The 72,089-nt window shown below is 48.6% G+C and overlaps 1 protein-coding gene across 1 annotated transcript; it reads right to left on the bottom strand.

Annotated features, from left to right (window-relative positions):
• Positions 1-28,122: 28,122 nt before the first annotated feature.
• PWWP2B (PWWP domain containing 2B) lies at positions 28,123-46,440 on the bottom strand. The gene is made up of 3 exons (XM_017809133.1): positions 46,265-46,440; positions 38,280-39,924; positions 28,123-28,653 (listed from the first exon to the last, which is right to left on the bottom strand). Exons 1-2 carry the CDS (start codon positions 46,438-46,440, stop codon positions 38,298-38,300), a joined length of 1,803 nt encoding a protein of 600 aa, XP_017664622.1. The 3' UTR covers positions 28,123-28,653; positions 38,280-38,297.
• Between the last annotated feature and the right edge of the window lie 25,649 nt (positions 46,441-72,089).

Raw genomic sequence — 72,089 nt, 5'->3', positions numbered from 1 at the left:
AGCAGTGCTGTGCTTGACTTACCTGGGTGAAACCAGATGCACATAACTCCCTGCAGAAACCCCTTGGTGACTGTGCTGGGTCAGTCACACTTCCCACAGTGTTAGAGACAACCAAAGCCCAGCACCCTGCAGCAGCCCTGGGCTGGGCTGAAATGGGCTCCTGGGCATGGGTGGAGGGGGGCCCATGTGGGGCTGGTCAGGCCCGTTAGGGCTCATTTGTGCTCAGTGCCCAAGGTCAGGCAGCTTGGAGAAACTGTTTTACTTCCTATTTATTTCTGTAGAATCAGCCATCAGTGAGTGCTGTGCTGTGGTGCCAGCTGGGCAGGGACAGGTGGGTGTCCCATGTGCTGTATGGCAGGAGGTGTCACAGCAGAGGTATCACCTTACTTGGGTACCCAGGGCTACCCAAGTCCATGCAAACGTGCTTGAGGTGGCAGAAGTGCTGGAAGTGCTGGAGGAGTTGGAGGTGTTGGAAGCACTGGAGGTGTGGAGTGAGGTAGGTGCTGCCATGGCCAGCACGATGTGCTGGTGGCCCTGCTCCTGCCTCAGTTTCCCTCTGTAGCCACATCAGCCTGGGAAGGGTTACTGTCATCTTCTCCACTGGCATGTCGTGACTGGCCTTGGGCAGCAGCTAACACATGGTAAGGAATTAAGTCAGCCACAGAGGAATCTGCTGTGGGAAATGCTGTCATTTTGACATTGTATTTTATCCAAAATGAGACCGAGAAGTGGAGACATGGAGTAGTTTCAAAAGATTTCAGCTCAACAACAGCTAAACAAGCTGTCCCAGCCATTGGAAATCTCAGTGTGAAACTCTGATTTGAAATCTTTCATTTCAAAATACCATTTTAGAAACACAACTTAGGGAAAGCTGCACCCTCCCCACTGAAACTATTCTGGGGAGAAATGTTTCAATGAACTTTAATACTGAACACGCAGTAGCTTAATATGTAACAACCAGTGTGACTGGGCTCATGTGTGCTATCCTCCATTGGAAGAGCAGCTATTTCTCATCTCTCTTCCGTGAAGTCCTGTGTAGAAAAAGTAAATTTTATGGAAATATAGGTGGATGGATACTCTCAGAAAAACTCTACCTGAAACTAAGATGGATGCTCCCAAACACTGACTGTGTCCCTTTTAATCAACTCCTGTTACAAACTTAATTTGTATTGTGCATGAACAAGGAGATGGGTTTCAGCCAGTGATGACCAGCTGTGCTGCTCCTGTTTCCAAACAGCCACTTTACACTTAGGAACTGCTGGATTTTCATGTCCTCAAAGGTTAAAGAATATCTGAGAATAAAGTATTCTGATAAATAGAATACTGCAGAATATTCTGGAATAAAGTACTGGAGCAAATAGGCTCCCTGCAACCCTCTTGGCTTGCTTTCTTAGTGAGCAACCAAAACAGGTATTTACTAGCTGTTTAAATGACTAATTTTTTAAAGCTAATCCAACCAGGAAGCCAATAACTGCTCGCATCAGGTTTTCTACCATTTTATTGAAGATCTGGTGACAAAACTCTGCCTTAGGATCTCCATATCAGCCAGAGACCACCCAGTAAGTAACAGAAGCCCTGGAGAGGAGTGTTGGAAATGCTCCTGAGCATGCTGGGATGAGCAGGCTGATAGCCACGTATCGGGGGCAGTGGGGTGGGCACAGGGCTGTAGGGGCCATGGGGACCATGGGGGCTGTGGGGAATGACCCATGTCCCAGGGAAATGCTGCCTGATGGAGCTGCAGCCCCCGTCAGTGCCACCACTGCCACTGCTCTTGGGCAAGCCAGGGCCTGGCTCTCCTACCCAACTGGTTTGCAACCAGCAGGGCAAGTTGCTGGAAGTCTTCCTGCAAGTGAGATCATCTGGCATCCTTTGGAAAACAGCATTACCAGTGTTTGATGTTCTGCTCCTCAAATCCACGGTTATTTGCTTTCTTTATGTTCAAATGCAGAAGAAACAAGAAAATTGGAACAAGAGGGTTTCCAGACAAACCAATCCCCACAATCTGCACCGCAGTCGCAGTGATGCCCAGAGCCTGTTGCCTCCAGCTCTCTCTTTGCAAGGGGAAAACAGCCTTTGTGAGACCAAATCCATGGGTACATGGCTGGAGCTGAGTCATTTTTCCTGAGCGGAAGCGCAGCTGTTCCGCGCTGGGCTCCCAGCAAGGCCTCAGTCCGGGAACACGGCAGGCAGGAATCACAGCTATGGGGATATGCCACTGTCATACTAATAAGGAGATTTCCACAGTCCATTGGATATGCAGTCAGACGAGAACACAATCCATCTGGGAACACAGCACTGTGAGAATGCTTGGAGTCTGTGTAAGAAGTCACAGCACACCAGGCCTGGTGCCTGAAACCTCAGGTTTTACAGCCTGTCACAAGGTACCCTGGAAACCCTGGTGGCAGCAGCCCTAAGAGCTCACCAGGACAGGGCTCTGATAGGGAGCGGGGTCTGTGCCCAGGGGGAGCAGGGCTGCCTGGGGGTGCCACTGCCCCAATGGGCAGGGACACAACTGGGTCCCCAAAATGGGCAGCTGCTGCTAATGTGCCACCAAGTCACCCTCCCAAAGGCACTTCTCTGGCAAGGGATGTTTCAATAATCTATTAACTGCCACAGATTTAAAAACCCCACCCTGAACTGGTGGCTGTGTTCCTCTTGTTCAGCTTTTCCACCAACAGAGAAAAAAATCAGTATTCTTTTAATTTCAAACACAATCAATATCAGTCCATACAGTCCAAGGTTCACTGCTTTCAGGCCACTGCTCATAAATATTCATTAGAGAATTAAAGAGCTATTAACAAGGGTAACTGTTGAGGACCATTTATTAACTATCTTCCACAAGAAATGAAATTTGCATTTCTCAGTGTGGAAGCCCACTTGGAGCAATGGCTCCTTGCATGACAATAAACCATCAGGTAAAATCCGGTGGGAAGGCAGGAACCCCCCAGTCCTGACACAAAGGAGAGAGCTGATATCTTCAGCTTTATTGAGCTGATTAAAGAACACTTCTGGTGACCCTGATTCGCTCTGTCCTGCCCGACCCCAGCAGCCTGCCCCTCTGCTCCCTGCACCCCAGCAGCACAAAACTCATCTCTTTTTGGTAACTGTAATTCATCCTGATTTGCATATCATGGTCACTGCCTCCACATTTCCTCTAATTAATTCCCCAGGAGGACGCTTCGCCCTGTTGGCTGCATGGTGATAAGTTTTGTTCATATTTATCACAGAGGAGGCTCATGTCCCTGTGGGGACCGGGGTGCCCAGGCCCGTACCTGGCAGTGGCAATGAGGGGATCGGGCATCTCAGCCCCCAAATGTGGCTTTGCACTGGGAGCTCTGTGCCTGCTTCCCCCTTGCACACAGGAATATTTATTATCAGCTCACACCCGACCTGGCAGGTCCATCACCAAGCGATACCCACGGGTCCCTGGAGTCATCTGTAGCAGCAGGGTAGGGGCTCCACGGATTTTAGCTAAAAACCCGGGCAAGGCTTTCTTAGCTAAAACCAAGGGGCTTGGATGGGAGCAGGAGGAAAATGATCATTTTGGGGCTGGTGAAAGCTAATTAACAGGCCAGCTGTTCCACTGAGTGCTGCCACCAGCACTGCAGTGAGAGCTCCCTGTGTGCTGATCCCCAGGGCTGCACGGCACGGCCGAGGGGGAGTGATGGCTGTGGAACCAGTGATTTTCCTGCAGCTGCACCAAATGGAAGTGCATAAGGGAATCCCGGGGGAGGATCTGCTTTGTGAAGCAATTATTTCTCAACTTGAAAGGCAAAGCTGGAGTTGCAGCCCCTCATGTCTCTCCTAAAGCACAGGTCCATAATTAATATTTGCTCCTTGGCATTTGTAAAATCAGGGCATCTGAAAATGGGGACCCTGAAGCAGCCCTAGGTTCCCATTAGCTGGGGTCATCCTGATACATAAGATTTTACCCAATGGATGAGCAGTTACTGGGTTTTGGCCTGGGATTCCCAGACCCTGCAGATCAAAGGGGCCCACAAAATGTGATCCCAAAAAGCGGGAGTTTTCTCAGCAGCCTGAAATTTCTTGGCTCCAGTGGAGAATTTCTAGGGATCTGCATGAGGAAAGAAATACTTAAAACCAACAGCAGAGGAGGTGCCTTTGCTTTAGGGGTTATTTGATGCTGCAGACCATGGCCTTGTCAAGGGGAGAGACACTGGGCTGGTGCCAAAGTTCCCACCACTGATTTCTCTTTCCTGGGTCTGAACTATTGCAGTATGATATTGCTGGGGGAGGAACAGATCCACCAAGCCATTCCTGACTGCCAGAACTCCTGCAGGAAACTGAAGTCCCATTCTGCTCCCACCAAATCAGCCATAAGTTATTTCCTCCACCTTTGAATAGGTTTATTTAAAACTGCAAAGTAACCATGACCAGGAACTCTCATATTTCTCTGTAAAACCACAGCAAGCTATATATAAATATAGATATATGCATACACACACACAAACACAGCTGTGTTTATAGATATATAGATATATACACATAAAATACATAAACAAGTAAGCTACCCTAGCAACTGGCAGGGATCATGTTCAGGTGTGAGGGTGCCCAGCAAGTACCTGTGCAAGTCTCAACAGCCATGTGCCAGGACCCTGGGAAATAAGGGATATGATATTGCTTCCTACCCCAGAGGAGTGACAGGGGAGCAGCAATACGCGTAAATACACATACACACATTTTGGACAAAATTATGTCTCCCTTTATTCAGTTTTTCAGAGCTAAGTTTCGTGCCTCCATTCTCTCAGGGTGACCCTCCCAATGGATCCTGAGTCACAGCCCTGGAACAAAGGCCAGCAGCAAACAGGATGCTGAGGGCTGGTCTGAAGTCATGAAAGTTATGAAACATTTTCTGACTTTCAGGAATGATTCATGATTTTTACATTCTTGGGTCAGACATTTTCCTTAGTCACCGTCAGGGTTTCAGTGACAAATGAACCTCTCAGAGCCCTCGGCTCTGATTTCCAAATCCAGACTTTGAAACTTCATCCCTGAATTATACGTTAGGGAGCTCCTTTTTTTTCCTCCTCTCTCTGCAGATGTTGTTAATCTCTGTCTGCTTTTAGCTTGCAGAAAAACCTGAGGCTTGGCATGACTTTCTCCTCTGTCCCAGGGCACTGCCAGTGGCCCTTGCTGGAACGCTGTGGGGATGCTGTGGCTGGGCAGAGATGTGGCTCCTGTTGCTGGATGCTGTGTGTTTCCTCCAGGAATTGCCCTCTCCCAGCCTTCCTCCTTCGTGTAAGATTGCTACAAAACACAAAGCTAAACGCTGGGATTAAATTAAATCCAAGAAAATGTAACAATCGGAGCAGTTTGATGGAATATAAATATTTAGAGAAACATGCATCAAAGAGGCTGAAACTAAAAACTAAGTATTTGCAAACATAGGTCCCAGCTCCCTCAGTCAGCAACAGGGATACTGGGAATCAGGATGGCTGCAGTGCCCACCAGCCTCCATCAGGATTCGAGCAGGTTCCCAGTGCTTGGGAACAGGCTGCTCCCGATGCCCACCTGTGCCCGTCATGCTCAGAGGTAAATTCCAGATCTTGACAAGTCACTGAAAACAACCCTGTCATAAAAGGCTGGAGTTTGTTGCTGTGCTGTGCAGGAATGTGACGCTGTGGTGAGCATTTGGTACCATTATGGGAAGTCATGTTGTTCAGTGTGATTTCATCTGTTCTGTGGCTGCACAGGAAGCAATGCCAGAGATAACCCACATTCTGAAGGACAGGGTACCTAAGAAACTCTGGTTGGTTGTGAGTAGAAATTGGGCAAATCTGAAGGGATAAATTAAATTATTAAATAAAAACTCAAGGTGTCACCAGACAATGCAGAGATACCAGAAAGACTGAGAGAACTGGGGGTGTTCAGTTTGGAGAACAGAAGACTCCAGGGAGACCTTAGAGCCCTTTCCAGTGCCTGATGGGGCTCCAAGAGACCTGAAGAGCAACCTGAAATTTCCCTCAAGAAACACTTCCTTAGTTTTCCTAAGACTCATAACATTTAAAAGTCACCACTTCCCCATGTGTAAAACACTGTGTCTCTGAACAAACCCCTGGATGTGAGTAAATGCCAAAAGCCTTTATTGGCAAAAGATTTGTGCCAAGCCTGTAGCCAAACTGATCACCTTTTTTTCCCCTGGGAAAAAGTGGGAACTGAAAGCTTTTCAGGGTGACTCATGGCAGACGTGTTTCACACTGTGTGTTCAATGACCGGTGAGGGAATAGGTGGGCCCATAGGTGGGCCTTTGGGTTTTCTCCTCCCTCCTGCTGCTGGGATTTGCAAAAATGGGTTTTGAGTCACAGAAGCAGGGAGGTGGCAGTGAGGTGGCAGCGAGGTGCCAGTGCAGTGCTGGTGGTGAAGCAGTTAAAGCCTGGCAGTGCCAGGACACACATACTGAGCACAGGTCTATTTCCAGGAGGGAGCAGGCAATGCAAACACAGTGAGGGTGCTTGCTCACACACACCGGAGAGGGAGGGGAATAACTCCGTTATCAACAGTCCTTTCTCAGACAAAGGAGTCTGTTCGCAGCACATTAATGCTCTTGTGTACCCCCTTCCACAAAAGACACTTCTCAACCATCCACCTCCAGCAGCCCAAGGTTATTTCTTGTTGAGCAGGTTTTCGAGCCAGTGTGCCAGCTCTCCACATTTTCCATTACTCCACCCTTACGTATTTCTAATGCCTGATAGGGAATTACCCACACGCTAATTCCACACCCGGGCCTGTCCGAGCAGCTCCCCCCGCCCAGCAGCACAAATCAGCCAAAATTCCTCTGCACTACTCAGGCATGGGGCATGTGCAGGAATTGGCTTCGGTCTCCCCTGGTCTGGGATTTTCCATTTCCTCACGGCAGCTCTTGCCCCATGGCCCTGCAGTGGCTCCGTCTGTGACAGGATCTGCACTGCCCGAGCCCTTCCAGGTGATTGGAGGCAGAGCCCTTGGAGCAGGGCATCCTCTCCTGCTGCGGCAGGAGCTGCCTGTGTCCCTGACTGGAGCCCTCACCAGCCAGGAAGGCAGAAAATGCAGATCAAGACCCACCAAAGCCACACCGCCTGGGTTTCATGTGGGCACCAGCTCCACTCCCGGCTTAGGGGGCTTTTGCAGCACCCCAGTGTCTCCTGCATGGAGAGGGGGAGAAAAGCAGGTTTGATTTTGCACTGCAGAGCTGCCAGTGAGCAGTGTGGTCCCTATCCCGGGGGCACGGCGGGTCCTGACTGGCTGGGCCAGCAGTGTGAGCTCCCTGCCACACATGTCCCATCTGCCATCGGTGAGAATCATGGGAATTGTTACTGTCACAACACTGTGCTGCCCTGTGCACAGCAGGCCCCTGTTGCCCTACGGAGCCCGGGAGTTATTTTTAGATGCATTTATACATCTCTCCCTTTAATCTCTCTGTGTTTAATCTGGTTTTGCACTCCCTCCTGACACCAGTGATAGGCAAAAACACCATCAGGTTTAAAACCCCATCCTCAAACCCCAACTCTGCCTGTCAGTGACCACAGTGAGAGCAAGCACAGACACAGGGAAACTATTTATAGCTCAGATAAACAAGGCAGAGGCTTTGCTTAATGAGAGGAAATGGAAGAACAGTGCTCCTACATAGACCTTGAATGTGCTGCCCTTGCCTGGCTCAGGAGGGCTGCTGGGCTTCTGTTGCCCCTGCCAGCCCACAGGGATAGAGACAGGAATGGGGACCAGGTCCTGGCAGTGTGGCTGGGGATGGGGACATGGTGCAGCCACTGCTGGGCACCAGCCAGGGGCTTGGCTGCCAAGGGCAATTCTGGTTTCACACAAATCTGAGTGGGATTCTGTGGGAATTCTGTTTCTGCCCTAAAACATGGCAGGGAGTGGAGAGCAATGCCCTGTCCCAGCCCATGAAGGGTGGGTGGGTCCTGCGGCTCCTGGGACAGGGAGCTCAGTCTGCCCTCAGCAGGCACTGGAGGGGGATGCTTAGGGCACTGCTTGGAACAGCAATTTATCCAGAAAGTGAAACATAGAGCTCATCTCTGTGTCACATTGACTTTGAACAACCCCAAATGCATTAGGTAGAACTAAGCCAGCTGAGATTTCCAGGGAGGAGGGATACACAGCTCTGTCTTAACTGGAGCTTTTCCTCAGCTCCTGTGCCTTCAACTCTTGTCATGGCAGTTCGGGTTGGTTGTTGTACCCCAGTTTTGCACTGAAGGGGCCCAGCTGGGCTCAGGGCCAGCACCGACGGGGTTGAGGTGGTGCATGGCAGGGGCCAGCCATGGGGGATGGCGGGATGCCTGGTGGCTGTCCCGCAGCACCTCCCGGGGTACCCCAAGGTGGTGTGTGTGCGGTACCAGCCATGGAGGAGGGAAGGATGCTCAGTGCCTATCCCACAGCAGTGGCAGCAGCAAGTGAGGCTCTCCGGACATCCCCAAGCCTCCCTCCTCCGCCCCCCCCTCCACAACAATCCCAAGCACCCCATTGTTCTGCCCTTTGGGAGCTCTAAGCCAACAGAGCTCCTCTTTCCTTGGCCCACCCAAAGCCAGCAGGAATCAGTCAGAGGGTTAATCCCTCATTCCAGGCCCAGGGAACTGGGCCATGCTAATTCTTTCCTGTAGATTTGCTAATTTGATTTTTCTTTCCCTGAGACATCAAAGCCAACCTCCAGAGGAGAGCTTCCTAATCAGCAAGGAGAAAAGGAAATCACTTATTTAGTGGGAAGGATGTAGACGTACCACGGGGAAACATTTCCATTTTCTTTTTATAGCTATGAAAAACAACTTTATAGAGTGAGTTCCCTAAATTCTCTTTTTATTGCAAAGAACTGGAGCTTTGGGACCCTTCCGTGTAGTCGTCTTGTCTCTGTACCTGTAAACGACAACTGCACTGAGATGAGGTGAACTGGACCATTTTCTCCTTGTTCAAAGTATTTTATGTTATGGATTGGAGGAGGAGGAGGAAGGAGGCCAGGAGGAAACAAAGTGCTCCTGAACAGTACAAAGCCAATCCTTCAATCTAATCTCATGGGTACTGAGTCCATCCTGCCCTTTCCACGTGGCCTGTGAGCAGTTTTTGGACTCCCTGACTCCATAGAAATCCAGGTTTAGGCCTTCAGCTGGATGCATATTGCAAACCCCAAGCACAGCTGTATAAATCACACATTATTTAGTGACTCATAAGAAAAACTGTGAACAGCGAGGGGTGGCTGAGAAAATAATTACACAAGGAGTCCTGCAGACTGGAAAAGCGAGGGACGCTCTCGGTGGGAAGCTGAAGGCTGAAAATGAACCTCAGCACCCCCAGGCTCTTGCAGCAGGTCTAGGGCGGTGGGTGTGGGGTCCGTCTGTGCCATGGGGCAGAGGCAGCACCAGGGACCCTGCAGGGGCCACACTCCATCCCCTCCACTGAGTGCCAGGAGCACTCCAGGGTGGAGGCACAAGGAGCATTTCACCATTTGAAGCCCAAAGTGTGTTTCATTTCAGAAGTTTCATGACAGTCACCCCAATCTGCAGCAGGAACAGCGTCAGGACACGTGTTTGGGCTGTCACCAGGGACAGGGACAGCACGTGCTTAGTCCTGGTAAATTCAGCCTGGCTCTTGGGCAGGGCTGAGCTGGCCACCAGCCACCTTAAGGAGCCTGTGGAATTCCCAAGCCTCCCTTCTGTTTACCAACATTTCTCTAAACTTTATGTGAGCAGGAAGTTCTCCAGGTGCCTCCTGGGTGTCTGTCCCCCTCACACCAGTGCTAAAGAAACCCGAGAGGTCAAGGAGCTGACAGGGCTTCAGGGAGCCCTTTGAATGCCCTTCCTTTCCCAAAGGGGTGTCACAGAGCTTTGCACATACTAACCTATATTTTCCTATATACCAGTCGGATATTTTTATGAGATGGACTGCGGACAAAAGAAGATAGAACATTCATTCTCTTTTTTGTAACAAAAACAATGACTTCACTGGAAGTAGAATCCGCCATCTTTTCCTCTGTGGGAAAGTACCAGTCAGGCTCCAGCTCCTTCCTGAGCCGCGGCACTCGGCGTGCCCGGCTCAGGAGCGGCTCGGGAGGGAGGAGGAGGATGTTCCCTCGGGCGGGTGCAGAGGCTGCGCTGGGATGCGCTCGGCGGTTCCCAGACAGTAAATACCACAGAGGTAAGCGGCCAGAAATAACTCAGCTGGAGGTTTTTTTTCCTTTTTCTTTCTTCACCCACATTCAAAAAGTGTCCCAACTATTTCCCTGTTTTTTAACCTTTGCCTTCCTCGAGGATTGGCTGCGTTTTCCAAGTGAGCCTGTGACCTGAGCAGCCTCAGCTAGGGCAGTCTACTCGTCGGATTTGGCTCCCTGCCCATCCCACTCCCATCTCCTGCCCATCCTTCTCCCATTCCCTGCCCATCCTGCTCCCATTCTCTGTCTGTCCTGCTCGTTGCAGCCTCCTTGTCCTGGAGTGGGCTTTGATTATGCAGATACAACTGGCCAGAGCCTGCTCAGCCCCAGATGTTATAAACAGACACACAAGGGTCTTGCCAAAGTTCTTCTTTTTATTCTAGCCAAGCCATGTGTTTAAATCTTCTCCATACGTGAATTCCGGAGGGATATAATACTCTATGAGAAGAACATTTCTTCTCTTGGTTCTAAATGTACCAACCTTTCCACTTGTATGTGGCCTCTTGAGAAAAACTGGTGTTTTTAATTATTATTATTATTATTATTATTATTATTATTATTATTCCTGGCACAGCCCTGTGGCACAAGGGGGCTGTGCTGACACTGGCTGCTCCTGCCCCCAGAACTGGATCTCTGCCCAGGCAGGAGAGTCCAGGGCACAGCAAGTACTGGCCACAAACTCTGTAGTGCAGCCACTGTCACGTGGGTGAGCATCTTCAAGGCTAAAAGTACCAACTTCCCATTATTTTTGGATTATTCTGTGATTTTATGCACACCCATAGGTTGGTGTGAAGCAGCTCCCACGCTGAACGTGTACAACACGTGTGGTACACAGCAGGACGGTCACACACGTGCAGCATTTGGGCCCAGGTGCCTGGAACGTCTGTTTACACATCTTACCAGTACAGAAAATTAATCCTAGGGAAAGCAAACACTCCAGCAGCACATTCCTGGCACTGCTGAGAGGGATGGTTACTCTGGCTTTTGTTGCTCGAAAAATCTTTCTTTTGATGTCCCTTGCAAGTGTGTCCTTTGAACTCCAGCCTTGCGCTAACGCCGCTGTGGCTCACACTCCCAACAGCTGAGCAACGTCAGGGCCTGTTTTAGGCTGCACAAGGAGCTGCCATTGCAGAGTGCTGAGCTTGGAGCAAGAGACACCTGGAAACTCGCTATGGAAACCCAGAGCTGCAGCTTTCCCCTGAAACAGAATATTTTCAATACTCTTGTACATCTCAGGGATCTGTGATATTTAGAAATAGTTGTTGACACCACTGAAAATAGAACCCACAGTGTATCTGCCGTCATATACACATGGCTAAATATAACAGCTGATGGCAAATGGCAACAAACAGGGTGGTTATGGCCTGGGATAAACCCAGGAGACAAATAAACCTCACCCATAAATAAATAAACAAGTAAATAAAAGGCAGCCCCTTCCCTTTCCAAGTGCCCACAGACTGTTTTGAAATAGACATTGCTGTGTTTGACTGATGATTTTGCAGAAAAAATAAATCAGATTTTAAGGCCTCTATTCTGCAGAGGGGGGTGAGCCACACCTGAGCGCCCTGGCCGTGCTTTGCTGTCCCACGTGGCTGCTCCCGTTCTGTTGTGCCGTGTTTGCCGCAGGGAGAGCGGCTGTGCAGGCTTGGCCTAAACCTTGACACCCCTGCCCAGGCACGAGGAGAATCCTGGGGTCCCTATGGACCCCCTCCACTATCCATCCCACTTTGGGAAATAAAGCACTGTGTGTGCAGCAGGCTGAGCACACACGTTAACCACAAAACTTATCACAAACAGGTCAAATGAGATGGTAGAGCCTCTTCCTGCCCTCTGGATGTTAGGAGTATTGGGAACAGTGGCTTATCCCTCCATTTTCCTGAGTGGAGAAGGAGTGAGCTTAAGTGCCAGTGCGTGGTTTCTCCCTGTATTGCACCTCTGGAGCTGCACAAATGTGGCTCCTCTCAGATGGGTTTATGGTGCCTCAGCATAGTCGGTGCTCACAAACAGGGAAGGGTTTAACCAGCCTGGCCATAAATCTCCTCTGCTTTCACTCACTCAGCTTTCAACCCCTGTCACAACTATTTATATTTTTCCACACTGAGTTCCTGGACAGATGAAACCTCAACATTTCATGGAAAAAAACAAGTAGAGGGGAAAAAAAAGGGCAGCGGAAACTTGAAAAAATCCTTGAATTCTCGAGCTGCCTCATCCAGAAGCAGAACAAGCACAGGCCCGCTCCTATCACCCTGCCCGGTCAGCAAAGTGCTCAAGCCCAAGCAGGGCTCTCCTTTCCTCCTCTCCCCACTCACAAATTGGTTCCCACCTCCTGTTTGTCCTTTTAATTCCTTTGTCTATTGAAGTGAAACCATGAGTCAGCCCAAAGCACACACCGTGCTGTGAGACAGCCCATGATAAGAACACTGGCAAGTAAATAAAGGGCTTCCCACTCCAGCAGCCCACTCCATGTGCGAGGGTCAGTCCTGGGGGCCTCAGCTGGGACCAGCAGTGTGGCCGTTGAGGGGGGAGCCCGAGACCTTCAGTCAGCCCAGACACAGCACCCCATCCTCGGGGGTCAGCTGGAACCATGGGATCCACTGCTTGCTTGGGGAAGGAAAGCGTCCCCTTCAAGGCAGGTGACAGGCCACTGCTTGGATTCTTTCAAAGGAAATCTTCACTTTGCTGATGCACAGAAATGTCTTTTTTTTCCCCCTCAATTCATTTTTTAAGCCTAAGACCTGACAGGGTGTCTGAGACAGCCTAAGACCTGTACTTCCCAGGGCTGACGTGGATCATAACACAGCCATGCAGTGCACTAGGGGCCAGGCACACACTGCCCATCAGATTCAGCTCCAGCAGAGACCAGTCCTCACACATGGTCCTAAACTTCATGAAACTCTCCTCTATTGACTCAAGGAACTAAAGAGACCGTAACAGTTCCCCCCTTGGAAACATCGCGGCCAAGATTTCCAGATTTCCAGGGCCAAGTCCCAAGCAGGAGCACAGTCCTCGGTGGATACTCTGTTCTTGGCTGCTGCTTTATGCTGCATTTAATGCAGGTGGCTCATTTCACATCACACACAATTGATGTTTTTAATGTTAGCCATAACTATCCCATTTGTAACCACAGTTTCCCTTTCCAGACTAGCCCTGACTCTGCTGAGCCCTGTCTTAGCTCGGTTGTGCCACTGACTTTGTGTACACACAATCCCCAGTGAATATTCCCAGGGTTCCTCCTGTACACCACCTCCCACAGCCCTGCGGCATCCTGAGGCCACCTGCCTCAAGACCCACACCTGAGGGTCTCTGCCACAGCCCCTGGGATGCATCTTCCCACCCAGCCTGGGGCAAGTGTCCCAATCCCCGTTCCCACAGGCACCACTCAACCAGCTCCAGACTGACCAGCTCTTCCCCTGCCTGTTTCTAAGTTTTTTGACCTCACTCTGGTCAGGGCAACAAGACTTGTCTGTGCTTCTGCAGTACCTGAAGAGGTTAAGACCAGTGGGAGAGGAACTCTGCTCCTTCTGGGTGAGGTTTGATTGCTCTGGGAGGGAAGAGGGCCCAGATCCCAGGGCTGCACCTGGTGTGACTCAGTGGAGCCTCTGTGGCTGCACAGGCTGAGTGTGAGCAAGGCCACTCTGTCCTCACGTGGAGCCCCACGTGTCACCAGGGGTGTTTAAAGCACGGAGGTGTCCTGGGGTGTCACCAGCCACTGCCCCTGAGGGGCTTGGACTGACAGAAGACAAGAAGAGTGACCCTGGATCCAGCTGGACAGCTATAGCTGATCAGAAAACACCCCTCATTCCATTGGCTTCGGGCTGAAAGCCAAGGCCAGTGTCAGGAAACCTGTCCCTGCTGCACAATTCTGCTTGGGGTGACAGCCCTGCAGCCACAGCTCAGCACACCGAGCTGTGCTGAGCTGTGCTGAGCTGCTGGGAATTGCTCTCTGTCCCCCTGCAAATTTCTAAAGGCCATGAATAGCTCCTGCCTCAGCTACATCCAGCCCAGTGGCTCTGTGCTCATTAAACTGCTACCAGAGCTCATTAGGGAGCACACGTGCCCCTGGTCGCTGCACAGAGAGCACACATGGCTGCAGGGGGATGCCAACCTTTCCAGGGATGGCTGCAGGGTGATGCTGACCTGTCTGGGGATAGCTGCAGGGTGATGCCAACCTGTCCAGGTATGGATGTAGAGGGATGCCAACCTTTACAGGGATGGCTGCAGGGTGATGCCAACCTGCCCAAGGATGGCTGTGGGTGATGCTTAACCTGTCCAGGGATACCCAGTTTCCCACTGATCACCAAGAGCAGGGGCTTAAAGCACTTACATCAAAGTAAACCAATACAACCTTTAAAGTAAAGCAAAGATCAAACTCCAATAAACCACGGAGCATCCCCCAGAACCATCCCAGGGACAGATTCCCAGGCTGTCCCCAGCACTTGCTTGCAGAGCTCCTTGTGTGGCTCTCAGAGGGGCCCTTGGGATCTTGCAAAGCCAGATTACACCAAAACAAGAGGATTTCCAATCAAGGCACATCACGAAGGATGTTCTGCCAGCAGCTCTGATCAGCCCAGCTCTCAGCATGTCCCACCTCAATACAGCCAGGGCAGTCCCATGGTGGGAAGGAGTTTTCCCTTTCAAAAAACAACTCTGCATCAACTTGCACTACCTGCCATCACTGGCTCTGTCATGGACAGTGTGTTTACATGAGGACTGGGAGCCATTCCTGCTGGAGCCTCCCAAGCCAGTCCAGGAGAGCCACAGTGCCAAACCCCCGCACTGCCGGCTGTGGCACAGCCCTCCTGACCAGAAAACTAACTAGAAAGGATGACCTGGTCACAAAATGGATCCTGTGTGGCCTTCAGCTGAGTTACTGGTCGATTCACAACCCCCAAACCCTGTCCAGCTGCAATCAACCTTCCTGGCAAGTGCCAAATGGGGCAAAAGAAACAGAAGCACAAGAAGCTCAGTTGATACTGAGATTAGCTCAGCTGGTCAGAGCATGGTGCTAATAACACTAAGGCTGTGGGTTTGATCCCTGTATGGGCCATTCACTGATGAGCTGGACTCAATGATCCTTGTGGGTCCCTTCCAACTAAGAATATTCAGTGATTCTGTGAATATTTTGCTCAAGGTAACAAGGTTTTCTGGTTGGGATCTCTGAAAGTTTTGGGACCAAGGCAGAGCCCCTGGCTGGTCTGGTGCACAGCCAGCCGCCAGCCTCATTTGTTAATTCCCAAAACTACACAGGTATATATTGTCCATGTTCCAGGTTACAGAAGAATCCCCCCCAAGCCCAGTCACTGTGCTGTCCCTGCCCATGGAGTGCCCATGGATCATGGCTGGTAACCATGTGTGGGAGGGCCTGGCAGCAGCTGCTTTCCAGCTCATTTCTGCTAGTGATTTATTGAAGGTGACTGTTCTCCTCAGGAACCATGACTTCAAACCCTGTGATTTATGAAAACCCCATATGTGCTGCTGCTCTCGTCACCCCCGGATGGTTCCAGCGGGGTTTCCCTGTCACTGGCCTGGGGAGGAACCGGGACAGGCCGCACGTGGAGTAGCAGCTCACAGCCATCCATTTACCATGCTCCCCAAGCAACAGCATCTAAATTTAATTCTCCACCTAATCCCCTCTCTGGAGGAAGTGTCAGTTTTCCACTGGCTGCAGGTTGCCAGCAGCTGGTGGCTCAGTCGGTGCCTGACTGCAGTGACTTGACCTCCTGCACCAGCACTCCGTATTTGGGGGTCCCACCTACCACCCCCCAGGAGGGGGGCCTGCTGGTGCCATTGCTTGGATCTCACAAAAAGATCTGAGGATTGAGGGGAGCCCACCTCAGCGCCCCGAGGGACCCCCTGCCCTCCCTGCACACGGAGGAGCTTCAGCAGCAAACGTGGACAGGGATTTCTGCAGCACAGCTCCTTTCTGCAGCACAGCTCCTTTCTGCAGCACAGCTCCTTTCTGCATTGCCTGCATTATGGGGGAGCTCCCTCCCCACCCACCCCTCAAAACATGTCACAAGGAGAACAGCACTGCTGCTGCTGATGCTCAGAATTCCAGCGTCTCACTGAATTCTTCCCATCAGTTCCAGATCCACAGCAAAACCACCCAGCAAAAACCTTTGCCTCAAAGAGATGTTCACTTCCCATCTTCATGTCTGAGGAGAAGGGAGAGAGACTCAAGCCCATCAAAGAGAAACTCAAAGGGCACATAAAAGGCAAATGCAAAATTATTTAATCACCAGATCCCAGGAGCTCGTGGTGTTTAAGCTCACTTCTCTTTTGGCAGCACAGCTGAGGGTGTCTGTGCATGCCGGTACTGGAACAAAGGGGTGGCAGCTCTGGAGCACGTCTCACCTGCAGGCAGCTTCGTGCAGAGAGCCTGGGCTGGCAGCACCCTTGCCCCTGCCAGGGGTTGTTCCTTGGAGAGATGGGACTGAGCCACCAGGAGTGGAGCTGAGGCAGGGGCCCATTTTACCCCAGCCAGGACATCAGCCCTTCAACCAGTTTCAGCTTCCCGAGAAAACAAAGCAGAGTTGTCCATGCAGCACTGTAAATCCTAAATATCTGCAGGTGCATCCCCACAGAAAGCAGTTCTTATGACCCCAGAGTAATGTCCCATCCTGATAAACTGGGATGGGAGCTGGCACAGGACCTGAGAGGGGCCACGAGCATCCTCCACGTGAGAGTCTGAGCTCCCAGCTGTGTTCCACCCCCAGCAAGAACGGACAACATGCCTGTCTTTATCAGAGGCACTGCCCATCACAGTGACATGGTGTTAAAGGTCTGGAGGAATACAATCTGTTCTGGATTTGGCCTCCACCTCTTTGGGTTTGTTCAGACTAGAAAAGAAAAGGCACATTGAGCAAGGCCCCTCCCAGAGCCAGCCCAGCTCACACACCCATGGAGAGGGGGAATTTCAGTTCCCCAGGGCTCTCCTGAGGGGGCTGGTCCTGGGAACTTGATTTATTTTGAAAGGTCTTCAGTACAATGCATCGATTTGCTGCTCTGCCTTCAAGCCTGCTGTCTTTGGTACATAAGGAGCCTCGAACAAGTCAGGAATAGCTGCCTGATAAATATATTATAAACATAATTACCAGCAGCTAAGGAAGAACAGAACAGCCACAGCAGTGTGGACCCGGGGCTGGGCTTGTGTTGGACGCAGCACATGAAAGGCCCGCAGGTCACACCACTGTCACCCGGTTGAGAATACAGCGAGGATTCCTCCCGCCATCCCACGCTGCTCCATCCATCTGCACTGTGCCGGGGGGAACATCCATCAGCTCCATGAAAAGATGCAACAGAGCTTCTCCCGGCTTCCTACTGCACCTGGGTCCCGCAGGGTCAGGAGCTGGATGTCGCCAAGGAAAACGTGGATCCGGCCTCCTGCCATCCCCTGCCTTGGGCCACCATGTGCTGCCCTTTGCCTGCCCACACCCGTTACCCTCCCTGTGCCCCTGCCCACGGCACATGAGCCAGCCCTTGGTGAGGGGGACAGCTCTGAGGACACCCCACCGTTCAGTCTCCTCCCCAGAGAAGTGGGGACCCATTCCCTTGTACTGCTCCAGCCCCTTCATCCTCCTTCTTTCCCCTGACACCTCCCGGGATCTCCTCTGAGGTGAGATCTAAGCTGATAGTGCTGGGTTTCCCCGGGACAGGGGGCTGTGCCTTCTCCACAGCCAGATCCATCCGGAATGCTCTGCCCGAGACAACTGCAAACAACAGCAGCAAATTATTGCCGGGGCTTGGATTCAGTTAGCAAGGCCTAATAAATGCAATTGAAATACCAAAACAAAATGCCTGAAATGCCCGATTTCTAGTAGATAAACAGTTCATTTATCACCTTTTAATCAAAGATCCGAGTCACTGGAATAACAGGCTCCCTGTGTTTGTCTGGCTTTTCAGTTCTGCTGCAAACAAATGTTTATTGACCTAAGTGGCACTTCCTCCACAAGGCATTAGTGGTGATGGCTCATTGCTGTATTTTAAAGCAATTCAGTGAGAGGAGGGTATGTTGCTACCATAGACATGAATATTTGCAATATTGCAGAGTTGTTTTCAATCTCACAGGGACAAGTAAGTTTCTATGAGATCCTTCCCAAAGTTTGTCAATGATTTTGCTGCAGGTGTGATATGACACAGCCTCAAAGCTGCCGTGGGGTCTCTGGTAAGAAGAGCTGAGGCCCTGAGCTGGGCATGGACCGGCACAGAGGGCACAGCCGGGCCTGCGCTGGCACTGGGGACAACGCTCCTGCCAGCCCCCACAGCGGATGCAAGCAGCAAGAACATATTTTCTACACAGGAAAACAGCACAATTGGACAGGGATGTGTCTCAGCATGACCTCACTTCTCTTCATGGTCAGATTCTGCAGACCAGGCTGCACCTTTAGTTACCGTCAGTCCCAGCCCTTCCCCTTCTGGCACCGGCGCTGCTGCACTTCCCAGCTGGTGCCATGTCCCTTCTGTGCTGGGCTCGCTCCATCCACCAGCTCTGATGGTTCCTGTGGCACTGAGCAGAGGGACAGGGCTGGGAAGGTCAGCTGATTCAGAAACAGGGCTATGGCTGCGTGTCCCCTGCTCAGAGAACTGCCCAGCAGTACCTTCCCCATCCAGCTCCAACCAAAACCAGCAGGGACAGCAGTCTGAGTGACCCATTTCAGGGTGAAACACGGCTAGTTGTTTTTACTGCAGTGGATGCAAAGTACTTCTGCAAGGAATAATTACTGCACCCATAAATTCCCAAAAGGGGCCTTGAATCCTGGTCACAGCCACTTGTCCCGCCGCACAGAGTGTGACAGGTCCTGTTTTGCGCAGGCAGCATTAGTAAACACCAGTTTTGTTTGCTGACTTGTAGCAAAGGCAAAAACCCAAAGCCCTGATCAAAAAATGCTTTTCTAAACAGAATGCTGCTCCACACTTCCCAGAGAGACATCAGTGGTTTCTAATAGAGGAAACGCTGGTGGCACCACCCAAAAAAGAGCATCCATCACTGCCGTGCAAGGAGCTGATTCAAACTGCTGGTCATAACTCAGCCCCAGTATCTGTAATGGGGGCTGGGAAACCCATTAATTACAGCTGATAATTAACATCTGTGATGGGAAGAACAGTTTAACCTTGGACAAAGGCTGAATTAAATTGAGGCGCAAAGCTGCCCTGGTGAGAGCAGGACGCTGGCATAGATCCTGCCCCGGCGGTGGGGTTGGGATCAGGCACAGCACCGGGAAAAATGTTATGGAGCAAGCACGTTTAATTCAGCCAAGCACCAGCTTTCCTCCAGGGCCTTCTGGAGCCTGTATGAAGGAGGGGACATCACTGGTGTGTCTGAGAGCTGCTGGTTTTCTCCCTGTGCAGGATGGCTGCTGTGCCGTGATGCCTGTGGCAGTGCCCATGGCAGCAGAGCAAGCACAGCCCCTGGGGATGCAGCGTGGCCATCCCCCTGCAGGTACCGGGGCTTGAGGAGTCCCCATGTCTCACCACTCCTCCCCACTGCACCACACAGCCAAATTTAGCTCCGTTGGCCAGCTCTGTGCTGACTCTGCCTGGCACAGCAGCCTGACACAGAGCCAGCCAGGGGCTGCAGAGCAGAGCAGGCTGGAGTCAGGCCCTTCCCACCCAACATGGCCTTCCCTCTGGAAAGTCACAGATTTCAGGTCTCTAAATACAACAAAGCTGGTGCAGCCAGAACACCACGAAACTCAAAAATTGGCATCACCAGCTCAATTCTCTGTGAGCAGAGGGTGACAGATGGAGGCCAGGGAGTTCTCTTAGAATCCCAGAATCACTGAGGTTGGAAAAGTCCTCCTAGCCCATCAAGTCCAACCTCTGCTCAATCTCCACCTTGTCACCCAGCCCAGGGCACTGAGTGCCATGTCCCGTCATTCCTTGAACACCTCCAGGGATGGGGACTCCACCACCTCCTTGGGCAGCCCCTTCCAATGCCTGAACACCCCTTTCCCACCAGGTATCCATTTGTATGCACATGTTGCACTTGTGTAGCTTACAGCCATTTTTGAGTCACTCCAGGGACTGGGTTATACTGAACAAGGTGGTTTTTTTTTTTTAAATTTAAAAGATGTTTGCAGAAAGAGGCCATAGACAGAAAGGTGAAACAGATGTTCCCAAAGGCAATTCCTGCCCAGACCCCTACTCCTGTTTCTTGAAATTGCTGCAATTATCATACCAAGAGCTGTTTCATGTGTCAGGGACCATCCCCCGGGGCTGAGCCGGCAGCACAGATCAGCAGGCTGACAGCGTCTGGCACCAGGGAGAAAATTACCTGGATATTGTAATAAACTTCCTTAGTTCAAGTCACAGTGGGAATGGCCTCTCGGGAAACTGCTGATGAAATTTTTGGTGCGCACACTTGCAAGCCATAATAAAAAGAAAGATAAAAAGCATTATAGCAGTGGGAATAATTCCCAGCTGCTCCCCAGGGAAATGCCTCCCACCTCCCCAAAAGCTCCCACGAGGTCCTGTGGTTTGACAGCTGCCCACAGGCATTGCCCTGTGGTTGCTGGAACCCAATGGGTGCTGCCCAGGGACCCTACAGGGATATGTGCCTGGCCAGGGAGCACTCAGGGATTTGGGGTTTGTGATCCCTTTGCATTTTCCAAGGGGAACACGGATGTTTCACAGTGATCTTGCTTCCTCAGCCACCTTTTGAGGGACTTCAGAAGAAAACATTATCTCCAGAGTAAAAGCTGAGAACTACAGAATTCACAGGATCACAGAATCTCCTGAGTTGGAAGGGACCCAGAAGGATCATGGAGTCACACTTCTGGCTCTGTACAAGACACCCCCAAGAATCCCACCCCAAACCCACTTTTGTGCTCCCCCATTACCAACTTCAACACTTAATGTTGTAAAAATAAACCCTGTCCTCCTCAACCCCCTCTCACTCGGGCTGTTATCCCAGCTACTACATGATCCATCTAATTCAGCACAGACTCACACATTATTCCTGAATTTAAAGCATCCTCACATACTGAAATTCACCCATGGATCTGAAGAAAGCAACACAGGCTCTGAGTGTCTTTACATATGAAGACCCACTCAGGAGAGCAGCATGCACCTACACAAGGGCTCCAAACCCCCGCACGCTCACACCCTCCCCTGCCAGGGAAGAGACCCAAATTCTAAAATTATCCACTCCAAACGAGCATTTTCTCAGCCCACTCTGTATCAGCACCAGTGAGTAATTCACAGCAGGTCTAAGATTAGCTAACAAAGTGCCGTGACTCATCAGCCAAGCCTCCACGCCGCTGGGAAAATTCAATTTTTCTTTAGCAACAGAGCTTCAGCTGTGGAAATTATAAATAATTAGGGTTTGGAGAGGCCACAGGAATATGAGGATTCTTATTTAAGCTTCACTGATACAGGTATTGGTGCCTGCGGTGCCATTGGCACAAGAGCATCACAAATCACTCGCCATAGCCAGGGCTGTGTCCGGGTGTTCCGTGGAGGAGCTGTGGTGCCAGGTGGGAGTGGGTCTGGACAGGAGCGGGTCCGGACAGGAGGGAGCACATGGCGACAGTGCTCCGACCAGCAGAGCCTGATCCCCAACCGCTCATTAGCTCACGCCCATCAGCAAATTAAAAACATGCAGAACCACTACAGCTCCTGTGAACGCCGCCGCCGTGGAGAAGAACGATGGGGTGGGGGAGAGTCATAAGCAGAATCAAAGCAGGCAGGATCCCCACCCCCACGCCAGCCACGGGCCACAAAACCAGACTGAGTTTCCACTCCAGAGCGAACACATGCTCCAGACCCCAGTCCTGTGTGCTTGTGTGGGCCCCCAAGGCTGGGACACCCATCACTGAGGTCCCTACAGGGCTGGTGACCCCCTGCCCAGTCCCTCCGCTCTCCTCCCTGCCAGCCTCACTGCCAAGCTCAAGCCTCTCCACCAGGAGAACCACCTTCATTTTCAGCAGCCATCACAGGTGGCCCAAGTGACTCCCATGTCATCATCCCATCCCAGGTTTGCCAACAGCAGCAGCACGGTCCCATCCCAGCCAAGGGCACCCCGGCGCCTCCCCACCTTGCCTGGCAAGTCCCTGGGGCACCCCTTCACCAAATGGGGGGCATAAGCATGCATGAAAGATGCTGTATTTCAGGGGATTTGGCCCCAAATGGTTTCCCTGTTCCAGGCTGGGCATTGGGAAACCCAACACAGGGGGATCAGGTTGAGCCCCCAGCAGCAGCTCCAGCCTTGGCACAGCTGGGCCCTCCCTCTCCCCCAGAACCAGACACCTACGCCTCTTGGGGCCAGTGCTTTGTCCCCTGTGTCACCTTCAGCCACTGAAGGTGGGCCTTCAGTATTATTCTGCTGGTACCAAGGACTTTGAGCAAGGAAAAACAGCCCTTTCTCTGACTGGAGCCAGAGGCAGGGGCTGCTCCACAGGCCGTTCAGCTGCCCTCAGTATTCCCTGTTTCAGCTACATTCTGCTTCAAGCCACGTTGGGCCTCAGTTATCAAAGCCAAATGCTCCAGGTTTTGGTCTATAATGCAAACCAGCTTGCACTTTATGTGCTTTTCCTCAGAAATCAGCTTTAAAAACAACTTGTCTGACTTTGTGTTTTATAAGATGCATTTAAAAAAAAAAAATTGAGTTTAGGGGAAATATTTTCCTCATACAACAGACATCTGATTGGATTAAAGCAAGCTTCCCTTTTAAGGGGGCTTGCTGGAGCCCCAGTGGAGAGTTGGGCACCCATGGCCTAATTCCCCACAATGCTTGGCCAACTCCATTTCCTGTGCCCAGGCTGGTCCCTCCTGTGCAGCCGGAGCTCAGGCTGGAGGCACAGAAAGACAGATCAATGCCCAGTAAGAGCTGGACTCCCCAGCAGCCTTTGGTCCAACCTCATGCCAGGATGCAGGCAGGGATGGATGGACACGCTGGGATGCAGGGAGTGGGGGCAGTCATTGCGATGATCCAGGTGCCCCAACCCCGGGGATCCCTGCTGAGGGATGGGGCAGGGGAACCCCAGATCCCACCTGGCTACTGTTGCTTGAGCTCACTCCCTGGTCTCACAGCAGAGCCATGAATCCGTGGACACAGAAAATGCACAAATTGAGGCTGCTTGGAAGTCATCTGCTACAAACAGGAATGAAAAGTGGACGGTATATTAACCTGAAGATCTAGCAAAACAAGAAAATTCCCACATTCCAGAATGGTGGTATCTCTTTTGCCAGGATAAAGCTATTTCCACCTTTAAAGTTCAACTTCCCTTTTCCTCCTGCCTACAAAGGGACACTGCAGCCTCAGGAAGGATTATTGCAGTGAGGCTGCAGTCAGGTTAGGAGGACAGATCAAGGTAAAACTGCTGCTAAAATCCAGCACGTTCACTGTGAGAACAGTTTTTCCCAGAGGCAGCATTTGGAAACCCCATGGAAACCTGATGGGGCCAGCAGGGACTGAGGTGCATTAGGAGGGACATGGGGTGATGCTGTTGTCCTGGGCTGTGCCTGATGGCAGAAGGAGCTTTGGTTGACTCTGGTTTTCTGGATGACCCAACAGGGCTGTTCTGCCTTTCCATCAGTCCCCAGCACTGGGACTGAGCCAGCAGGAATTCACTTTGTCTGTCCTCACACATCCCACCTGCCCTTGCTCCTGCAGCACAGGATGCGCTTGGAGGACACGGTCTGAGGCCCACGGGTAAAGTGTGTGAGATGTTACCTGGCCATGGCCCAGCTGGGAAAGGAGAAGTGAGGAACAGTCAGAACTGATGAATGCAGACACTCACCAGTGACCCACCTCTCCCCACTTGCAGCCTCGTGAGCAGCAAAGGCAAAGAGTTCTTCAGGAAACGGATTCTCATCCTGTTCACTTTGAGATGCCTCTTCCCCAATTCAGCACTGGAACAAGAAGAAAGCTGAAATGTCACAAACTCAGATCATGAGAAACGTTTATGTGAGGTCAGTGGGAAAGCCTGGGACACTCCAGTGCTGACACAGCAGGAGGAAGGTCAGGGGGAGTCCTGCTGTGGGCAGCAGTGCCTAGCTCCAGTGTGAAGCTGCCAGTGTGCCTGGAAAACCAGGGCTCTGCTTCCAAAAACCACTTGGTCTTAAGGTTGTTCTGCTGTATGAGGTGTTTTAGGGGACTTCCAGGGCTATAGGAAGAGGCACATCAGTGGAAAGAGGAAGGGTGTGGGGTGCAGGCAGCCCCTCGCTGGGAGACCCTTGGCACAGCTTGGCTTTCCCTACCTGCTCCAATGGCCTGGTGAAGGGGAGGACCCCTGGGAAGTGCTCAAAGGGGGAACAGAGCACAGAAAAGTGTGGAACTACAAGAGAGGCAAGAGGAGAAGCTTTAGGGGAATGTCACAGATGATGTTTAGACAGAAGCAGGTCCCGCAGTGGTTTGCCACCATAACCCCAAATTTAATCTATAGATTTAGAATATTAGCAAAGAGTCTTATTGCAAGAAATACTGATAGGTTTGGTGTTGGTTTGAATAATGCAGAGGGACTTCGGACAAGGGTTTGGAGTGACAGGACAAGGGTGAATGGCTTCCAGCTGACAGAGGGCATGCTTAGATGGGATATAGGGAAAGAATTCTTCCCTGTGAGGGTGGCGAGGCCCCGGCACAGGTTGCCCAGAAAAGCTGTGGCTGTCCCATCCCTGGAAGTGTCCAAGGCCAGGTTGCATGCGGTTTGGAGCAACCTGGGCTAGTGGAAGGTATCCCTGCCCATGGCAGGGTTGTGGAACTGGATGAGCTTTAAGACTCCTTCCAACCCAAACCATTTTAGGATTCAATGAATGTTAGGATAAAAACCTGACCACCCCCCCACCCTCAAAAGCCCCATTCTGACTCTGCAGGGCTGTTGGTTCAGAGCCCAGCTGTCTGAGTTGGAGCACAGCTGTGGGGTCCAGGAGGAAACCTCCAAAACCACAGTGTGGAGCCCCCGGAGACTGTAATAAGCCTTTAGTGTGACAAGAACTGAACTGGTTCCTGAAGTCCTGCACAAGTTTTAAAAGTATAAGGAGGGAAACCTTAAGAAGGGAACAAAAAGTGAAATTTCACAGCATAGAGGAGTCTGTGAACAACACTCGATGTTCACAGAAAATACCGAAGACCCCTCACTATTCCTGAATCTTACATTTATGTTTTTAACCCAATGCAGCTTTTCCTCTGACAGAATAAAAGACTGAATTAAGCCACTCCAACCTCACATTATTAAAAGTGACATTTAGAACATTCCACATTAGCTTTTTTAAACCAGTTAAGAAATGAACCATCACTGTGTTCTTGGTTTATTCTTTTGCATTTGCTGAGAAATTATTTTCATTTATCTGCATAATGGCCAAGGCAAAGAAGCAATTTGCTAGATCTTTGCTTTAAGCCTTGCCAAACCCCAAGAGTCATCTTTTCACCAAGGAACAGTGGGGCAGCTGCCATGCAGACCTGCAGCTGGTCTGTGGTTTGGTGCTGTGTAAGGCTGGGGTTTAACCCACCTCTGGCACCGAGCTGCTGCTTTTGAGCAGGACCTGTGTCCCATCCACTCACCTGCCTCTCAAGCACCATTTTCCTGTTACCACATTTTTACTGGAACTCTATGTGGCAATTCTTAGTAAAGTGGCAAAAATCCAGTGACTCACCTGCAGTGCTGAAATGTCACTCGTCTGCTTCTTCTTTAAGCTGGTGTTGGGACAGACAGACACACCACCTGGCATCACAAGGAGCACAGGGAAAATAAGAGTCCTGACACACCAACCTTCCAGTGCTCTCTGGAGGAGGGTCCTTGCCCAGCCCCTGGCACAAAGGGCAGCAAACCAGCTCTTGGAAACTCCTGCCTGCTGACACAGAGCCCAGGAGTCCTATCACTGACATTTTCCCCTAAACAACACTGACATTTCCATTCACCTCCGCAGCAGCAGAGTCTAGGGCAGTAACAGCTCATTGTTTGCTTTCTGCAGGGCCCAGCAATGTCAGGAATGTCACACACCCAGGTGTAAGGATAGCAGGAGCTGTGCCTGGACACAGCAGGGGAGAGCTTCCCTCAGGAATACAGGTACTCACTCTTCCATCAGCCCTGAGGAGCAGAACCACTGCTGGGAGAGCATGAGCTGCCAGTGCTGAGCAGGGCAGAGGCCAAGGCCAGCAGGTCTCACTGTGCCATTACACATCTGGCAGGGCTGGTGTGCACCCGGGGCTTTACTGCAGAGACAAACCACCGTGGGGAAAAACTGGACATCCCCTTAAACAACTCCATCCTGAGGACCACTCCAGTGTTAGAGGATGAACACCAGTCCTGAGCAAACCTTCTTAACCCATCTCATGTCCCAAGCCTAGAGAAAGTCCCTGGGCCTGTGTATGAGGTACTGCAGTTCCCCCTCACACTCAGCAGAGATTGAACACCTGGTCTGAAGGATGCTCCTGCCTGCTCATGAATGCCACTGGCTGCCTGCTCAGGAATGTGGCCAACACTCACCTATTGTGCTTGGCATCTCCTTCAGCCTCGGAGCAAGGAGCAGCCTTTCCGTGCGTGGGCAGGAGCAGCCCTTCACTAGAGACGAGAGCAGACACGTGCTTTTCCTGGGAGCAGGGGGGAGTGGGGGCTTGGTTATTTTTGCTTTGCCTTTTTAAAAAATTTTTTAAGTGAACAGAAGGCTGCTTGTACCTCCCTGCAGCTCACTACTGTAATGCTACAGCCAAATGCTTGGCAGCACTTCGGGGAAGGGATTCTGTACAATGCAGAACTGTGTGAGCAGAAAACACAAAAACCACCTCACAGTCGTCAGCTCAGCCCAGGCCTAGCTCGAGAAGATGCTAGAAAAAAAACCCTCACAAAGAGCCCCTGAGGCCAGACAGACTGGGCCTAAGAAAGGCAGAGCTGTTCCTTCCAGAGCAGGAGCACTCCCAGCACAGGGGCACCTCTGCCAGCCTGGGATGGGCCCAGCGGGCGCCTGGGTAAACACCCGCTGCACAAAGGCTTCACACAAGGTGCAGGAACACGTCCCTCACTATATACTGCTGTCCTTCTTGCACTTATTTTTGGAAAACAGGAAGCTCATTGATTTGTTTGCAAAGGTGGCCAAAACGGGCCTGGGGAAACAGCTGTCCTGGTTCAGCATTCCATGTTTTACACCACAGCCTTCCTGCTGTTCTAAGGGATGCAGATTTGACTCACTGTGTGCTGGACTGAGAGTCAGCAGAACAGTTTTGGAGCTGAGCTCTTCTTGTGACACTTTATTGCTGAAAAGGGAAGCTCTGACCTCTCTTGCTGACATTCAAAGACCACAATGTGAAGCAGCACGAACCAGGAAAACATGAGCCTGTGTGATTTCCGACCCGCTCGCTCTAACTCAGTGAGAGTTCAATCCTGTGTTTGCTGCAGCAGGTCCAGCAGACAGGAAGCAGGATTTGTGCAGAGATCCTGCAGCTCCAAGGCAATCTCCAACAGCCAGATAACATTTCACTGAGCAGGGACACTCTGAACTGTTTTCTCCAGCATCAGAAGCAATGGCTTACCACAAATTAATGTTTCTGGACTGAGGGAATCCAAGGAAAAGCTAGACTAATACAAACCCAAAAACTTAACCAATAAAGTTCCAGAACCCTTCCATAGGTCACTTCATCTGTGAACCGTCTGCACTCCAGATTTGTCACAAAAGCTGTTTGCTGGATTAGAGACTGCAAGTCACCTCTGGTCATGTGTAAAGAGGAAGATCCTTCTATCCAACAAGCGTCCAACGGGCCTTAAATCACACTTAATGACTGGGTGTGAGCACACGAGTCAGTTCAGATCAGGGATTCCCTCTCTGGCTGGAGCCATTAGCCCAGACCCACCCTACGCACCCAGCACAGGCAGGCCCAGGCTGTGCTGCTGTTCCAGGTGACTTTGGAAAGTAGCAGGGTAGGACCCAGAGCCATCCAAGTCACCAGCACTGCTTGTTCACATACCTGAAACCACTGACTCCCTCCACTCTGCAGCAAATGACCCAAAAAAGCTTTAACACATACAATGACAGCCACATCCTTGTGTGTTGCACATCTTCCAAGGTTTAATAGACACAAAGTGAGTCCGTTGTACTTAAGACACTACAATGATTTCATTCTATTGCATGTCCTGACCCAATTACATTTCTCAGAGTACAGTATTGAATAGAAGTTTGGTAGCTTTAAAATTAACAAGTGTGTGAAATCCGTAAGTAAAATAAGCAGCAGCAATAATTTGGGGGATTTTATCAAGAATAGCTAATTTTAAGTAATAAATACATTCCGAGGTGTGGCTTTTGCTGTTCTCCTAGTTCATTGTTGTCTGACTGGTCAAATTCTCATTCTAGGGTAAGATATCCTTAAGCCTTTCCTGCCAGCCTCACACCAGAAGAGCCTCCCAACTCCACGTGTCCCGGTGCCTGTCACCTGTCCCGGATGAAACGCAGAGCACTCTGACCAGGAACCTTGTCCTCCTGCCTCCCGGCAGCCTCCAGGTTCTCCTGGGGAGCATGTCAGGGTGTTACAGACTCGGTGACCCTCTAGGAGAACAGCTGTGCTCGTCTTCTGTTACCTTGAAGAAAGGGAGAGAGGGAGAGGTTACTGTGATGGACTGACACACGCTCTGGCTTCCCTCTAAATATAGCCAGGAATTCTCCTGCTTCCAGCTGGCCCAGCAAGCAGAACCATCAGTGGCTGCAGCTTGGGAAGAAGCTTGTCAGGTTAACAAGCACAAAGTAAGAGCGGGAATTTTCCCGAAGACCGACATGATATGAACTTCAGTGACGATAATAAATCTTCAGTGTGGCTTAAGGACTCTTAAGTCCCCGTTCAGGTGGGTTACTGTAGGTTAATCCACCACGAGTCCCTAGGGAGCGCACCACGTGAAGAACATCTGCCTCCAGTTTCCAAACACGATCTACAAAATAGGATTATTCTCCCCTTGAGAGCAGCCATACAGAAGGTTTCCTAAGTACCTGCAACTGTTCGAGCCATCGACCGCTGCCGTGGTGCCCCGGCAACGTGCTCATGGAGAGCCAGAGCAGCCATGTCACCTCGTTCTGTCCTGGGGGTAAAGACACCTCACTTCTCCACAGCCCCCCTGCCATAGGCTCCCTTTCCCCTCTTCCCACAGAATGGAGCACATGGCACGGTGGAGCCCTTGGGCAGCCAGTGTCCCTCTGCTGTCACTGGCCCTGCACCAGGGAGCAGCCACTGGGGCCAAGGGCTGGTGACCTGGGAAAGGTGCATGCCCTGGAGAGGAGGATGTGCCTGGCAAAAACTAAGGAAGAGAGAAGTCCTCACCTGTACCCCTGCATGCAGGAGGGACTTGCACTGGCCCTGTAAGCCAGGTTATGATGTGGAAGCATTGGAAAAGCTCAAGGGGAGGATCCATTTGCCTTCAAGATCAAGTGAAGAAACCAGAAGACACGTGGAACAACTCGGTGATATAGAATCACCGAGAGAGAACGGCATGGAGATCTCCACTTCAGCGATGAGCTGCATCACAGCAGCTTGAGCAGCCCAAGAGTCTGACCAGCCCCAACACAAGTCTGTGCCACATCAACCACATCAGCTCCAGCCCAGTAGGAACCACAGGAGACACCAGCTCGGATCTGTGTTCCTGACACACAGCATTAATGCTATGAAGGAACAGATCAAAGACCTTCAAACCCCCCACCAGCTGAGGTTTGTGACTTACAGAGCACAACGAACCAAGAACACCAAACACAGGAAGAGGATCACGTCCCCAACGCTGCTGACACAGCAGCAGCAGTGCTCCTGTGGGCAGGGGACCCAAAGGGACACTGATTCACCCAGACTCAGCATCCAGAATGATCCTCAGCAGTGCCCACACAATGGAGAATGCAAAGAGCTGATTCAATACACCAGGAACATCTGTCCCAAAAGCTGTATTGCAGAGAAGGGCTGCAGTCAGGTTTCATACAGTCCTTCAGTATTTAGCAGAATCACCCCTGAGAAACTGGAGGGTCTCACCCCAGGGCTCTACTACCTACAGTCGACAGAGTATAAATCCATACTTAATCATGAAGGAGAATCTATTCATTTGCCTTCTGAGGAACAGAGAAACTTTCAAGAGCATACAACAAACTCACTTGCAGGTTTATCACAGTACACCTACCAAAGCCTTCCATGAGGCCCATTGACCTGGAACAATATCCCTCAAATGGCTTTGAGAGCACTGACCCTTTTGAGACAGATTACAGAGTGAGACGATCTGGTCTAAACAGGAAAAAGTGCATTTCCTGGCTAAGCAAGTCCTCAAGCAGGTTGGATTCTTAGGAATTTCTCACTTGGGGGAAGGAAGCATCACATCAGAAGCAGGATGCCAAGCAAGTCCCAGGGAAGGGTCCTGCCTGTGCCAGGGCAGACACTGCCCCTCCATGGGGACAGGGGCTGGGGCCAAACCACAGCTGCTCAGGGAACTACCTGGGGGAGAAAGATTAGGGACACCTGGGGCAAATATTGGGGACTCTCTCCTCTGGGAGCAAAAAGTTGGTGTTACCAGCAATATAGCCAGCTGCTTTAGAACAGCTGGGTGCTCTGTGGCTTGGAATGCCAGAGCCCCAGCACCCTGTGCCTGCAGGTGGGTGGGTGTCTGTCCCCAGCAGAGCTCCACAGCTAGGCTGGGTGGGGGACAGAGGCCACCCTCCACACAGAGAGAGAGCTCAGGCGTCTGTGCAAGCAGAGCAGACCCAGGAGTTTTCAATGCATCTAAGAGCAGCAGCACAGCGACAGTCCCTTGTATGTTCTCGCTTTGACCCTGAGAGACTTCAAAGATTTCTGTTTAAAAAAACTTTCCAAGATGGAGCAGCAGCTGAAGCCCCACATTCCAGGCATCGCTGCTGCCTCAGTCCACATGTGAGTAATGAACACAATACAGGCTGACTCAGGACAGCCTGGGTGCTAAGTTGTGTGTCCAAAGGAGAGCCAAGGCAGCTCTTCTGAAGCCAAGTGCCTGTTCATAATTAAAAAACTGAAGTTTTGGATCAAATAAAGCCATTCACAAATCCAGATTTAACAGCAGCAGTGGAGTGCAGAAGACAATTTATAGGTTGCTACACCCCAAGTGTGCCCAAGAAGCATATTTTGAGGAATATTTTCTAATCATAAAGCAGTTAACAGCAGGCTGTAAATGAGCATCATCAAATCAGTCTTCCTCCAACCATCTCCCCTTGGGGGAAGGACAGAGTGGCTGCTGCTGGCAGCAGACTGAGAAAGTCCTTTCTTCCCATGCCTTCCTCCGGTGGGAGGAGGGAGAGGGTGGGTGGGGGTTACTGGATGGCAGCTGGGATACCCATCTCTGGCCCACTGAATGGCATTTTGGAACCGTCTCCAACTCTCAAGGCACCAGAAGCCAGCTGACTTGAGCAGGCTGGCAGCTATGTTCTCCAGCACTGGAGTTCTCAAACTCTATCATCTGAGTATCCCTACTACAAATCCTGCATCATGGTTGAGGGTTTCTGCTTTGGGAAAAGGCTGCTTTCTGCATGAAAAAATGGCTAAAGTTATTGGCTTGAATCAAAACAAAGCAAGTCATCACTCACAAGGGAAGTCAAACTAGTAATTTGCTACAATTCATTCCTTAAGCTGCAGAGAGCACACAGGAAATGTGCTTTATAAAGAAACCCAGGCTGGCTGATCCTGCACTAACACAGACCTAAAACAGATGAAACAGGAACTAGTATGTCAGTGAAGGCACTCACTCCTTCAGAAATTCATCAGCTTAATGAGAAGAGCCTTCATTAAAACGTGCCCAGCTCCTTCCTTCCAGAGACATGCACGTCATGACCAGGCAATGACACAGCTGACGTGGGGCAGCGACGGGGGTTGTGGGACCACTGGGGACCCTCTCTAAGGTGAGGTGAGTCACATTCACCTGCGTGGGCAGAGGAGCCACTCGTGGACCTTCACCTCACGCTGCATCCACTGGGATGGGAGCACTTCTGCTGCCCATGGGCACCTCAGGGCAGGCAGGAGACACAGCCACAGCCCTCACACACCAGAGGGACATTGTCACCCGTGTGCGTGGCAGGTCCCATGCTGCTCCTGATCTGGCAGAAAAAGCACCAGGAGAAGCGAGAGCACTCTGCAGCTGACTGAACAGCTGGAGATTTGAAGATGTGAAGAGCACAAGCCCTCCAGAAATCAAGGTATTAAGGCCCATCTGTGTCCTCACTGCTGGTCACGGGAAGCCTATTTGAGCCATATGTAATCTCAGGATGCGCAGAGTTCATTATCTGGCTAATGCAGAGCCCACGTGTTCCATACAGGTACACACACAGTGCAAAACAAATGCAGCAAACAGATTTAAATAAACTAAACCAGGCCCCAGCTCATCCTCATCTAGTCTGCAGGGTACAGGCAAGCTTCTCCTTAAGTCTTTTACAGTAAGGAGTCAGGGTTTGTCACTCAGTCCACACACTCCTGTTCACCTTGATCCCAGCACCACCAATGGGGACTTACGGACAAAACAGAACACGTCAGGGCTGAAGAACAGCAGCTCACAAGTTTTTCAACGTTTAAGAACATTCACAACAATTTTTGGGATCGAAGTTCTACCTTGGACATCTGAACATGAAAATGAGAAATATTCAAATGTTCAAGGCCAGGTTAGACTGGGCTCGGAGCACCTGGTCTAGCGGAAGGTATCCCTGCCCCTGGTAGGGAGATGGAATGGGATAGTCTTTAAGGTCCCTTCCAACCCAAACCATTCTGTGATTCTATGAATCATGTCACCCCATTCTGTTACCACTAGCAATGCACAGCTACTGTGAGAAGAACCAGTTGGTTCCTCACTTGCAGAGCACATGAACCCTTCCCTACACAGAGCCACTGCCAAGTTTCCCAAAATCCTCTATTCCTTCTTGGCCCAAAGGAGCCTTTCCATACATGCACCTTGGAGATGCTCAGTACTGTACAAACTGGAGAGGCAGGACAAGCTCTGAGCCCTGCCTGGGAGACCAGAGGATTCCCTCAGGGGTGCTTCACCTCTCTGGGGACCAGTGCTGCCCATCCCGGGCTGCCCTTCAGCCACAGCTCCCACCGTGCTGCTCTCTGTGTTCGCTGGGAAAACGAGAATTGTAGCCACAGTTTCAGACACCTCCACTTGAGGTGAATAAATAAATGCAATTCAGGAAAACATACAGAAATTCTGGTTTTACATAACTTGAAAAAGTTTTCAAAGAAACCAGTTTCCATGTTCTTTGTCCAGACATCTCTCCCACGCATTGCCCCAAAACCCCGGCACAGCCCCCGAACCTGCCTGGACCTCACAGGCACTGAGTGCACTGTGGGCTGGTGACACCCACCCAGTCTGCCCACCGTGGGCACGCTTGGCTAGCACGACCAGCAGAGGCTGAGAGCTCCAGCTGGGACTCAGAGACTCTTAGCCCCTGGAGCAGCTTGCTGTGCTCCCAAGGGAGTTGCTAAGCCCTTGGTGGATACAATCTCCCCCAGCAGCTGAAGTTACAGCTCCCGTAAGCCGATCGCATTCCTTGGCATCGGCACAGCATGGGTGCAGTTAGAAATAGCACAATGTATGGCCTGGTGGCATTTCCAGAAAACACGCCTGGGAGCAGAGACTGGAGAGAGAGGGGCCATGGGTGGCAGGATGGGGAGCAGCAGCGCGGATCTAGGTGTCTCCAAATGCAGTCCGTGGGTACAATGTGCTTTTGGGAACAGGAAGATCAGCGGGATGTCACCTAACACAGCTCCAGCCATCAGTGCAGGGCACACAAAAATGCAGCACAGTCTATTTTGGACTTGTTCTCCCACCTTGTATTAGTGTGCAGAGACGCTGACTCTAAGATGTTTGCAGGAAGACTGAGAACCAGTAATTAAGTTGAATGCCTGGTGGACTGAAGCATCCAGAAAGCAGGCCAAGAAAAATCTCAAACATTCATCTTCTGCACTGAAATATTTCACGTGACTAGGCAGGTGTGTTAAAAAACCACACAGCAATCACCACCACCACTTTATATCAAGAGATACAACCTTTTTGTGCCACTGGTAGAACAGAAGAGAAGAAGTAAAAGAGGAGTGATTTATGCTGCTTCACAAGTGCTGGCAGCAGCCCTGGCTGCATGGACACGCAGAGCCCTGAATGTCTTTGAAGGTGAAGTCACAACATGACGTGCCAGGTTTTATATTAGTGGTTACTATAGATAGTGAGCGTGCAGCAGCTCTGATTTTGCTGCACACAGTAGCAGTGTGATGGATGGCTCGATGTACTGACACTGAGGGTCTATTAAGCTCATGGCAGTAAAATTAAAACCTTCAGCATTTGCAAGTTTGATGGTTCCACAGCCACAGCTTGGGGGCAGGGGGGAGAGGGAGAGAGAATAGAGGAAGAATAAAGGAGTTTTCAGACTGAAAAAGCAAAGGAATATACATCCTGTAAACTTATTTCATGCAGAGATGTACATTAAAGCAGTTTTTACAAGAGGTTTCACTGCATGGAAGGGCTGTGGTAGGAACGGGGATCTGTCATGAAGAGCCACAGAGCAGGAGACCCTGTGGCACAGCAGGACCTGCTGAACTTGCCAAGGGACTGTCCCTGCAGGAACACTCTCCCCACACAGGAGCTTGGAGCAACACACGCTCCTGGAAAAGCTCAGCCCTACATGATGTGTTCCTGGAGCAAGGAGAGGGTGGCCTCTGGAAACATGGGTCTTCTTCCCTCCTGCGCCCAAGCCTGTGGCAAAGCTGGAGCTATGGCTGCAGCCTCCAACAAAACATCTGTGACACCTACCCAAGGGTCCTTGCTCCCCTGTCACGGCCCTTGGATGGGCTTTCCCTAACAGAAAGGCAAACATCCATCACTCTGGGCCAGCGGCAACTGCTTTCCTTGTGCCTTGTGATGGCTCCCTGATGTCACACACCAGGGAAGCTACAGAGCGGCACGAGGACATGCTGAGCAGACATGTCTCCCCTGGCACTACTCTAAACCAAGAGTGTCTTACAAGTCTGAGTTCTACAGGCTGTTCTCTGCCTCTTGTTTCTCCAGAAACTTGTTTTACTTCATTGAAACCCTGTCATTACCTGACTAGTACTCTCTTTGCAAAAAAAGCCTAAGGACAAAGCAGTAACAAGAAGTGATCCTACCAGCTCCTTCAACCCAGACCAAGTTTAAAAAAGAATAAATCCAATTGTTCCAGTTTTAAATGCATCCACAAATGACCTGCATTATTTGCACATTTTTTCCAGTAATTACCCTCTGCAGAACAGATCATGTGCCAGAAGACAAAGTTTCTCAACAGAAAGTGTCACCGGTCACAAACTTCTGCTGTGCCCAGAATTAGCATGAGCAGGGTCCATGCTGAGGGCACCTCCCGGACTCTTGTTCTGATGACAACAAGCCCTTGTGCCGCTGCTGGTGAATCCCAGCACGATGGATTTTATAGTGGTCCCATGCAATATTACCAGGTTGCCCAGAGAAGCTGTGGTTGCTCCATCCCTGGAAGTGTTCAAGGTCAGCTTGGATGGGGCTTGGAGGAACTTGGGATAGTGGAAGGTGTCCCTGTCCATGGCAGGGGGTTGGAATGAGATGAGATTTAAGGTCTCTTTCAAATCAACCCATTCTATGTCATCCTTCAGGAAAGAACAATCAATGAGCACCTGAAAGAAACATTTCAGTTCTACCTTAGGGAAAATCAATGAAAGCAATAAAATTCAATTCTCCTGAATAGAGAGAATTAGGAACAGGCAATTCTCTGAAATGAGAAGTTTTATAAGTGATGTACCAAAACACCAGACATGCTGGTCTGATGGGGAATCTACGTAATCATGACACATGGAACATGGGAAGTTGCTTGGTTCTGCTTTTCTAGTTTTGAGCAACTAAAGTTCTTTATTCAACTGTCATATTGTCTCCAGCTAGGCAGACTGTGTTGGCAGCTCACCTCAGACACATGTAAGGCAGGAAATCACCTGTGGAAAGCCAGCTGAAGGAGGCCAGCAAAATGGTGATATATGAATATGTATATACTCATATACACATGAGGAAGTTTGGCTGCAGAGCACAGAGGGAAGGAAAGGTCTGGTCTAATCCAGGTCATCCCACCATCTTCTTGTAATTCTCAACATGCTCTTCTTTCCCCCAGTTTACAGACCTGCTCTGTACCTCAGATCCCATCGTGTCTGCAATAACTCTGGCCTCTGGAGCAAGGGCTGCTTCTCCTTCCTGAGGCCCTGCCCTGCAGTCTGTCCCTCTGCAGCTCCTGGCCAGGTCCTACCATAACCACCACATCAGCACTGGTACTACTGGTACCAATAGCCAGCATTTTTCACAGGCTGACGTGGCTGGGCAAGCATCCTCCCATTCTGACTTCCAGGTCTGGACTTGGAACTCCTCTTGGACACAACACTTTCCTACTCCCTGTGGACTGACTGGCACGGCCAACGTCTGATCTGAAGCATTAGGTGCTTCATCACAGAACTGTTAGGGTTGAAAGGGACCTCTGGACATCCTCCAGTCCATCCCCTCACCCTGTCCCTTCTTCTCCAGCTGTGCCAGGCCAGCCCACCCGGAGCACGCAAGGACAAGGATAGCTGACAGGAATGGTGACATTCACTACAGTTGTCCCACACTGCTCGCACAGGCAGTGAAGACAGCTCAGAGAAGGATGAAGTTTGCTGCTCCTTTAACCAGAGCACTGTCCAGAGGAGCCATGGATTGGCCAGGACTCTTCCACTGGCGAGGACAGTGTATTCTGGGCAGCAGGTTTATTTATACTCCTGATCAAGCTAACAGGAATTTGGGTCCAATCCAAACACTCCTGATATAAGAAAGCCAGAGTTAAGCAGCAGCTGAAGGGGCAGGATGAAGCTTAAATGCTGCTGCTGCAGTTATATGCTTTTACCAGCTCCAGTGTCCAGTTGTCCACACACCCCAAGCACGCAGAATAAATATGCCATGCTCTGATTATTTACTCCAGCCAGGCTTGCTGAGATGGAGTCATAACCCAAGCAAAGTTAAGTCATTCATCACACTTGAGCAAGGGGTGAAGTCCCATGACAGAGGGTAAAAAAAAAAAAATCTTGTTTTCCCAACAGGATTACACGAGCACTGACCATCCCAGTCCCACCATACTACGAAGGCTTAGATAAAGAGCAGAGTCTACAGGAGCAGCACTGGCTTAAACACAGACAGTCCTTCTAGCATGGAACAGAGCAGAGAGTTCAGGGGACAACATAAGAAACCATGCTGCATAAACCACAACCTTTGCCAACAAGGCTCTTCCTAATGATTAGTTCTGTTTTTTCCCCTTGTCTAACATCAACTGGAATGACAGATGGTATTTCTATTCCCAATCACACCACATCCTGTATTTTTAGGTAGTAAATTTTTCATTCTGTGCAGAGCTCTGATTGTTTGATGAGAAAGGGAGACCCATCCTCCTCCAATACAAACAATCAACTCCCATGCTTTCACTCCCATCTAATGACCTCACACAAAGAGGTTGCAGGTGAAGCCCAAAGGAATTTAATTTGATCCAGGCCATTCCTCAGCAATACACTGACAATTTAGGCACAAGCCAAACATAAGTGCTGTGAGAGATATTGAAGTACTGCTCCCCAGTTAAAGAAAGTTTTTGGCACAATCATTTTGAAGAGTCATAAAGGGTCATCATAAGAAATCCAAACCAGAAGGGTCAGAGCAGGGGGAGAAAAGGGCCCTCAGGGGCCCTGAACTGTTCCAGGTAACTGCTGGGCACCAGCACCTACATATGATAAACGTCATCTCAATCCCAATAGAAGTTTTAGGTCTTTGAACCAAAAGGTATTCCAAAGAAACTGAAAGCCTAGGTAGGAACTGTAAATCCTCCAGGCAAATGAAGCACCCTCAGTACTCCACACATCTCAGTCTCAGCTGTAAACAGTGCTGATACAGAGCTACAGGTTGATCAGCTCTTTGAACAGGCAGTGCTGCTTCCTCATGGGATCAGCTGCCCTGCACTTCCCTCTGGGAACAGGGGCTCCAACTCCCATGGTCCCTCCAAAAGCCTGGAGTTCAAGCTTCTCACCATCTCTGAAATTACCACCACCAACAGCCAGATGTTTAAGTTTCTCAATTGTAAACCTCAGATTTTATGGAGAAACAAATTCAAACAAAACATTTAAAAAGCTTAGGGAAGGGAAGCATTGATGGAAAGCATTAGTCCAGCAAGCACTCACCTGAAACTGGAGGCAAAGTTATGTCTCAAACTGTGTTAAGAGTTCTCTTATTTCTGGAGTCAGGTGCTCGACTGCCTTCGCAGCTTCTGTGATCGCTTTCCGGTACATCCCTTTCTTCTTGCGATTAAATCTCAGTTTGAAAAATTCCGAGAAAGGAGACAGTTTTGAAACAGATAAGAATGAAGTTGTTGGAGAACCAAACCATGACACTTTAGCTTCTCGCCACGAGGGTTCCCCGTTTTCCTTCTGGCTGAGGTTTATGTCAAGAACGCGTGCTGGCCACCATGGAAAACCATGAATTTTACCCCAGACAATATCCCCCACTGAAACAGTCCTTCCATCTTCCGTGACACATTTAGACACACTCTGGGTGTGCAGTCTGACTGTCAGTGGTGGCACAATTTTACGCTCATCTTTTGAAGATGAAGAGACAGAGGCATCATCACCAGGCAAAAAGTCACACAGTTCTGGTGATGTCACTTCTGAACTAGAAGACTTGGATTCGTCTAGACTGTCATTGCTACACACTGATAAACTAGAAGAATCTGCTTTTCTTTTGCGATAATTCATGAGGAAAGCCAAGTTATCATGTCCATCTTTAGCCTGGGGAAACCTTTTAAAGTCATCATCTTCACCTGAACTCCCTGAAGATATCTCAGCCAAACCTCTGTCAGTGGATTCATCATTGTAAAATGCTCCGGGATTGGACTCCCTGCTGTTCTGAAGGACATTCATTTCATCAATCAGTTCTGCCTTATAAATTGAAACACTCTGACCATCGTTCATGCGATGGGGCTTCAGCCGTATCTTTGGGGGTGGGACATCCACACTGGAATGCACTGGCCGTGTGAGCTTCAGTTTTGGAATGGAAGCAAGCTGGCTGCCTGCTGACTTGTCCATTAAACATTTGGTTTCTCGACACCGTTCAGAGTCCCTGGTCTCCTCTTGGTCCCCCGCTCCGTTCTGCAATACTCGCTCCGGACAGAACGGTTTGACCGAGCCATGGACCCGGGAAGGGATTTTTACCACTTCACCTTTCCCTTGTGGGGTACTGTAGGATATTTTTATAACTGGTGTTCGATGTACCTCCCCAGAAAACTTGTCATCCTCCCTCTTCTCTCTTTTGTTCCTTTTCTCCACGTAGTCGGAGTCGCTGTGCTTTTTCTGCTCCTTGTCCTGAATGCTCAGCTTCCTCCTGGTTTTGGTGTTCTGCCGCGGCGCCGCGTCCTCGGGGTTCAGGGTGTTCTTGCACTTCTCACAGAGCACCTGCCTGGGCCGCAGCCTGATGGTGCTCATGATGAGCCTCCCTGGGTCTCTGTTCCTCGACAGACGCCTCCTCGTTCTCTTTATAGTCCGTGGTGGCGGCTGCGGGACCCACTGGTTGTAGGTGTGGCGCAGCCAGAGGGGCCGGGGGAAGGGGGCTCCCTCGAAGTACGGTGGGTAGGGGGGCAGGCCCGGTGGGGGGGGTGGCAGCAGCGGGGGCACCTGCTCCTCACCATTCCCCTTGGGAGGCTTTTCGGCAGCGGGCAGTGCCTCCAGCTCACCCTGTGCACCATCCCCGCCGTCGGCAGTGCCATTAGCGCAGGCGCCAGCGGGAGGGTCCTCGTGCTTCGGGAAGGAGGATGGGAGGCAGAACAATCCAGACCTAAAATGGAGTGACAAGGGCAAGGAGGAAAATAAACAGTCAGGAGATTTGAAAAGTGGAAACCCCAAAACCCCAACCCTCCCAACAACTTCAATACCAAGATGTCCTAGTTAGGACAGCTGGGACCAGTTCATCACTGCATGGGTGTAACCCAAAACTGTGTATTCTATAGCCTTCCATGCCATTTCCCAGAAACTTTTCAATAGACTATTTACACCCTCTGCCCAGATCAACCTGACTCCTCCGGCTGTAAACTAGATGTTAAGAGGCCTGCGAGATAGGAGGGTGCCTCCCTGTTCCTCACACCCTTTGTGAAACTCCCCGCCCTGAGGAAAGTACTGGGCATTCCTGCCTGAACTGGAGAATATATAATCTTGGAGTCTTGGAACTTTTTTAACCACTCGTGGGATCCAGAGGAAGACTGCAGATCACCACTCTCAACCAGACTGCAACCACCACCCTCAACCAGACTGCAACAGCACTCTCACCAACAGGTTTTTTCCCCTCTCCCTTTACTTTGGACTCAGGGGGCCCAACAAACTGCATGAACTCTGTTCATGCCCCAGGGTGCTGGGTTATACATTTGGGTTTTGTGGATTAAAACCAATTGTTTGTCTGTATAATTGTACTTATTGTATTATTTTATTAAATTGTTATTCTGACTTATAATCTCTCTTTTGGGTTGAGTTCATTTTCCCCTGCTGGTTTACCTTTAAACCAGCACACAAGAACACAACATTCTCCCTTGACTTTTAAGACCAGGCAACCAATTCTGCCACTGAAAAAAGATAACAGCAGTGCAAAATATCGGCAAGGTGTCCTACTCTTCTGCCAGGAAAGCTACAGAGATCAAAACCTCTTTCTCCATGAACTCTTAGCACAAAGTTTTGCTCTAAAAAGTTGTAGGTTTTATCCTGCAAAGCAGTTTATTGCATCAGCATGCTGGTAAGGCCAAGGAGGGCTGTGATAGGATTAGCCTTCAGGGAGCTATGAAACTGCAGTTCTTCACACTGTACCTGCACAGGAATCAACTACTGCTTCAGAACAGCAAGATTAACAATGATGATGTTCTGTCATTCAAGGCCAAGTCTCATTACAGGCCACAGAAGTCTGGATACAACATCTTGCCTAGATATTGACAAAAGCAGATCCTCTGAAATGCTGAAACTTGCAACAGCAATTCATGTTTCCAGAATTTATGAATTTATGCCCTTGGCCTGACATTAGAAATATTGCACTAACACAGCACTGGGACAGATATCTGCCCTTAAACATCAACTCTGACCAGGCAGCACTTGCTGTCTTGGCTTTCCAGAGACACTTCTGCAGAGAACACACCGTCACTGAAGTGTGGGGGCTTTTTAAGTAACAACAAAATTCTGTACTGGGGAGCAACGAAGGAGACGCAAAGGGATGGAGAACAGGTAAAGACCAAACATCAGTCTAAGATGCTACACTCCCATCCCCTTCCTTGCCAGCTACTGCTTTCTTTCCAACCCCCAGGAAGGAAGGGGCAAGTTTCTTGGTGGTGTTACAGAGAGGGGGCACTTTGCCAAGCGTTAGCAGAAGGGCACTGAAGAGGAGCTGAAGGCATCCACTGAGTCCCACACCCCTCACCAAGAGCAGCACAAAGCCACTGCCGTGTGTTCACCAATGGAGAGGAGCCCGGAGAGTCCTTTCCCATTACTGAAAGAATGCAAGAACATGCTGTTAAATGACAGTTTAGTTTAACTGGGAAAGGATTAAGCTGATGAAATCACATAATTTGGAACAAAATACTTTTGTTTTAAGAGGCTTTTTTAAACAAGACAACTGAGAATGTAGGCGTCTTCAAACGACAACCCAGAAAGCCAGTACAGTTTGCACAGCCAGAGAGAGATGTCGGCACTGTTCATAAAACAATTCAAAGTGAGACCATTTCTAAATGCAATGATGGCTACAACTTACGGTTATTTTATGCAGTGAGGTTGTGTGAGTTGGTCACACCACACCACTGCTTCTTATGTGGACACAACCCCACTCCCCCTGCTCCTGCAGGCCAGCCCGGCCCCTGTCCCTTCCCACAGCCTGCCTCTGAGTGGGCAGGTCATTGAATCTACTTCCTGCCCCGGGATCCAGCCTGGCACAGAGCTCCTCACTCAGCACAAGTGGAGCACCCAAAGGGTAACTCACGGGGTAAGATCAACCTATCAGCACCCTGTAACCCTGCTGGGTTGGACACGGCCTCCATGCCATGGAGCACACCCCACAGGCCCCGGGCACTGCCTGCCCCAATTGTCACCCTGTGCCAGGGCACCAGTTCAGCAGGGAGGCCTGTAAGAAAGATGGGGACAAACTTCTCAGTAGGGCCTGCTGGGAATAGGACAAGGCATGATAGTTTCACACTGACAGAGGGCAGGGTTAGATGGGAGATTGGGAAGGAATCCCAATGAGGGATTGGGATTCCTGTGAAGGTGGTGAGGCCCTGGCACAGGTTGCCCAGAGAAGCTGTGGCTGCCCCATCCCTGGAAGTGTTCAAGGCCAGATTAGATGGGGCTTGGAGCAACCTGAGACAGTGGAAGGTGTCCCTGCCCATGGCAGGGTTTTGGAACTGGATGACCCTTTAAAGGTTCCTTCTGACCCAAACCATTCCATGATTCCATGAATCTATACAGCAGTGCCAGTGCTCTGAGATGACCTGCCTTGCCCAAGGGATTACACAAATTGCCATGCTGGACAACAAAGCAGCTTAAGACTAATTTTCAGCGCCAGCACCTTCCATGTGGCCAGGTAGTGGCTCTGTCAGGAGGGCCATGGCCAGATGGAGACAGACAAGCTCTGCAAACCCCACTGAGGCACATGGCACTGAAGAACCACTCCTGTACTGGAAGTGTCTCCAAAGGCCAAGAGAACAGTTCTGCTGAGGAATCATGCTTTTTCCACACCTTCCATGCCAGGTCCAGGCAGAGGTAAGACAAGCTCTGACATCTTGCATGCCTCCCCGTGAGACACTGTCTGTCCCAGCCTAACATCCTGGGCACAGGGGGAAGGAAAACAGCTGCAGAGAGGCTGTGCACTGGTACCTCTTATCTTGTCACCATATTGCCAGGTGCCAGCAGCACCCGTTCAGCTTGATTGAACCCCTGCCACAGCCCAAGGCTGTTTTGGCTTTTTCTATCCCTCCACCCCACACACTCTGGAGGGGTTTCCCTATCCACCCACACTACACACTCTAGAGGGGTTTCTCTATCCCTCTAGCCTACACACTACAGATGGGGAAGCACTGACAGACTGAGCTCCTTGTGCTGCTTTGGCCCTGGGAAGGCCAGCTACAGGTGGTTAAGTCCTACCCCTGGAGAGCTGATCCAGCTGCCGTGCCTGCAGCCCCTGGTGCTGCCCCCCTCCCCCCAGCCCGAAGCCGCCTTCCACGCAGGCAGAGCTCCTTGTAAGAGGATTTCGTGCCGGTGTCTTTCCACCCACTGTAGAATAAGGAATGCTCCATCCGACACACTTGGCTCTGCAGGTGTTCAAGACCAGGCTGGACGGAGCTTGGAGCAACCTGGGATGGTGGAAGGTGTCCCTGCCCATGGCAGGGGGTGGGACTGGATAGGCTTTGAAGTCCCTCCCAACCCAAACCAGTTTGTGATACTGTGATTAAAGCAGCAGGAAATACTGTGTGATGGGATTTCACTCTGCTTGTAATCCCCCTTTCTGGGGCAGCTGCAGCCAAATGGACTCAGTTACCTCAACTCAGCCTCTGCCTGGAACAGGAGATTCAGTCCTCTGATTTATGCCTGTGCATAATTAAAAAACAACTAATCGTAAGTTCAGCTGCAAAAAAACTGCCAAGTCTTGTTATCAAAAACAGTGTAACTGCAGTCAAAATGCATTTAAATCTCCGCTCAAGCGTGGACACTATGGAGCTCATTTTGAGCACAGCCAATTTATTAGAAGCAAATAACTGCCAGTCACTGGGCAGGCCCTGGTGCTGCTGCACCACCCAGGCTGTGGCAGGAAGGGACGCCCGCAGGAAGGACACAGCCACTTTTTTCTGCAAATAATTCCCCAGCAGTTGGAAAGTCAGGTATGACTGTTCCCTACACCCCAGCCCCCCGTTCCTAAAGGCACAGGGGAGAAGGCAGGGTGTAGGCAGGGTGCAGGCAGTTCTGCTGCCCACACAACCGACTGCAGGCTGAGACCCCCAAACCCAGGCAGGTGGTTTGGGGTTCAAAGTTGTGCCTTTTTAGTTCTTTTGCGGCTAAAATAATGGAGTCATTTGGCAGGACCTGGACAGACAGGGATCCCCTGGGTGCTCAGGGTGGCCTCCTCAGCCCATGGCACTCGCTACATCTAAGGAGAAATAATAATGGAATCACAAAACAGTTTGTTGGGAGGGACCTTAAAGCTCATCCAGTTCCAACTCCCCTGCCATGGGCAGGGACACCTTCCACTAAACCACGTTGCTCCAAGCCCCATCCAAGCTGACCTTGAACACATCCAGGGATAGGGCAGCCACAACTAAGTAAAACAGATTCACTAAAACCACAAAAGAAAGCTGAAGAGCCATCACACAGGCTTTCCCTATCTTTTAGGGTATTCTCTTTCTCTGCAGATAAAACAATCTGCTGTGGTGGCTTCTCTCCTTCCAGTCCTGTCCCACTGCCCGAGGGGTACAGGCAGAGTACCAGTGACCCCACACATGGAGAGGCTGGCAGGACATGGCTCCATCAGCCAGGCACAACAGGAAGGGACACATCCCTGCCACATCTCTCTTTGGGGCACTCCAAGTTCAGCACCAAGTTGATAAATTCCTGCTGCCTTTGGGACACATCCTGATCTTCACCTTCCAACCACTGCCACACCACCTCATGTGCTCTGCTGTACAATGAGCAAGACATCTCCTCCCCTCCACACCTCAAATCTTGGGGGTGCTTTCAGCCTGCTGCCTGTGCTCACCACAAGTCTCTGGGGTTCACCAGGAGCCAGGCACCTGCCACAACCACACTCTCACTCCCCTCTTGCTCACTGCCAGAAGCAGAAGCTGTGGCTCTCACCCACGTGCTGGCCACCACACGTCACAGCCACCACAGGCCAGGCAGCACTTGGGACCCCCATGGGCAGGATGCGGCCCCAGGGGATGGCAGAAGAATGAGATCCAGACCTGGGCCACAGCCCCAGAGCTCAGGTGGCCACTGGTCACTCTCCCACAGCACAAACCAGGGCAGGGGTGGGGCAGCACGAGGCTCCAGAGGCGCCTTAAAGCCTGCGAAAAACTGGTCTGGCTGTTTCTTGGACCCACTGGGAGCAGAGAGGGGAAGAAAGAAGCAAAATAATAATGGAGAAAGGTTAGGGTGAAAAAATACAGGTAAAAAAGGTGTCACTGCAGAGGATGTGAATGTGAGAAGACAGAAGTAGCTGGTTTGAGGTGCTGGAAGGACGCCAAAGGCTCAGGCTGGGACCAGACTCCAGGCTGGTTTATGGACTCCCGGCAGCCATAGGTGCCTGAACACTTTTGAAAATAGTGCTCCCATTTTCCAAGATAGCCACGTGAAACTAAATAAACGATAAAAACGAAGCTCAGAAGTCCTGCCCTACACATCTCCCAGGAAGAATCGGGGAGGTGAGGCTGCTGTGCTCCCACGCAGTGCCGGCCTGACACATCCCTTCCTGAGCACACAGACACCAAACGTGCTCCTCAGAGCACCACCACAGTCCAGCAACACCCCGGCCATAGCCTCGGACAGCCGGGCCTGCTCCGGGGGGGAAACAACACCTCAGAGCCAGGGCTTAGGGGACACACACACACGAGGAACGGGGCTGATCCAACGTGGGTCCCCGTCCCGCAGCCCCGCAGCCTGTGGGTGCCCTGTTTAGAGAGAAGCCCCTCTGGGGTTCCCGAGACCTCGGGCTGTGCCCGGCACGACCAGGGCCGGGGCCGGGGCTGCTGCTGTTGCTGCGGCCATAGCCCAGCGGGAACCAGGGGGCACTGCGGGACCCGCAGGAACCGGCCTGGCCCCGGGGCTCTGCCGGCGGGCTCCGGGCTCGGGGGGAGGCCGGGGAGGGCAGTGCTGGCCCGGGCGCTGCGGCCGCGCAGGACCGGCGGGTCCGGCCCCGCTCCGGGACACGCTCACGGCGCCACGTGCGGGGCCGCGGCCGGTCCGGCCCCACCGGCCCGGGGGCACCACCGCCCCCCACGTGCGCCCCGGGCCGGTCGCCCCGGTCCTCGCCCCCCCCGGTCCGGTCCCCCCCGCCAGTCCGGCCCCGCCGCTTTGTCCCGCCGGGGCGAACAAAGGGTGCGGGGGCACCGCGGCCCCACCTTCCCGGTCCCGCGGCCCCCGTGCCCCCGGTGCCCGCGCCGTACCTCTTGGAGCAGTCCAGCAGCACGCCGGTGAAGCGCCGCTCGCCGCAGCTCAGCGTCACCACCAGCGTGTCGTTCACCATCTGCTCCACCAGCACCGGCACCCACGCGCCCACCCGCGGCGGCGCCCCCGCCGGCTCGCCCTGCGCCCCCCGGGGCTGGGGCTGGGGCTCGGCCATGCTGCCGCCGCTGCCGCCCGGGGCCGCCGGGCCGGGCCGGGCCGGGCCGTGACCTCACGGGCCGCCCGCCGCCACCGCCCGTGACGTCACAGCACCGCCCCGCCGCCCGCGTGACGTCACAGCTCCCGCCCCGCGCCGAGGCACGTGCGCGGGCGAGGGCGGGGTCGGGCGGGAAAGGGGTGGGGCCGGGCAGGGAAGGGGCGGGGCCAACGCCTCGCGCCACCTGGCGGCCGATCCGCGCACCGGCACCAGCCGGGGGCGGGGCCACACCGGGGGCGGGGCCATGGTGGGGCGGGGTCATAGCAGGGGTGGGGCCATCCCGGGGCCGGGGCCGGGGCCGGGGCCGGGGCCGGGGCCGGGGCCGGGGCCGGGGCCGCTTCCCACTGGAGCTGGGATTCAAGCGCAGTCCCTACAACCAGCACCGTGGCCGTTCTTGGAGCACCGCTACACATCCCCAGGTTCCTTTGGAATCCAACTCTGATACCTTCATAACCGTCCTTTACGGATTCCCAGAATGGCTGGGTTGGAAGGGACCTCAGGGGATCACCCAGTCCGTCCCCCCGCCCAGGCAGGGTCGCCTGGAGCAGGTGACACAGGAACGTGTCCAAGTGGGGTTGGAATGTCTCCAGAGAGGGAGACTCCACACCCTCCCTGGGCAGCTGTTCCAGGCTCTGCCACCTCCATGAATAGAAGTTCTGCTTCATGCTAAGGTGGAACTTGTGTTTTAGATTATGGCCATTGCTCCTCATCCTGTCCCTGAACAGAGTGTGGGACCATCCTGACACCCCTTGGAGGTATTTTTGTGCATCGATGGCATTCCCCCTCAGCCTTCTCTGGGCTACCCAGGCCCAGCTCCTGCAGTTTCTGCTCATCAGAGGGTTCAGCCAATATCCCGGCAGTGTCCTCTGTCACACGCACTCACTAAATCCAGTGACTATGGATGTACCTGGGGTAGCTGGGCCATCTTGGAATATACAGAACAAATCAATGCCCAGCTACCAGCATGGACACAGTGGACAGACATAACCACATATTTACAGACATTCAAAGGAGATCTTGTCAGAGTGAATTGAATTGGCCTTGATGGGATGTTCCTTTGCATTTTCCTCCTCCTGCTTTCATCATTCCCATGTGCTGTTTGATGTGCTGTTCCAGTTTATTTTCTCTGAGGGATCTAAGTAAACATGATAAAATTATTATTTTGGTTGCTTTATTTTCTGTGCTTCACTTTCTGTGCTCCTCAGACCTGTCTGGCTGCAGTTGTGGGATCTGGAACCACCTCTCTGCCATATTACAAGATAGTGTAATGTCACATGTTTTCCCTTAGAGATGATTAAAATTCCCCTTGATTTACAGACACTGTTCAGTAATCATGTCCTGAGAGGATCAGCTGGAACATGCCTGTATAGACAGTCGAGATACAGCCTCCAATACAGATACACTAATTTTTAGAAGTGCAAAACAGAGCAAACCATGACCTCGTCATGAGGAAACCCACCAGAACATCTCTGGCTTTCCCTGAGCACAGCTGGGTTACGGAAGAGCATGTGCCATGTCCTCCTCTGCCCTGGGGAAGGCAGTGATGCCCTGCCTGCCCTCAGGGCCTCCTGCCAGATGTTCTGACCTCTGGCTGCCCAAATCAGTTATTTATGGAACATGGCTGTGCTGGGAAACACTGATGAGTGCTGACTCAGGAGCCTCGTGGGGTCACGGGTGGCAGAGCCAAGGCAAAGCCCCACCTCCACACTCCTCACATTCCCGGTTTCCTGCTCCTTGGCACTCTGCTGCCAAGTTAGGCCCTTCTCTCAGCAGTTTCCAAATTAAGCTACCAGAAAAAAAAAAAAAAGGTCTTTGTTCTGCCAGGTTGAATGTCTTTAAAACCTCAAAATTATCCTGTGAAGCCAAATTATTTCCCAGACAAACCACCTTACCTGTGCTTCAAGTTAATAAATCCCCAGGTTTTGCACTGAGAGAAATTACTGTGGTAGGTTTGAATTATTTCATGGGCACTTCATTTGTCACTGTGCAAAGCTCCCCTCTGTGCTGCTCATGGGACAGCAGCCAAGTCTATTTTACAGCAGTGCCTGTGCTGCCGCAGTCACTCAGCTCACAGACGGAGAATCCTATGGAACAAACCTATTTCCAGGGCTCTCACTTATGGCATTATCATTGAGGGTGACAACAGAGCAGAAATGACAGGGCACACTCACCTCCATCTGACACAGACACAGAGGATTTACTCTGGGGAGAGCCAAGGTGTGTGACAGCACCACAAGTACTCACCTGTCCTCGCCTTTAGCACGATTGCCCAAAACCAGGATTGTAAATCCAAGACAACCCCATAATTTCAGGAAAAAATATTCTAAGTTTTATTAAGCAAGGTCAGCTGCCTTGTGTTTTTTTCCCCTTGTTCCAACAACAATTTGCAAACTGAAATCTTTGGTGTTAAATAAAGGAATATTCTCTGTCATGTCCAAGGAATATGAAAACTGCTTCTAAGACCTGATAAGAGAACAAGAAAAACTAAACATGAGAGCAAAACTGAAACAGTCAATATAAAAGTATGTGAATATGTTGCAGAGTTTTCCTTAATTCCTGTGTTTATTAGGCATAAATCAACCCTAACCCAGACGCGAAAGGGGACACGTCCTGGAGTGCCGTCCCATGTTCAGGACAGCAGCCCCTCCCAGTGCTCCCAGTGCCCCCAGTCCCTGCCGAACAGCGGGCAGGCCGGTTATCCTGCCGGGAAACACCAGAGGACAGCATTGCCTTTTGCTGGAGCGTTGCTGGGAACCTCCGGAGTGATCCAACCAGGGGAGCTGCAGAGGATTTGGGAACGCAGGGAAAGCCATCACCCTAAACCCAGGGAAGATGCTCACAGAAAGTGGTGACTACATGAGGATACTGAGACAGGTATCAAAGAGCAGCACAAAACTTTTTTAAAAGTGGATGTACAGAACAAGATTTATAAGATGATTTACAGGCATTACCTGATTACCCAAAAAACTGTTCATGAATATTGGAGGGAAAAAAACATTGATACCATGGCAATTAATGACCAAAAAATAAAATTAAGAACATCTCCAGTGTTTTTATTCTCTCCTTCACACAACCACGTACTTCCCCATTTCAGAAATGATTTGCCAATAAATTGTCCCCAACAGGGTTTGCATTATTTGCATATTGTAAAGTATGACAAATAAAACATGTATTCCATGTTTTGTATGCAAATGCAAAGCAATATAATGGATATTTATACACAGTTATTTATCCTACTGCTGGAAATGAAAAATTAAGTTACCTGCAGGATTCTACAGTCCGTTGTTATTCTGTATATAAAATCCTATTGCTCTTCAATAGAAAGAATCTGGACATTCATGGGTACAGTTACAAAAATAATAACACAAAAGGCAGTAAATAAGACAATATGAAAGCTTGATAGTGCTTTTTAATTTTGGACAAAAAATATTTTCAATAAGAGAAAATACAAAAGTTGGTTTGTATTCCATATATTTCTGTCTAAAATACCATTTATTAATCAAATACAGAACTGACAAAGATGCACATTAAACTGCTTTTATATTTTTCAGTAGAAATATAGAGTTTTCCAGCAGTTGCACAATCCTTATCAGACACTACTGAGGCTTGGTCACCTGCAAAGAGGAGCTGCCTAAGAGCAGAGCTGTTCTCCCGTGTTCCAATAAAATCCTGGCTACATTGTTTGTCAGCAAGAAATTCTTCTTTTTCATCTTTTTGTATTTTATCATTCCTTCTTTCTGTTTCTGAGCTCTTGGCTCGTTGCCTTCCCTAGGCCACTCTCCTGACAGATCCACACTGGACTGCAACAGTTCACTCAAGTTCAGCTTCTCAACAGGAGGCATTTCCATGGAATGAAAGGGGAATTGCTGCAGTCCTGTGGACCAATTAAATTAATTGGGTTTTAAGGAAAATGCAGTGTTCAGAGTGTCAATCAGTCCAACAGAAATGGGATCCACTGGTCTGTTTTCTTTTAGTACTTATTTTAATCTCCAGGATTTTTCACAAAGCAATCTGTGTTCTGAAAGAAACCAACAATCTATTGATGCATGTGAGCAGAACAGTGCCTTCCTTCTGATTGATAATTAATGGATCTCACGATTAATGGAGCTCATCATTCTGCAAACCTTTCACCTGGGTTTTTATCCATCCCATAATGTAGAAGCTGATCCACCTTAACAATCATTTTTGTTAAGTGCTTAATCCTTCTGACTCATGCCAAGTCTGAGAGTCTTGTGTCCTCCACACCCTGCAGAAATGAAGCTCTCAAAGCTGTGTCCACCACAGCCCCTAGCAAGGTTTAAATGTGTCACATCCACTGTAAAATGATGGAATTTTGAAACAGAGTAGGACATGATAGCAGAAAATCCCAGCTCTGTGCTGGGATCTCTACTTTGAGCTAAAAATAGACTGGAAGCTAAGACTGACATAATGCATGTGCATATAAGGACTGAGTTAGGGCTGTATATAACCATAACTACTTCTCTCACTTCATTTGCCTGCAGCATTTATAGCCTGCCAGTGCAGACTGGGGTATAAATAAGTATTACATGAGATGTGTATGACTGAGTAAAAGACATAGTTCTCTGCATGATGAATAGGAGTTAAAAATAAGTTCCATGCATCAGATGAAGCAAAAAGGCAAAGCAAACAGCTACAGTAATCATTAACATACTACAAGGGCCCAAATGCAATCTGTGAGTCAAAACAAGAGTGATCTTTTAACGCAATCAATTTAAATTTCAAGGCCAGGCTGGACAGGCTTGGAGCCACCTGGTCTAAAGGAAGGTGTCCCTGACCATGCAGGAATGAGATGAGCTTTCAGGTCGCTTCCAACCCAAACCCTTCTGTCATTCTGTGATTCTAAATATGTGATGTAATGCAATATAATGACGACAACCAAGGTACTGATGACTTTTGCACACCTTGCATTTCATCCCAGCCGGCATCTCAGGTTAACAAACTTAGTATTATCTCAAATTACACCTTTATAGGTACTAATCTTCACACACAACTGAGCTCTCTCGGTGATCTTTCATATCTGCCTGCTGATGATTCATTCTAGGGTACATCTACACTGTGCTCCAAAGCTTGACTTTTACCTACTGGGAACCGTGTTTGTGTACAGAATTACTCAGGTACCCACAGCAGGGCCCAGCTCATCAATAGGTGACCACCACAGAACTCACTCACTTTTCAGGTAGGTCTGTGCCCCAGCTCTGCTCCTGCCCCACCCACCAACAGCTGAACCTGTCTCAGCTCACCCATGTGGTGTCCAGAGATCACAAGGTACACAAAGGTTTGGCTTTATACAAACTACGGACTCAGTATGTTCCTTGGATCCTGGAGCAGAAACACACTGGATTCCATCTCCCTCTGCTCACATTTGGGAGCAGGAGCAGCATTCCCAGGCACATTCCGTTACCCTCCCCGCATGCAGTGTGTAGCTACTACTTCTTACCCAGCTCCCATCCAACACAAACAGATGGGCCACGTGGGAGGGAGCAGAAAACTCTTGCCTGTTACAGAAGGTTCCCAAACCTCATGTGCATGCCCACAGATTCTAAATATTAAGACCATGGGATTATTGTTCTTTAAATATACCACCATTAAATAAACTACCATTAAATGTGATCACAGAACTAAGTTACAGTGCTGCTCCAGAGCATCATTTATACCTGCTTTGTCACTCCAATGAGTTAAGCAGAACAGAACGTGACTCCACGTCCTTGTGCAGACAAAACTCAGCAGGAACTCTTTTGATTTGCTGTTTTGAAGAATACTAACCAAATCCTCTATGTTTTCAAGGTTGTGTACTGCCGAAGGGGAGTTAAAACTTAGAATCACTAACTAGAGTGTTTCAAGTATGTTATATGTTTATTTGGAAAGGATGGATGTAACAAATGATAAGGGAGATTGGGAAAACAGCTGTAATAGGCCACTTTACTACAAAAACAACACACACTTGTCAACTCTACTCTGCTCATTTCCAAACCAAACTCCCCCTCCACACAGTAACATAAACCAGACGTGCCTTTGCTACTACCTTAATTTTTTTACTTTATGTAACAATTAACAAAACTAAAAATAAATGAATTTCCAAATTGCAAAGAGGAGAATTACTATCAGTAAGCACAGTGGGAATGGGTACTCTGCTGCACAGTTTTGTTTCAGTCTTGAATCATTTGCTCACTAAAATGCCACTGGAATGGAAGAGAAAGCTCAGTGTAATTGGACTGAAGATTCCACAATAAGGATTTGTCACCAAAACACTTTGAGAGTCTATAAAAGGAATAATTTTGAATATCTAAGAGCCACACAAGTTCTCATTGAAAATTAAATGTTTGGCATTTTATTCCCACTCCCGGGTGTTTTTCTTATTTTGATTCTAACCATTATTCTGTAGTTGCTGGCAATACTGAGTGCACACCTACCCTTGGCTTTAGGGCCAGGTCCAGGAAAAGAAACATCACCTGACTACATCAGGCACAAGTGAAACCAAGAGCTTCTTTCCCTTTTGTTTTGGCATTCCTTGTACACGGCAGTAGTTTCATCAGGAAATGTGACAGATTCTGCAGAAAATAAGTTAAAAAACTTGTGTATGTTCCAGCATTGAAATGGCAATATTTGCCAACACCCCTGAAACACTTAATGAAACTCCCCCTCTCCACAAACACTGACTGCCTCCTAGGGAAAGGAATCTCTGATTTATATCTATAGTGATTAACAATGACCTGTGCTGATTCACAGAATCATGGACTGGTTTGGGTTGGAAGGTACTTTAAAGCTCATCCAGTCCCACCTCCTGCCATGGGCAGGGACACCTTCCACTATCCCAGGTTTCTCCAAGCCCTATCCAACCTGGCCTTGAACACTTCCAGAGATGGGGCAGCCACAGCTTCTCTGGGCAACCTGTGCCAGGGCCTCATCACCCTCCCAGACAAGAATTCCTTCCCAATCTCCCATCTAACCCTGCCCTCTGGCACTGGGAAGCCATTTCCCCTTGTCCTGTCACTCAGGCCCTTACTCAAAGTCCCTCTCCAGCTCTCTTGGAGCCCCTTTGGGCACTGCAGCACGGACAGTTCTGTGAAATAGAGAACTTTGAAGTTCTGGCTCTATCATTCATGCTACATTAAAAAATCAAACTATAACTGGACTTTTAAAACAGGAAAATGCTTTTAAAAGCACAATGGTGCATCTTGAAAGGCCTATTTAATATGTCACTGCTTTCCTTCCTGGAAAACTCTGTCAGTGTTTCCAGATGATGAATTCTCACTAATTCTGCTGTGGCTGGAGGAAGGTATGAGAAAAATAAACTGCAGCCAAGTGCTGGGCTGGCATCCCACCTCTCCCAGTCCACTCCAGTCTGACCTACAGCAGTTCCCATCTCTCATGAGCCTTGGTGAGGGAGGTATCAATGTCTGTGAGGGGCTCGCAGAGGTTTTGGTCTGAAACAGCCTTGATTTAGGTCTTCTGAGAAAACAATTCAACTTGCCAACCCACTGAACTACTTAAATCTCTAATATGCCGTGTGAATCTGTCTGCAGATCTCATCTAATGTAGTGCTCTTGCAAGTGAAAAAGCCAAGCCAGGAGGGTCATACAGGTGGGATCTCAGTCTGGAATTCCACTTGAGATACTGAGAAATCAAATGTCAAGTAAGCCAGTTTTTGCATACTGTGCATGCTAAAATAGATGTCCACTAAAACAGAAAAAATGATAGAAACATGAAGCACTGCTAAGGAAGATAAAACATGGCTACATAGAAAAATGCACTGCTCACTCTCAGGTCACGCCAAAGTGTGGTGAAACTTGAAGGTAAATAGTGATTATTAAGTGACATTACTGGGACATAATTTGTCTCAGAACAAGAATTAAAACCAAGGGCTTAAAATACAAAGACAACAATCATGTGACATTCTGGGAATGCATGTGGTTCCCTTTAATGACACCACACATGGAACTTAGATTTATTAAAAAGAGTCATCTGTACATCAGTATTTTGACCTCGTTTTCAGTCTCATGGTATTTTGAGCTGATATTTTTGTATTTTAATATTTCACCATACTGCTTAGCATTTTAAGCGGCTCATTTATATCCTGAATTTACTGCGTTCCCTTTAATGATATCACATTTTAACACCCCTAATTCCAGTCTGATGCTAATGGTACCCACAGTAATTAGCCTTCATTATAGGAAAGCTTAAGTATGAGAAGAGGCATTCTGTGGGAATTTGCCCAGTATTTCTATTATTAATGACTTCTGGAGTCCATCAGACCATAAATAATGCATCTTTCCTTCTCTGCTGACAACTTCTTAATTTTATGCTCCTAATGTAAATTTATAACTGCAATACTGGGGGGAAAATAGAAAGTGTGAGAAAAAGCAAATCATGCTTGTCTGAAGAATATGAGCTTAAATACCATATGAAAACACAGAAAACTCTCTCAGGCTTCTGGTGTGTGGATGAACAGTTTCAAGCACTTTGTAAAAATTAGTTATGGTGCATTTATAGTGCACTAAACTTTTTTTTTTAAAGTAGGTCTATGCATGAGGTTGTACACAAATGTGATGATTATGTCCCATGACACACAGGCAGACAGAAGGAATTTCCTCCACATGTATCAGCCAGGTATTGTATTTACATTCCCCTCTCCATCCCTCCATCCCCCCCCCCCGTCTTCTGCTAATTGTCTTCTTTCATTTTCTGATATCCTAATTTCCCCTATATCCCCTCTAAAATGTCTCTTACCTGTACACATTCCTCTCTGCTGTTTGGGTGAAGTGCCTGCCATGAACGCAGTGATTCCTCATCCCAACGCAACCAGTCCTCATCCCAATAAAACAGTCCAACCTTCTGCTCGTGTTTCTTCTCTTCTGACTCCAAAGAACAGCCTCTGCTGAAAACTTTGTCTTCTGCCTCTCTAACCACATTCCCTGGAATTAACGCTTCTTCCTCTCACACAAACACAACCTCTCCTTCTCCACTCAGGGCTTTGAGATTCACAGATTGATTTTTTACCACAACATTGGGGTGTTTCTGTGTTCTCATTTCTCCCAGCCCCGTCTTTTAACACGTTTTTTTAGTTTGATTTTTAAAATTTTTGACTGTTTCTCTAGGCAAATGATTTGCCCCATTCAAGCTTAGTCCAGACGAAACAAACTTTGTCACCACAGCTCAGCTAATAAGTGCAACCCCCCCCACTCACAAGTGAATGGAATCTGTTGATAAATCAATTTTTTTATGCTGCATTAATTTTCTTTCATATGAAAGAAAAGTAGCTGAAGTTTTTAATTCTATTTTTCCATCTTCTCTTTCTAGGTCATTATTCTGACTTTGTACTGCTTCTGAAATCCTTGGGTCTATGTCGCTTCTCAGTCCCAGCATCATCTGTAGCTGTTCTTGCCCAGGGAAACAAAGAGCCACCAGCATCTCACAGGCAGAAGTAGGTGCAGCACAGGTGATCCAGGCAAAGAGAATGTGACAGGTCAGGTGGCAGTCACCTGTCATGTCCTGCTTATTGCCTGGTGAGATGGGAGCACAGTGCCAAGGTTGCACAATCTATTTCAGAAATCAGATTTCTGGTGATTATAAACATATATAAATTATGTTTCATAGCAGTGAAATAAAAGTAGCAATTTTCCCTTCCTAATTAGATTTGCAGAATTAAATAATAATGTCAGTCAGTTTTGATTCAAACAAAAGCACAACAGCTAAAAGCTGGTAAATCTCTAAGAAAATAAATGTACCAAGCCTCTAAGAGAAAGGTAATATCATACTTTGTCCTGATATGTATTTTAAATGGACATGTGGTTTATAAGGATGTATTTTGGAAGCACAGAACCAAAAGGCACATGGACAATCTGAATCCAGTTAATCAGGATATATTTTCCATATTGAAGTGCTGGAGTCACTGTAAATCTCCATTCCCAGCTTGACTGTACAGTCCAACCTGCCTCACCTTCAACAGGCTGGCTGCTTAAAATCCTGCCTGTGTCTGTCTGCCCTCCTCATTCCAGTATAAAATACTGTATTTGCTCTTTTTGGATGTTTCTGTAAAACCTCCCTTGCGGAAATGACAAATACATTGCTAATGGCACAGCTCCTTGGTTCTAAATTACCGGTAATTAAAGCTGAAAGGAATGTTACAAAACAAATCTTACAGCGTAATTAGCAGCTCCATTTGACACTACTTCCTTAGAAATGTCAGCTCCAGCAGTATTGACAAGGTACACTTGAAAAGAAGAAATGAAACCCATCATGAGAGGAACTGCAGGCCAGGAGCAGCCTACGGGGGACTGGGGGGGGGGCTCTGGGATAACAGAGTGGGAAGGCAAGTTTTTCCAGGCATCCCAATGGGAACAACTGCTGGATCCTTCTGGGCTTTTCTCTTGGAAGAGAGACCTGAGACCCAAGTGCAAAAGGATTCCTCACATCAAGGAGATGGTACATACAACCTGCTGCACGTAAAGCTACACCACAGCTACACCAAGAATGTACTGGGGCGTCCAGTTACCACCATGGGACAGGGATTTGTCCCAGTTTCATTGAAATGAAGAACAAATGCCCCTAAACCTCATTTATTTTCAGTATCATTATGATTTCTCATTGTTTACCTGTTGTGGTGGTTTTTTTTGTGTTTGTTTTTGTTGTTGTTGTTTTGTTTTGTTTTGTTGTTTTTTGTTTAATCAGCCCCAGGGGCAGAGCTGACTGGTAATTCACCAGTGCTGTAAGAAAAACTGAGTTTTGCCATCACAGCACCAACAAAGTTACTTACCTGGGCTAAGGAAAATTCAGCTCAAATCTCAAATCCATTTAGAACTTATTCCCTCACAGGCCATAGCCAGAACTACGACTCTGAATTTTTAATCAGAATTATTACTTTGAAGTGTGCTAAAGTTGAACTTAATCTGAGAGGCAGCAAAACCCAGAAATGGCTGAGTCATTATCCTGAAATTGCGACTGAGGGGATATAGAGAAACTGAACAGGAATACTACTGGAAAATGACTTGTTGAAATGTCTGGGGAAATATTTAGAGGGAAGTTTAACTGCACTGCCAGTATACCACATACTGGCTGCACAACAGGCATTTTATTTTACTGTACATTAAGTTTATGAGGGAACAACATGGAATCAGCCTCCAATGTCTCACAGAATCATAAAATGGCCTGGGTTGGAAGGAACTTCAAAGCCCATCCTGTTCCACCCCCTGCCATGGGCAAGAACACCTTCAACTATCCCAGGTTGCTCCAAGCCCCATCCAACCTGGCCTTGAACGCTTCCAGGGATGGGGCAGCCACAGCTTTTCTGGGTGACCTGTGCCAGGGCCCCACCACCCACACAGGGGACAATTCCTTCCCAATCTCCCATCTAACTCTGCCCTCTGGCAGTGGGAAGCCACTCCCCTTGTCCTGTCACTACATGCTCTTGTAATAAGACCAGGAGTTCTGAGGAGAGGTCAGGAAAGAGGAATTACCTGGGACCACACAGCAGTGGAAATATCCCAGGGAGGAAAACTGGTCAGAAAATGTCTAAAAGGGAGAATTTGCCTACAAACCAAAAATCCACCAGCCCAGCAGTGCCGTACACATACTTCTGGAACTGAGTGACATAAGCAGATAAAACTCAAAATCCGTGTTTATTGCACAGACTGAAAATGCTGTTGTGTAATTCCTGCTGCTGGTTTTGTCAATGAATATATCAACAGAGCTTGCACAGGACTGTGAGTCTGTCAAACCAGTGAGTGTCCCCGTGCCCTAACCCACCCCTCTGAATGCTGTCAGCATGCACTGGGGATAAGGAATGCTTGCCTTTGGGGGTTTAGCAAACTGACTCTATTCTCACAAAAGTTTGCTAAGAGAGCTACAATTACCAGAACACCTTTTCATACAGCCATGAGTCACAAATTAGAAAATTACTTCAAATAATCATAAAATACAAACGTGGAGATGGAAGACTTGCGTTATTAACAAGCAGAAATGGCTTTGAAAATGCACCTTGTAAAGGACTATTTGGGAATACAATTAGATTTAAAATAGTTTGTTATGAAGAAACCGGATCTATTTTTAAACAGAAATGATCAAAATGAGTCACAGATGACTTCACTACTGGAAAAACAAAATTTCTTTTTATCTTGCTGAAAGCCACTGAGGTTTGAACACTGATCTGAATGCAATGGGGAAGTTGCCCATTGTAGCTGCAGCTCTGGCTGCACTGTTGTGCCTGGGGGTGGCAAACTGGCACCTCTCAGCATCCCTTACAGAATCAGTCACATTTTAAACCACATCACCTCCTGAAAAGCTTCAGGCCTTAGAATTGTTCCTAAATCACTCTACAGAACTCTTGGGTAGAAGCAGCCACACAATTCTGCAGCTCCTGTGCTTCCTTTAGTGGGCTGAGGAGTTTATAACTGTGTTCTCACCCCTTTACATAGCAGAGTAAACTGAGTCCTGGGCAGTCCAGTGACTTATCCAAAGCCAGGTAACTCTTCTGACCTCTCCTGCAAGCCACTGTCAGTCCTGGGAACAGAAGGCATGGATCCCAAATTCCCCATGACACTGCCCAACCAGTGCACACTACACTGGAGTCTGAGGTACGTTTTTGAAACATGTTGGCTGGCAATGAACTTTTCATCTGTGCTAATTAATGACAATTCTACATGAATTAGGTGAACCAGTATAAAATCAAGGAACAGCCATGGGTGAATAACAAAACTGCTTTGTCACTGTTCAGACTTCTGCTCCCCTTCCAAAGGTTTCACAGTCGTTGAACAGGCAGCTTTTAACAACAACAAAAAATCAAAGTTCAATGAATAAAGGTGAACATTGCAAATTCATTCCAGGTCTAGATGAAAACGTGCCCAAGACTAAGAGCTGAGTCAGAGCTGTCGTGGATCAGCCTCCAAACTTGCCTCAGTTCACATTACAGACTTTTTGTTTGGTATTGATGGCACCAGTGTCACAAAACTGGTGTTCTACTCACTAGAAGAGAAGACAGGAGGTCACAAACCAGCCCCTGCAGGCAGTTACTCTGAGTTAGTGCCACTGCTGCACTTTTAGCTCCTCCTCTGTCCCTGCATCCAGATGCTTCTGATGTGTGCAGCCTAGGAGCAACGGGGAACAGAGAAGAGTGGGCTGGGAATTAGCTCATGAAACACGATTTTGGCAGAAAAAGCTGTCTTGTCAAAACATGAGTGTTTCATAAAAATATACTAGATTTTGTCAACACTTCCCTATGTCACAGGCAGAATTCCCAGGTACAGGGACAGCCTGGTAATGCTAGGTCCCTGTGACTGTAGACTCTGCTGTGGGCTGCCTGGGATGTGCAGGGCCTTGGAAGCCCTGACAGGCACATCTCCACCTCACGGAAATGCCTTCAGTAATGCGTATTAAGGCCAAGGTTCAGACCACTCTGCTGGTCCAGGTCTCACCCTGTCCACTACAGGAGGAGTTGAGCCTGAAGCAGCTCAGGTGCTGTGGGGCAGAGGGACAGACCTCTGCACGTCATGTGTGTATAATACACACGCACAGACACACACACACACGCACACATTCCATGGTGGCAGCTGTGGTTGCACCACTCCCGAGTGGCAATGCCATGGACATTCAGGCTCTGCCAAGGGAACAGATCATCCAAAGCAAGGCATGTGATAGGGCAGCAACACCCCAACCCATCCATCCCACCAGCCTTTCCCAGGATCCCTGTGACTGTTAAAATACCAAAGTGGATGTGTGTGAGGGGTCGAGGCAAACACTGCCAACAGTCCTGTGGGAAGGCTAGATGGGCTGGATGGGCACCTCTGCACAGCCAGGAATCGCTGCACTGGGAGCACATGCACAGCTTGGGAAGCCTCAATGCCTGCAGCCATCTGTCACCACGGCACTGCTGCCCAAAAACCTGCCCTGAATTCCTGCAGCACTCCTTACCCATCGCTTTGGCCTGAACAAAGCCTCCGGCGCAGCGGGAAGGCTGGCATCCCATTTTAGTACCTGTCACCACAGAGCCAGGAGAAGTGGATAAATGCCACATATGGCAGGAATTCCCTCATCTCAGTAACAGCCCAGGAAACCTGCAATGATCAAAGTATTACAGTGAAGAAGTCCTGGTCTGGGATCTGGCCAGAAAGGCCACTGCAGGAGGGCAGCAGACCTGCAGCTCATTTTTCTCCCAGGGACACAAAGATGCTTAAATCCACAAATAATATTTTTTTGATTCGTCACTGCTCAGTTTGGGCTAGAAAGAGCAGAGTTATTCCAGGAACAGGCTGCTTGTGTGAAGCAGGAATTGAAGGACTGATGTCCTGTCCTTCCCCTGCCTGGGCCATTCCACTCTGGAAGCCAGATGGGCAACAGTAGGACTGCAGAGGGCACCAGGGCCAGCTCCAGCCTGAGGCCACTTCCCAGCTCTCTGATGTGCTTTGATCCCCTGTTCAAAGCTCCCCTTCAAATGATGCTTCTAGGAAACAGACTCCATAGGGATGAGCCCTGCTTCAGGAAGCTCCAAGAGCAACTGGCACAGCAGAGCTGGGAGTGTGGGAACTGTGTCCGAGAAAACAGCACCGTAACCATGGGGGCCAGTCAGTTCCCTCCCCACACAGGTACAAACACATCCCCAGGTCACCTGCACAGGTCACCTGCACCTCTGGGCATGGTGGCTCTGAGGGGTCCCAGCACAGAGCCTGGGGAGGCCAGAGGAGGAATGGCTGTCGACTGCCAGAGGGCAGGATTAGATGGGGTATTGGGAAGAAATTCTCCCCTGAGAATTTCAGGTGGTGAGGCCCTGGCACAGGTTGCCCTGAGAAGCTGTGGCTGCCCCATCCCTGGAAGTGTCCAAGGCCAGGATGGACAAACAGGGGTTTGAAGCAACCTGGTCTAGTGGAAGGTGTCACTGTCCATGGCAGGGGGTGGAACAGGATGAGCTTTAATGCTTCTTTCAACCAAACCAGTCTGAGATTCTCTCATTACAAATAACATAATTAATTTTCTCCCTCTCTCGTAGCACATGTTGGCGATAAATTGAAACAGTTCTTTAGATAAATATCAAAGCATTTTTAAAAGTCTAACCACAGAATTAAACACTGAGAACCAAAAAAGTCTTTGATATTTTCAAACCAGAAGTGAGCACTCACCAAGCTCTGCGGGAGCCCATTTATAGGATTCCTTTCTGAAAGCAGAGTTTTCAATTGCCTTTTCAATAAAACAGAAAAGAGCAGCAACTGTAAGAGTGAAGTTCATTGAACTAAATAGAAACACAAGAATATTTTTCCTCCTTAATTTTTTTCTTGCCTTTGTTTCCTATGACAAAAAGGACTCCACAAGGCAAATCCAGACTTCTCTATCACTGACATCAGTGCTGGAAAACAGCACACCCCAAAGCTTTCCAGCATGACAACCTGGAGCTTGCATTTATGCCCATTCATTATGCACTGCTCCAATATTTAGCATTTGATCTTTCTTTGGAAATCCTGCTTATCACTTTCAAGTCTGATACTGACTGTCCCCATTACAAACACATCATTTGCTGTTGTTTATAATTTTGCTGAGCTTCAGCTGTTTGGGTTGCTGAGCACGTTCCTTGGGCTAAATCTGAGCTGAAACTGCTCAGCCATTTTTGATAATGAGATTAGAAAGAAATATGCCCTGTCTGTATTTAGTTTCATCAGCTTCTTGTTTTGAAAAACTCTGGTGTTACTGTTTTGGGAAGCAGCCTGGAAGCTTAGCACAAGGCACATATGACATTTATGTCATGTATGAGATAATATTTTTTGATCTATCTGAAAACCTGTTAACATTTAGGCAAACCCTAAGCTTCTGAAAAATGTCAGCATGCCCAGGCTCAGAAAACAGTTGGTACTGTTCAGCAGTAAAATGCCCAGGGTTGCTCTATGTGCTGTTGTTTGGAGAGTCTCTGATGGGAACCTCTGGGTGCCAATATATCTGGGATACAGGGACACCTCATCCCAGCAGAGGGATGGGGGGGCTCTGTGTCCCACAGCCCCCGGTACCTACCACATGGAGACTAGACAGAAATCAAACTTTACTTATTTCCTAATTTCTCACTGCTTTCATTTTTGCCATTTCAACAACATTCTTTAAAACAGCTTTTAATACCCAGTAGCAGATCAGCTCAAATGAGATTCTACAGGCAAGGGGCTGGTTTAATTTCCAAACATTGCAATTTGACTTGTTTACTGTTAAAACTCAAAAAAAAAAAAAAACAAATGTGGAGAAAGCTTGGTTGTTTCTGTCATAATATTTCTTTACCTCTAGGAAAGAGAAACAAACATTTTGGCAGCTGCTCAACACAGGATTAACATTTGTGGCAATATTTTAAGACATTTCAATTCAGATAAACCTGAAAGCACTGTGCTCACGTTTGCTGTTTTAGAAGAGGATTCAGTGGCTTTTAAAGCAAAAAAGGAAGGGAAAACCATACCCACAGAATTTCCAAACAGCTTGGAATACAGCTTGTGCACAAATACATATGGACAAATATGGACAATAAAGGCAAAATGCAACTAAGGAATATTCAGTGGATATTTCTGATGGGCATTTCCTGAGCTGCTGGTTGAAGTCAGTGCAGAAACATAAACAAGATACAGCACAACACATGGAGGGACTAAACTGATGTTAGTTTTGAGGAAGATGCACACAAAAGTGTCAGCCTCAAAGGATTTCAACCCCTCATACAATGATAATCACACAATTTACAAACCACATTAAAATACTCTTAGTCCTGTCCCATTTAAAAATATTTCATGAGCGCTGTAATTAAAAGATTTCAACACATCATTAAACTTGACATTTTCCAGCTATTTTTAGAAGCATAACCTTCATTTGCTACATTTTTCTAATCACAAGCAGAATATATAATGATTCACAAACAAGTGATACTAAAATATCTTTAAGCACCTTGTTTCAGTCACAAGGTAGAACCACAGACTAGAACGGTTTGGGTTGAGAGGGACATTAAAGCTCATCCAGTCCCACTCCCTACCATGGGCAGGGACACCTTCCACTAGCCCAGGTTGCTCCAGGCCTTGTCCAACCTGGCCTTGGACACTTCCAGGGATGGGGCAGCCACACCTTCTTTGGGCAACCTGTGCCAGGGCCTCACCACCCTCACAGGGAAGGATTTCCAGGAAGAATTTCCATGAATAGGTTCCCAAAAAGTTTCCACAAAGGCACTATGATGTTACTGTTTGGGTTTTTTTACTTTGAAAAATGCTGTAGCATGTACTGACCAAGGGCTGCCTCCTTCTCCTCCTCATGCTTCCTCACAGAAAGGTTTATTTTAGAACCACGACTGCCAGCAAACTGACCTGTGCTGGTCTTTTCTTTCCTTCCAGTTGAAAAAAATAATTTATTTGTTCCAGTTAATTACCATATATTGGGATTTGTTGGCTTCCACTTCTGGAGCGAGAAACAAGGATTTGTCCAAGGACATTAACAAACCTGGAGAGAAGCTTTGGTGATCACAGCAAAGTGAGAGCAAGTGTCACTTCTTAGGGTGACAGGGACATGGTGAACCTTCCTCCTTGCACACTCCATCCCAACCAGGGACAGCCCATTTATCCCTCGAACGGGTGATAAATACCCTGTCAGACAGCCACCAAAAGCAGATAAATGTTCTCTGACTGAACTGTCCTTCACTGTCACTGAGGAAAAACACGAGGTTTGTAACTGTGGGTCTCATTTCCACCTCCCCTACAACACCGTAAAAATAATCACCAAATGAAAATTGTGCAAATCTCACCTGAAGAGAGCAACAGGTCTTACTTTTCTGAGGTTAAAGAGTTTAGAGGTTCACTCTGTAATGTCAGTTGTAGCTTTCAGTTCATCTGAGCTTTAGTAAACAACATCAAGCTTTTTTACTGCTCCCCTGCACCAAGGTCAGTGCAAAAAAAACCCATCTCAAAGTCTGATTGTTGCAATGAAATTACAGTCAGGCAAGTGGAAGACAAATACAATTGTTATTAAATTACCTGTATGACCAGTGATTTTACCTGTGGTAACTGATTCTAGAGGGCAGCTTTAATCTTGTTAGATCAGAGATCCAGCCAAAGCAGATGTGGCAGCTTCTGAATTAAATCTTCGGAAATCATTGATAGAACATTTCCTTCCATATGCAAGTACTGGGAGAGAAAAACACAAACAAGTTTTAAACCCAGAAAGAGTGGCTGGTATCCCTTGGTATGTAAAGTGTCACATGTGAACACATAAGCTGCTCTACATTTCTGTGGGAAGAACACTGTTCAAGAGGGTTAAAGGATACACAACTCTACCAATTACATATGGAAATGATTTATTCAAGGACTTTGTCTTAAAAAAAATCCCAGCGATTGAAAACTATAGATAAGAATGTGTAGGTTGCCCAGAAAAGCTGTGGCTACCCCATGTCTGGAAGTGTCCAAGGTCAGGCTGGATGGGGCTTGGAGCAACCTGGGCTAGTGGAAGGTGTCCCTGTCCATGGCAGGGGCGTGGAATGGAATGAGATTTAAGGTCCTTTCCAAACCACACCATTCCATGATTCTCTCATGGACTTCTTTTAAAACCTCTTCCCCCTGTTTCCAATTATTATTAGTTATTATTTGCCTTCCAGGCTGATGTCCATCATATCCCTCACTGCAATTAAGCAGTTTTGTTTTCAGGTTTCCCTGTTTGGGACAGTTACAGGATGGGTACACCCAGAGCAAAAGGCAAGAGCCTTGGAAGGACCCCCAGCCCTGCAGGGATCCCTTCCCAGTGTGCCAGAATCACCCATGGGACAGGCACTAGCTGTTGTTGAAGCAGTTTTTCCTGCAGTGGGGTGACTTACCCAGAGATTAGACAGGCATTGTACTGGTTTGAAATAAAGTGTTCTTAATTAGCATGACATTAGAAATCCATTGCTAGGACACTTAATCTTACAAATGCAGATAATTATGTTCCCAGTGACCTGACCAAGTTTGACCAGTAGCACTAGTAGGGTTTAAAATGCAGGAAATTAATTCAGAGTTCGGAGACATATTTATTTTTATTTTCTTGTTGACTTATACCATGTTTATTAAACTAAATGAGGAAACAAAGCTATTTTGATGGCATTCCTCTCAAAGCTATTTCCTTACAGAAGCTATTTTAATTGGTTTTGGGTGTGGTTTTTTTGGGGTTTTTTTGGTGGGGTTTTTTTGGTGGTTTTTTTTTTTTTTAATTTGTAGAGGAGAAACTGGCACATTTTATTATAGTCTAGACCTTAAATGCACCTTGACCTTCATAGGAAAGAGCATGTCACTAACCATGAGAACCATCATGTGGCAAAACAAACAGCCTGGGCAATATATTTTTGGGCAAACAAGTAAAGTTTTTGTCAGATCCCCTGCTGATACAGCTGGAACCTGAACATCTCAAAATGCTGCCTCAGTGCAGTGCTTGGATTCCATTCAGCTCTCAGTGCTCCCATCGTGGCTCACTGGAAGGATCCCCTTCTTTAGGAATTCTGACCCACACAGACTACTCAGACAGGAGCCCACTGTGTATTGGAGCAAGTTGAACCCTGGAAACTTCTGTTTTATAGGAAATCTCTGAATTCTGAAAAAAGACCTTAGACAAAAAACACAACCTGTTGTCCTGCACTGACATATGATGCTGCTCTTTCACAGGAAGAATTGGCTTCAATGCACAACTAGGTCAGCCTAAAGCTTCACATTTATTAAGTTATAGGGCCACAAGCTCCTGAAAATTCTCATTACCTGGGCTAAATGTGGCAAAGCACCTGTTCCCCAACCTGGATTCCTCTCCAATTTGAACAGACAAATGCTACTAAATAGACTATTACCTGATTTTAAGAAAAAGCAGGTATGACTAGTCATTACTTTATGTTTTTCCAGGAACAGACTTTCTTTGAGGCTACTTAGGTGATTTAATCCTAATTATGAGCTATGCAAACCAGATGGCAACATTTATGACAATTAAAAATAGATCAATGGCAAGGCAGTGCTGAAAAAATATTACTTTGCATTTGTTTATGCAAAACAAGAAATATTTGAGGATAATTTTATTTGAGATTACATAAGAAAATACATCAGGATTGAAAGCAATGACACCATTCCAATAATTAAAGAGGGGATTATTTCAGCTAGTTTTCATCTCAACATCATGTTTGGAATTCTATAACACAATAGTAACGGAGAAACGTGTTCATGGACATTTCAGGGAGAGAAAGTGGATTGGGAAAGATCCCCAACTTAGGTAAATCACCTTAAAACGGGACGTTCAGTGTTCTTTTTTCAAATCTAGTTGTCCAATTTCCCCTCCTTACTGAAGCCTGAGTTCTCTGTGCAGCATCAGCACAGTAACAAAACACCATTTCTTTAACAGGACACTGTCTAGGAAGATTTTATCCTAATGAAATAATAGATCAAAAGTCAATAAATACATCCCTCCATAGCTTCATTTGGCTTTCATCAAGCCAGAGTTACAAGCTCCAGTCCCAAAGCAGCAGCCAGGGCTGGTCTTTCTCTGCACAAACCGCTGTTAGTTTGGTCACCACGTTTGGGTGCTGAGCTGCTCCTGAGCTTTACCTCCAAGGCCTTGCCACCCTGGCCTTTGTCTTCCTATAATACAAGAAATATCATTGCTTTCTATATAAAGCTGCTCTCTACAGCTTTAGATGGATTTTTTAATTCTCACATAACTGAAAGAACTAGATGACTGAATTCTAAGAATGTACCTTATTAACGTATGGCAACATATGTTCTTACTTTCTTAGTGAAGCATTTGGTTAACCTGAGTAAATGAATGACACAAGCAGAAAAGCAGATTTAAATGAAAAGAAAAACAAAACAAAAACCCTAAAGGAGGCAGCAGTCACAAAAAAATTAAAGGGCTTAATTGCTCAAATAGTACCAGAAATACAATCACTTTCACAGGATTAAGCAAGAGAAAACACTACAGCATAGAGAATATTAAGCAGGATACACATTGATACTGTAAAAGGCTAAACCAAAACAAGAAACTGAAGTAGCTACACTTACCTCAGCAGCGTGGGAGGAGGAAGCTTGGCAGGGAGGGAGGCAGTACTTTTATCAACTCTGATTTCGAGCACTCGCTGGTAAAAGCCCTGTAATCCCACGGGACTGCAGCTGTACCTGGGATGGCAGGAGCCTCGCACTGCCCGAAAGGTGCAGCCCCTTCCCTGTCAGAGTGGACCAGTTCTGGCTTTAAGGTTTTGTGAGAGCTGTTCCTGCCTGTTGCTGCTTCCTGAGGGCCACTGCAGGTGATCACAGAATCATGGAATGGTTTGGGTGGGAAAGGACCTGAAAGACCATCCCATTCCACCCCTGGCCATGGGCAGAGACACCTTCCACTTATCCCAGGTTGCTCCAAGCTCTGTCCAACCTGGCCTTGAACACTTCCAGGGATGGGGCAGCCACACCTTCTCTGGGCAAACTATGCCAGGCCTCACGACCCTCATAGCTAAGAATTTCTTCCTAATACTAATTTAACCCTGTCCTCTGTCATTTTAAAGCCATTAATTCCCACTTGTCCTGTCACTCCAGGTCCTTATCCAAAGTCCTTCTCCAGCTCTCTTGGAGCCCCTTTAGGCTCTAGAAGGGGCTCTAAAGTCTCCCTGGAGCCTTCTCTTTTCTAAGTGAACACCCCCAGCTCTCCCAGCCTGGCTCCAGAGCAGAGGGGCTCCAGCCCTTGGAGCATCTTTATGGCCTCCTCTGGGCTCGCTCCAACAACTCCACATCCTTCTGATGCTGGGTCCCAGAGCTGGAGGCAGCTCTAAAGGTGGTGTCTCATCTGAGCAGGGCAGAGAGGTAGCATCCCTCCCTCCCTGGCTGTCCATGCTGTGGGATCAGCCCAGGGCACGGGGGGGTTCCGGGCTGCCAGGGCACATGGCCAGGGCATGTCCAGCCTCTCACCCACTGGCACTCCCAAGTCTTTCTCTCCGGGGCTGCTTTCAATCCATTCTCCTCCCAGCCTGTGTTTGTGCTTGGGATTGCCCTGACCCAGATGCAGCACCTTGTGCTTGGCCTTATGGAACTTCATGAATTTGGCACAGCCCCACCTCTCCAGCCTCTCCAGGTCCCTCTGGATGCCCCATCCCTTCCCTTGGGTATGTGACTGCACCACCCATCTTGGTGTCATTGGCAAACTGGCCAAAGGTCCATCAATCCCACTGTCCCTGTCACAGACACAGATCTCAAACAGCTCCAGTCCCAATCCTGACCCCTGAGGACATCACTCCTCACTGAGCTCCACTTGGACATTGAGCCATTGACCACAATTCTGCATGTGACCATCTAGACAATTCCCTATTCACTGAGGTGTTCATCCATTAAATCCTTGTCTCCTAACAGGATTTATTAGTTAACTGTGGTGGTGTTTAAAGACTTGGAACAGCTGGCGCAGAGTCATTACTATGAGCATCTTTAAAAATAGAATTGGCAGTATTTACAGAAACACTAATGATAGGAAAATATGTGAAATTTCCCCCTTATGTAATGTTTATTGAAGGAATTATGTGTTCTGTTAGAGGAACTTTTAAAAATAAACATAGGCTTTTCTCTGTAGGTTTTCTTCTTGATGAAGAAGGCACATGAATTTTAAGAATCACAGTAATATTCCTTTCATCATCTTAAATACATTGCAATTACAGCCATTATATTCAGGAAAGGGCTTTTTAAGGAATTTAATATCGTGGTATCTTGCCCCCCATGTTTCTATGCCCAAATTAGGAGCGTCTTACAATATTTGCCTCCTTTGCAGTTTTGTGATAATTGGTGGTGATTTTGTTTAGAAACCGCTTCATCAGCTGCCTGAGACCAGATAACCATGAAGAATGTAATGCTGCTTTGGGCAGTTTTATTTCTGTTTACACTGGTTTTATAAAGGATAACTTCGCTGGTACCAGGGAACCTGATCCTCATTTACAGCGATGAAAGAAGAAAATTGTCACCATTCTGTACAACCAGTAACACGGCAGAACGGGAACCATAATAGCTCCCAGCAGAGTAAGAGCATAATGAGGTAAACTGCAAAATCCGTGTGCTTAAATGAAGTGTGAGATTAACAGCAAAAGTGTAAATATTATCTTCAGTTTTCCTCATAGTAATTTTGACAGGATATACAATACGCAGGTCACGATGCTTGGGAATGAGAAAGATCAGTCATTCCTCAAAGGGGACTCATTCACTTGCAGAACTGAGGTGTTTGAGAAAGTTGGAGGAAATAATTCCTGATACAAATCCTTCAATTAAAATAACAATCCAGGAATTTAATAAAGAATTTTTTTGGCCTGTCCTAGATTAGAACAGGTATTGTCTCTGCCAGGTAAATGAATGCACGTTGGCTTTGCCTGTTTCATGTCGGTGGATTTTGATGATGGCATTGACTGGATGAAAACATGATGAGTTTGGTCCAGCATATGCAATTCCTTAAGGACAGAAGGGATTTCATGGCTGGGGAACTGTTTTCCCTAGAAAAAAACAGAACCCTTTCATGGCCTTTTTTTCTTTTATAATCGAAGCAAACCATCCAGTCTGCTGTATGTTCACAGTTTTCAGGACAGACAGAAATGCACAGAGTATCCCCAAGACTTCCACTGGTAAAATGCCTGATTGTCTCTTCATAAAATATAAAACATAAAAAGAAAACTGGAAAACAAAGAAGAAAAAATGAACAAAAAGAAGTAATGAATTCTTACAGTTTTCAAGGACAGCCTGTTCCCAATGACCCCTTTGGCCCCCCAGCTCACATGTTTGCCCCTCAGAGGGGCAGTCAGAGCTACAGCCAAAGATGTTTGAGGAATAAATTACCGTGAAAGTCAGCTTTTATTTAAACTCCCTCATTTCAAACACAAAGTGGCTCTCTGTTTCCCTGGAGACCAGGATATGTAAGAAGGCAGAATTTTCTCTCCATTTCCCTTTCCTATACTGGACCCCTGTGGAGCAGATTTTGGACTTTCTTTCTTTCCCTCCTGTAAGACCAACATTAATTACTGACTGGGCATTTTTCTCAGGTGACTGCAGTTGTGTCACTGCGGTGGGTGACCTGTGCTGAGACTCCTAACATGCAGGTGTTTGCTGAGGGGATCAGTGTATCTCACTGAATGTTACTCACTGGGTTTAATAGTGGTGTCAGACACAAGTGCTCACTGAACAGAAAGGAAGCCCCTTTTCAAGTTCTAGAAGTAAAATTCTGCTACAGAAATAACACAGCACTAGAAAAAAAGCCCCAAACTAACTTCCACGGTCTTTCATTTGTCTCCTGTCCGACTCCTCTTTGGGAAGGTAAAATCATTTATTACACTGCTCATGAATCAAAAATTGAACAAACTCTGTGCTGCACCTTCTACCACTTTACAGGGAAAGGAATCAGGAGATGGGGTGGAATGAAACCATCCTCTGGCATGAAGACAATCACAGCTTTATATCCCAAACTTTTTTCTACACTATATCTTGAAAATTTACTGGGAAAAGACTCTGATTCTGTGCTCTGGATTTGATTGTCCAAATATTACTAGATAATGAGAGAAATGACAAGTGACTGAAGATGTTTAATGGCATCTTTCATACTTTTCCTACAGACCGTAAAGACAGGAGAAAGGAAGGAGGAAAGCTGATACCTCTGAGATTCACAGTGTATTTAAACACAAACCTATCCCTAAACAAAGTCAAAATTACTGCCTTGTATAAAAGTGTTCTATCTTCTTATTTGAGAGCAAATTCTTTCTGATTTCTCAAAGAAATATTCTTTGAGAACTATTCTTTACCTTTGGAAAACTGTTCTTAAATGACACCTTTCCATTGTAATCCTTTTACAACTTCCAGGCTCTTTGAAATAATGAGTGCCTCCTCCTGTGAGGAGCACAATAACTGATGTATCCATTTCAAAACATGCTGTGAAAGAAAACACCATAAGTTTTAAATGAAAACTTGGGAAACAGCATCTCAGGAACCGTGAAGGTACTGCTGGTGTAACAGTTGTGATCTGCTGGCTCCAGGGCTGTCCCTTGCCATGACACTGCTGGCACTGTGAGTTATTTCTGAGAGATGCATTGCATCGGTCATTCCACAAGACATTGCAGTTCAACAGGCCATGAAAACCAGTGTCACGAGTGTGTTCCAGCTCAGCATTTTCATGAGGTTAAATAAGACGAAGTGCTGGTGCTGTACCTGGGTCAGGGCAACCCCTGGTGTTAATTCGGGCTGGTGATGAGCAGATGGAGCAGCCCTGGGAGAAGGACTTGGGAGTGCTGGTGGGCTGGGCTGATCCGACGGTGTGGGCAGGGGGGATTCTGCCACCTCAGCTGAGATCCCACCTGCAGAGCTGCCTCCAGCTCTGGGGTCCCAGCACAGGAAGGATATGGACCTGCTGGAGCGAGTCCAGAGGAGGCCACTGAGGTGATTAAAGGGCTGGAGCAGCTCTGCTGTGAGGAAAGGTTGAGTTGGGATTGTACAGCCTGGAGAACAGAAGGTTTTGCAGCGACCTAATTGCGGCCTTCCAGTGCCTGAAGAAGACGACAAGAAGAATGGAGAGAGACTATTCAAAAGGGTCTGGAGTGCCAGAACAAGGGGGAATGGCTACTGCTGTCGGCAGTGAGCACTAGTGACCGATGTAAGATGTGC

Source organism: Lepidothrix coronata, unplaced genomic scaffold (assembly GCF_001604755.1).
Source record: "Lepidothrix coronata isolate B3197 unplaced genomic scaffold, Lepidothrix_coronata-1.0 Scaffold25, whole genome shotgun sequence".
In the NCBI taxonomy this organism is placed as follows: Eukaryota; Metazoa; Chordata; class Aves; order Passeriformes; family Pipridae; genus Lepidothrix; species Lepidothrix coronata.
The sequence above is the reverse complement of the archived record's forward strand: the minus strand, read 5'-3'. Positions and strand labels throughout refer to the sequence as shown.

Bases quoted from the DNA above. Each gene is read 5' to 3' on its own strand.
- PWWP2B (XM_017809133.1), bottom strand. From the start codon at position 46,440: ATGGCCGAGCCCCAGCCCCAGCCCCGGGGGGCGCAGGGCGAGCCGGCG. The intron at 39,925-46,264 runs GTACGGCGCGGG...ACTCCATTTTAG, and splicing joins CTGCTGGACTGCTCCAAGAG to GTCTGGATTGTTCTGCCTCC.